The sequence below is a fragment of the Dipodomys spectabilis genome, unplaced genomic scaffold (assembly GCF_019054845.1).
Source record: "Dipodomys spectabilis isolate Male_0828 unplaced genomic scaffold, ASM1905484v1 ptg000388l, whole genome shotgun sequence".
NCBI lineage: Eukaryota > Metazoa > Chordata > Mammalia > Rodentia > Heteromyidae > Dipodomys > Dipodomys spectabilis.
Window position 1 is genome coordinate 1729494 of NW_024871065.1, and position 72089 is coordinate 1801582.

General features: G+C 38.8%; 1 pseudogene; it reads right to left on the reverse strand.

Moving 5' to 3' along the window:
- Positions 1–9967: 9967 nt before the first annotated feature.
- Positions 9968–10080, reverse strand: LOC122096781 (annotated as a pseudogene).
- Positions 10081–72089: the final 62009 nt, after the last annotated feature.

Here is a 72089-nt window from a genome sequence, read left to right on the forward strand (position 1 = left end):
CACATACCTACGTAAGTTGTTTCTTTTACATTTTATGGATCTACATTTTGGGGTGTATTTTCTGTTAATATTGTTTGGTTACAAATAAGACTTTAATCTTCTGTGGATTTGTCTTTAGGGGATACTTTAATGCTCTACTTGATTCAGGAATGTTTCTTCTCCCATAAGAAGGCTTTATGCTTTTCCAGCCCACCTATCATGTTCTGACCAGGAACTGCTAGGGTAAAATCACACAGGTTCTTTTCTGACTCTAATTTGGCTTCTCTCCAAGCCATGGTTCCAGAATCTTTATTCATTGTCAACAGCAAGCAAGCAAGAAAGGATTTCTGATGAGTTTCTTTTATTCCTCACTCTGTTTGACATTCCACTTTATGAACCTCAGGGTTTCCAAGAGTAAAGAACAGAAAAAAAAAAGATTCAGCTTGAGAAACATGTTTCTGAAAAAGCTCAAGATGGCTTAGAGATTTAGCAGATTATCAAATCTTGCCTTCTAAGTTAAGTGCAGATTTGCTTTAGTTTGTTTCTAGTTGTTCTAATGTGAAGACAAAGTTGTCCCACTTGTCATGTGATTCAATGACACCTATGAAGTAACTTGTCATGAAAGGTAAAGTTTTGCTAGAAAATGGTCAGACTTCACATCCTCATACAAAATAAAAAACTATCCTAGTAAAGTTATACTGGATTTGCTGAAATAGTGTGGTCAAACATAACTTTGATTGTTGTACAGGACTGAGTGAATTATAAGTACTTCAATTAATCTGTGTAAATACTCTTGGACTGCTTTGTGGTATTTGTCTTTCTTGAAACTTAGGCTGTATTTGATGGTATTTATAGAAATCTCCATTTTTCTGTATTTTACATACTAGTGTAGAAGTGCTGGACCATATTGCTATGTAATTCTATATTAAGTTCTTTTTAGGACTCTTTGTCCCATCTTTGATAGTTTTACATACCTGAGAGAAATGCACCAAGGTTCACAATATTGTCCCATTTTTCCTAGCTTTTGCTAGATTTTGGAAGGATTTTTTTGTTTTGTTTAAAATTATGCCACACTAACATGTGTAAAATAGTTATTTTATTGTAATTTTGATTTGAATTTTTCACATGACTATTGGTGCTACTTTTATATTTTAATTAGCTATTTGTGTATGTCCTTTTTAGAAAGTCTCTTGAGGGGCTGAGAAGGTGGCTCAGTGGTAGAGCGCTTGCCTTGCATGCATGAGGCCCTGGGTTCAATTCCTCAGTACCACATAAGCAAAAAGAAAATAAGCTGGACGTGGCACTGTGGCTCAAGTGGTAGAGTGCTAGCCTTCAGCTGAAGAGCTGACGGACTGTGCCCAGGCCCAGAGTTCAGGCCCCAAGACCGGACCCCTCAAAAAAAAAAAATCTTGAATCCTTTTCCCATTTTAAAAGTAGATTTTGTAGATTTTATATTTTCTAATTCAGATTTGCTAGTAATCTATGTAAAGACATATGCAAATACTTTCTCTTACCATGCTTTTGCTTCTTTGTTGATAGTTCTTTTCAGCATACAAGGTTTTCATTGTATGCACTTAATCTTGTTTGGTTTTGTATTTATTTTTTTAATTTTTATTCATTAATTTATTTATTGTCAGTCATGGGCCTTGAACTCTTGGTCTGAGCTTGTCCCTCTGCCCTTCAGTTCAAGGCTAGCACTCTACCACTTGGGCCACTGCACCACTTCTGGTTTTCTGGTGCTCCATTGGAGATAACAGTTTCACAGGTTTTCCTGCCCAGGCTGACTTTTAACCATGATCCTCAGATCTCACCTTCCTGAGTAGTTAGGATTACAGGTGTAGGCCACAGGTGCCACATTTGTTTGTTTGTTTCAAGTGTCACTTTTGGTGTCCTATTTAAGGATTTACTGTTAAATATAATGCCATAAGGCTTTCTCCATTGCTGTCTTCTTTTCCTCCTTTTCCTTTTTCTCTTTTTCCTTTCTCTCCACTACTCTCTTGTCTCCTCTTCTTCCTTCTTTTCCCTGACCTTTGGCTTCCCTTCTCTCCCTCCTCCACTCATTTTCTTTTCTCTTTATGTGTGAGATGAAGACTTGCTAGTATCACTACAATTAGGTTTCTAAATTAGAAACACATGTAATAAACAAACCTCAGACTCCATCATGGCTTTTTTGAGCTACTATTGGAGCTTGAACTCCAGGTCTCACAGTCAGTCAGCTTCCTCACTCACTGTTGGCACTATCACTTGAGCCTTTCCTTAACCTGTTCATTAGCTGCTTAATTTGAGTTGTCTATCTAGGCTGCCTTCCAGACCCCTATTTCCTCCTTAGTAGCTAGGCTAAAATGACAGTCTTGAGCTAGAAGTGCTTGTCTTGTTTTTTCTTACCTCAACATGTAACATTAACACTTAATTGGATACTACAATGAAACGTATGATTGTTACTGGTTTATGTAGAATTAATATTTAACCTAAACTCAAATAGTTTATCTTTCAAAATAAGTGTTGTATTATATATCTAATAATTGTAACTGTTCTTCTAACTGTGGTAGATTTTCATCACCAAGCAAATCATTTATGCTGGAGATATTGTTTTATTATTAATGTAATTTGATGTTAATATGGTGGTGATGCATACAGAGATTAATAAATACTTTTCTTTTCATACAGTGTCTTCCATTCCTTCACTCTCTCCCAACTCCTCCCTCCTATCTCTACTCCTGAGTTGTATACTGTATTTTCATCACCCTATTTCCCTCAAATTCTATGGCTCTGCCACACCCTCCAGAAGATTTTCACGTGAATACACCATGCATAATTGAAAGCACTTGTTTTTATTTCACAACTGAAGTAAGACAGTGGCTCCCTTTAATATTCTATAAATCATACTAATAGCATACATTTGTTACAGATCCATTCTAGTTCCCATGTGTCTTTTTTACTGAGAGATTATTAGAAACATATTGTTGGATTTTATTGTGTTTATAACATAGATTTCTTTCTCATAATGATTTCCAGACAATTTGTCTTCAGATCTATTCTCAGTGTGTCTCTCTTGGTAAATATAACAGCGTAGTGCTTATCAAACAGCATTTAGGTAAAGAAAATGCCTTCCACATGTTTCTTTGTGGTGACCATTTGTTTGGTTGTTCAGTCATTAAGAGGAGTATTAGATGCCGGGCACCAGTAGCTCACGCCTGTAATCCTAGCTACACAGGAGGCTGAGATATGAGGATCACGGTTCAAAGCCAGCCCTGGTAGGAAAGTCTATGAGATCCTTATCCCCAATAAAGCACTAGAGAGCCAGATGTGGCGCTGTGGCTCAAGCGGTAGATCATTTGCCTTGAGCTCAAAAGTGCAGGGATAATGCCCAAGCTCTGAGTTCAAGCACTATGGCCGACAAAAAAAAAAAAAAAAAAGGAGTATTCGTTCTCCAATCATAATAATAGATTAATGAAATTATCATTCTTTGGCCTTTTAACCATGTCCTTGTAGACTTTACTTTTCAGAATAAAATTTTTATTATACAGATTGATGATATACATATTATTATCAGTGCGCTGTATCTGTGGTAACACAATTTGTGCTGAAGTTTACTTCCTCTCAGGTTATCAGTATTTGTATTTTCCATTATTCATTTTTGCTTCAGGTATCTTCATATTGATTATTTTGATTTCTTGATAATAAATGTATATCTCTTTGGATGGCTTATTGAGTTTTTGAGAATATTTTCTTCAGTTCAAATCAGACAGTACCTGATATATTCACTATTTTTCTATTACAATATAAACATGGTTTTATTTTACTAATTACTTTCCTATTTATTATGTTTGTTTCATCTGATACTTCTTTCATAGTGTGCTTTCATCTAACCTGTACACAACCTTCTATACAGTGCAAATCACTTGTAATATAATTTCCTGGCAATCTTCTATACACTGTAAATCACCTCTGATGCCTATTACATTTTAAATCCTACTAAACAGTTGTTACACTGCATTGTTCATAGGATAATGCCAGTTTTTTGAAAGACCACATGTTGACTATAGGTACCATACTTTTTCAAGTATTTTAGATCTAAGGTTGGTTGAATCTGTGAAAAAAACAAATATGTAAGGCATAATATACTCCTATGAAAATGCTACTACAGGGGCTGGGATGGTGGCTCAGTGGTAGAGTGCTTGACTTGCATGCATGAGGCCCTAGGTTAGGTTCCTCAGCACCACATAAACAGAACAAGCTGGAAGTGGTGTTGTGGCTCAAGTGGTAGAGCACTAGCCTTGAGCTGAAGAGCTGAGGGACTGAACCCAGGCCCAGAGATCAAGCCCCATGACTGATGAAAAGAAAAAAGAAAAAAAATGCCGTTAAGCAGTAGCTATAACCTAATCTTGTAGTCTGACTGTTTCTTTAATAAAGAAGTAACCACAACTTTTATGTACAGAATAAAGACCATCCTTAGGCTGAAACATAGAACTTCAAAAGACATAAAACATGTACCAAAATTGTTGCTATACTCTAGAACTGCAAGAAAGTAAATTTCTCAAATAGTCTGGTCTTTCTTATGGCAGACATAGGTAGTTAAGTTGCTGGAGGTACTGCATTGCATTATTACTAGGTACTCTAAGAGTTTACAATATTCTCACAATTCTAGCTGATGACATCATATAATATAGTTACTTTTCAATGGGTTAATTCCATTTAACATCTGAATCAATTACACTTTTCAATTTTTTTGGTGGTATTCTTGAACACAGGTCCTCATATTTGTCTGGCAAATACAGCATTAATTGATCCATGTTACTAATCCACATACTTTGGTTTGATTACACTTATGTATTTATATATTGCATCTTTATGCTTTAAGAATCATGAACATAGTTCTATATGTTTTCCCTTCACTAATCATTTTAGACAGATTACATAAAATATATGTTCTATACATTCCTATATACTTACCTACACATTTACAATTTTCATGTGTAGTTCCATGTTGACATCTTTCTTATTGTCTTCAAGCAGGATAATTTCTTGTAACACTCTGCAGCTGGAGGTGTGTTATTAATTAATTACCTTTCCTGAAAATACCCATAATCTGCATTTTTAGAAGTGTGAATTGACTAAGAAGGAAAACTTAAACACAGAAAAATATTATTTTCAATTGTAAAATATCAGTATTACTTTCATAATACCTTAGGGGGAAAGGCATACAGATCTGATAAATAAATTCCTACTTTAATATTTTAAAATCTTAAATTTTAAAAGATAATGTGATACCTTCACAATAAAGAGTTTTTAGATATCAATTATGTTTTTGTACTTTTTTCTTATGACTCATTTTAGAGGTCCAAAAACATAGATGTTGTGATTAAGTCTTTCCAAGATGAATATCTGTGAGAAATAGCAGTCACAACTACTGATACAGTTGAGGGAAGAGTGTGATTAGGAACAAATTTTATTTTGAGCTCAAAATATAAGGCAGAGCTGACTAGGACTAATGGGAACCCTGAAGGATGAGAACTGAGGATTTCAGTGAACCTGATGAGATGCATGTCCTGGGTGTCTACTGAAGTTGAAGGACCCCCACAGATATTCTGCGCATTTAATTCAAAATTATGAGAATCCAAATGACCTGTAGTCTTTGAATATGGTAGAGAAGGGAAGGTAGTACTCTCAGGGACCATATTCTTTAGACAGTGTTGGAGAGCACTCCAGTAAGCATAATGAATATAGAGAAGAGTATCATAATTCTGCTGTCCTTGCCCAAGAAATGCTTGAGGGAGGGAGGAAAACACCTGAATGTATTGTATGTGCAAAATCATTCCACTTAAGACCCACAGTCAGTTTACATAAAAAAAATGTACAAAGGGTATGATTGGATGGGAGGGAGGGGGGAGGCTGGGAAGGGAGGTGAAGGGTAAACAAAGGAGGAGGATGCAATGCTTGGTAAGAAATGTATGCATTATCCTGCCCATGTAATTGTAACCCCTCTGTACAGTATGTTCTCAAATAAAATAAAATAAAATTAAAAAAAAAATGTACAAAGGAGGGAATCCTTATACTTGTACTGGATGTGCAAAATCTTTCAGTAAGGAAATACACCTAACAAAACCTCAGAGCATGTATCCACAGGAGAAGCTTGATGAGCATAGGCACTGTCCAAAATCTATGTCTGAGAAAACATAAGTGGCATTCCTACCACAACTGCTAGAAGATGGTTACAGAAATCCATAAATTGAGAGACACAAAGAGATAGAAGTAGGATTGTGCTTAGATATTTGATAGGTAATATACAGGTAAAAAGTGATCCTCATCATTTTGTATTCCACAGATAGGTAAACACAGTATTTTGAAGTACAAATGGATGCTGATGCATCATGCCTGCAATCCTAGCTACTCTTGAGGCTGAGATCTGAGGATCACAGTTCAAAGCCAGCCTGGGCAGGGAAGTCTGTGAGACTCCTGTCTCAATTAATCACCAGACAAACAGAAGTGGTGCTGTGGCTTAAGTGGTTGAGTGCTCACCATGTGCTGAAGAGCTCTGGGATTGCTTAGGACCTTTAGTTCAAGCTCAGGACCAGCATAAAAACAAACAAAAAATTCATTACTAAATACCACAAATAACATAGTGCATGTAATAATATTTAAAGGTGCTGGACATAAGTGTCTCATGGTGGTAAACCTGAGATCTGAGGATTGAGCTTTCATCCAGCCCTTTCAGAAAAGTCAATGAAACTCTTCTCTACAATTAATCAACTAAAAATACAGAAGTAGAAAGAGTGAAAGAGCCTTAAGATAAAATGGTAAGGGATAGCACCCAGACAATGAGATCAATACCTAATATTGGTACATTTTAATATTGGTACATTTTTAAGACTGAAAAAACAACAGAAACATAGAATAAGTTCTCTTGTGGATGTAGGTAGCAGTTGGAGCAGAGAGGGTGAGCAGACAGGGTAAAGGAGGTGAATGAGGTTTTTAAAAATTGTGTATGTGTGTGTGTATGTGTGTGTGTGTGTGTGTGTGTGTGTGTATGCGTGTGGTGTTTATCAATTAAACTTGCTGACACTGTGTTTTTGTTTTCATTTACTCATTTGTTGTTGTTGATATTGCTTGACATTCCTGGGGCTTAAACTCAGGGCTTAAGAACTGTTACTGAATTTTATTATGCTGAAGACCTCCATTCTCCCACTTGACCAACTCTAGGGATGTTTGGTGATTGTTGTTGTTTATTAGGTACTGAGAAATCAAACCCAGTGCTCCATGCATGCTAGGCAAGCACTTTATCACTAAGCCACATTGCCAGCCCCAAACACTGTTTTAAGAAAGGGGTCAGTGCTGGGAGCATGGCTCAGTGGTAGAGTGCTTGCCTTGCATACATGAGGCTCTGGGTTCATTCCTCAGCAGCACATCAGCTGAAAATTCTTTGTGACATATCACCAATTAAATGCCCGAAAACTAGAAGTGACATTGTGGTAGCATGCTAGCCTTTAGTGAAAAGCTTAGGGAATATGTCAGGCCCTCCCTGAGTTTAAAGCCCTCACTTAACAATTGAAAGAAAAAAGAAATGGTCCCAAACAAACAAAAACCTAATTACTTGCTTATTGCCTTTGTTCTTCTATTTTTCTTTGTAGTTGTAACTGAATACTTTCTGTCATTCCATTTTCTACTTTCTTCCTTTCACTTTGGGGGATTGAACCTTGGGACTTGCACATGGAAGGTGGATAGTACATACTAACATATACTTTCTTCTTTTAACATAAAAAAGTCAGCTTATAGGACAGGGAAGGTGGCTAAGTGGTACAGTGCTTGCATTACATGCATGAGGAGCTGGGTTCTATACCTCAGGTCCACATACCCAGAAAAAGCCAGAAGTGGTGCTGTGGCTCAGGTGGTAGAGTGCTACCCTTGAGCAAAAGCAGCTCAGGGACAGCACCTGGGCCCTGAGATCAAGCCCAAAGACAAGCAAAACAGAAAGTCTGCTCATTGAAATTAGTCAATGCCTCCCCTGCAATAAACTGGCTTTAGTTCACTTTCAATAGTACTGTCCTTTCAGTGATTGCAGGGGACACTCACAGAACAGACCTTATGCCTCTGCTGTCATTTATAAACTAGCTGTTGTACAACATTAAGCATCAACACATACATTTCTATTCTTATTATTTTGAACACAATGGGATTTGTAAGGGTAGGTAAAAATAAGTGAAGGAAACCCTTCCTTTTCACCTATTTGTTGTGATAGTAATGGATCTATTTTGCTGTGCACCTAAGTCCCACACTTATCATTGAAGTTCTCTCTGAACTACTTTTCAATTTCTTTTCTTCTTAGGACACACACGAACACACACGTCCTGAAGAATTTTACCAGTACACCTAACAATTGTTTTACTACCAATTTTTCTTGTCCACAAGCAATTGTATCATCTACATAGGACAAGACTATTACATTAGGCCACTGACTTGTTACAGGTCCCTGTGTCAACAGTGAACCCTGCAAGAAACACATGCACACCGTGGCCCATGCTGTAGGTGCCATGCTGTGCTGGTGGTAGAAAGATGTGTAGTACAGGCCCTGCTCTGGGCTTCTCATTCCTGTCCCAAGGCCTTGCCAGGCTTGCCTGTTGCATGAAGACTTTGGCACACCCCTCCTCTCCTCAGCTGGATTCTTACCAAACTTTTCTTTACCTTCCATTTTGAGTTCCTGCCTGGACCATGAGCCCAACCAACTTGCACCACACCAGATAAAGTCTCCACATCAAACTTTTTGTAAGAAATATTTAAGTTAGAATGCTTTGGTTGGGTTTTGCTCAGACTTCATATACAAGTGAGCCAAAAGATGGTTGGCTGTGGATGTTCCAGGTAGTTATCTACTCAAAGTACTGAGACTTCTATAACAAGAATTTCATAAAAGGGTGTAAGTGATCCAGAAAACTTAAAGAATAAAATTTAAAAGAACTTCAAAATTCATTGATGGAACAGAAAATAATGTACACATAATTTTAAGCTAATTATGGGAGGAAAAATGACCTAGAGCTGGACAAACATAAAGATATAAGTGCTCAAGGTAATGCAAGGGGGTCTTGGGTGGTCCCTGAGGGTCTAGTGAAAATCCTATGATGGCCTTGTTCAGTACCCACTGTGCTCAGTATCCCAGCTTCTGTCCCTTCCAGTCACTCTGAGGTGCATCATTCCAGGTTAACCTGAGGAAGAAACAAGGGTTCACCTAACATCCTGCTCTCTCCTTGGGGTCAAGATTGCTTGGCAACTGGAGGTTCTTGGTTAAATACTTAGATCTCTGGAGAGCAGACTCTTCAGGGTCATGACTTTGGGTCTTATTAACTGACCCTGATGTGATAACACAATTTTCTATAACATAAATATGATTTTATTTGTACACTTTATCCAGTAACATTCAATAAATGGCTATTGAAAATAATCTAATTGAGAGCTGAAATCTTCATAAAAAGGCAGAATTCTGCTAAAGCCTAACTTTGGAAATGACTACAGAATGAAACTTATTAACCACCAATAATCATGAGATGTGGCACAAGTGGTAGAGTGTTAGTGTTGGTTTCACAAATGAAACCTTGATCAAGGATGTTATATCAGTTCCTGAGTTGAAGACCTCCTATAGGCACAAAAACATTCTTCATGATAGTGTGAAAGTACAGCTTTTCATGGAAGCAAGCAACTCTGGACTTATCCATAAGGACTGGCTTATATAGCATCTGGAGTCTTGGTCTTGGTTTACTAATTAAGTACTTTCTGATGTAACACAGACATTTTCTCTAAATGCATCCAGGATTCGTTTAAATACATAACTATACAGTGGGAGCTATCTTGGCTCTAGAAATTCTAACTTTAAGTCAACCTTTGTGTTTATGTAAATGAAGACAGTATATTTGTTGTAAGGTAAATTATCCCAAAAGTCACATTTTTTAAAATGTATAAATGATGTAATTAGGCTCTCAGTAAGTTTAGAACACTATTTTGTAAAAATATGGAACGCTTCACGAATTTGCATGTCATCCTTGCACAGGCACAGGGCCCATGCTAATGCTCTCTGTATTGTCTCGATTTTAGTCTATGTGCTGCCGAAGCGAGCACAGAAGCCACATTTTGGAAGATGGAATACTGGAGACTTTATTACAGAGGTAGCAGTCTGCAAGCAGCTCGCCGGAACAAAAGCTTGCTGTCCACAAATACACTTATACAGCTTACAAACAGGTCATAAAGGAAAAAAATAAATAAAAACAAAACCAACAAACCAATTCATAAAAGGGTGTAAGTGATCCAGAAAACTTAAAGAATAAAATTTAAAAGAACTTCAAAATTCATTGATGGAACAGAAAAAAATGTACACATAATTTTAAGCTAATTATGGGAGGAAAAATGACATAGAGCTGGGCAAACATAAAGATATAAGTGCTCAAGGTAATGCAAGGGGGTCTTGGGTGGTCCCTGAGGGTCTAGTGAAAATCCTATGATAGCCTTGTTCAGTATCCACTGAATTGGGACACCATGATTACCAGAGACAAGCCAGGAGACAGGACACAGAACAGGATCACAGAGGCATGTGGCGTAGCATCTGGTGCCACTGCTGGTCCAACCTAAATAGGGCCTGAGCAGTGGCAGGTCCATAGGAAACTCCCAGTCCCAGGCACTGAACTAACAGATTGAGTAACATATCAGCCAAATGCTCACCCCTGCTTCCAGGGATCCAGGCACACCCATCATCTGGTAGGCAGGTGATGGATGTTGTCATTTCCTTCCCCGAGCATGAAGACAAGATGGCAGACTCCACCACCATCCACCCTGTGGTCAATATGGCACCAGCCAGGCCTGACCCTCTTATTTAATATTACTGATTTTATTAAATCACTTTATAAAATGTTACAGCCTCTGCATCATTTTCTAAACAGTTAAAGAGTGTGCTTCTTGTAAAAGTCACTTTTCTTTACTTTATTTGTTGATGTGAAAATACGGAACAGAAGGGTTACAATTACAGGAGCAAAGTAATAAGTACACTTCCTATCAAGATTGTTACCTCCTCCTTTGTTTACCCTTACCATCCCTGCCCTCCCATCTCCCACACCCCCCACCAAACTTCTAAAATTCATTTTTCAACATAATGTCTTGTATATCTCATTGTTGCAATGAGTCCACCAGTATCCTTATTTAAACAATTTTTTTCCTTCCCCGCCACAAATTATACCAACATCAAATACAGAGAAAACAACGATTATACTGTGGGTAGGAACATACAGAGCAACAAAGAAATCATCTTATAAACATGTTAGAAACAATAGCAAGCAAGAAAAATCATTGGAGTCTTTATCTTCGGGTTCATTTCCCCTAACATCAACTTATCTAACCGTTTCTGCTTGTCTCACACATATACCAGTTATTACAACTAAGGGAAACTATGGAACCTATGTTTCTTTGGGCCTGGCTTACTTCACTCAATATAATTTTTTCCAAATCTTTCCATTTTCTAACAAATGGGGCAATTTCATTCTTACTGATGGAGGCATAGAATTCAATTGTGTAGCACATTTTCTTGATCCATTCATCTACTGAGGGGCATCAGGATTGTTTCCATATCTTAGCTATGGTAAATAATGCTGCAATAAACATAGTCGTGCTGGTAGCCTTAGGATATTCTTGTTTGTGATCATTCGGGTAAGTGTCCAAAAATTGGGATTGCTGCATCACAGGAGAGCTCTATGTGTAGTTTTTGAGGAACTTCTATAAATCTAAAATATATGTGGAATTCAAAAAATTAAACCCCCCAACAATACATCCTCAGAGAAACAACTGCCCAATAAATAGGTGGGCTAAAGTCTTAAAGAGAAACTTCTCTGAAGAGGAAAGGATGGCCAATAGACACATGAAGAAATGTTCAACCTCCCTAGCCATAAAAGAAATGCAAATCAAAATATTGAGATACCACCTCACCCTAGTTAGAATGGCAATAATCAAGAACTCTAATAACAACAGATGCTAGAGGGGATGTGGACAGAAGGGAACCCTACTGCATTATTGGTGGGATTGTAAACTTGTTCAGCCACTTTGTAAAAGCCATTTTTCTTGAGCCCAAACTCTGAAAGAATAATTCTCTCATTTACCAAAAATTAAACATTCTTCTTTTGAATAGTTTATTACTTCCATCTTCCTTCTTTCCTCTCTCCCTCTCTCACTTCCCTCCCTCCTTCCGTCCTTCCTCTCAGGGCCTAGAAGTGATGCTGTAACTCAAGTGGCAGATGGTTTTATTTTTTTTTTTTTTTGTTAACTTCAATTTTTGTGAGAGATTGCTCAATGTTTTTTTGTGCTTGGTTATTTCCCCTAATGTCATATCTACCTTGGCCCTTTATGAGATAGCAAATGAAAGACTTCTTCTCATCACAAAGAAATATATGTGTTCTGGGTTTTGGATATATACTCATTGCATGGATATACACTGATTGTACAAAGAAAATATGGAACATCACATTGAATTTCAAAATAAGTGCAATATAATTTGTAATTAGCCTCTAGAACATTGAGAAAATGCAGGCTTGTCACATTGTCCACACTGGTGTTTTATTATAGCTCACTCAGCAGAACAACTAAATGGGCTGAGTGAATTAATCACAAGTTGCTCATCACCAGTAATTAATTAAAGAAAAAACCAAGCAGTGAAGACACTTTGGGGTTCTCCCCCAAGGCAAAATGCAAAGACCCTTGTCTCTATGTATCCACCATATTTTTTAAAATATATATTTTATGGTAAAAATACTGCACAGATTGGTCATTTAGTTATATGGGGAAGGTCATGAATACATTTCCTATTGAGCATTGTTACTCGCTCTGAGAAATATTTTTCTACTCTATATGTATTGCAATAAGGACTAATATCTTCCATCAGATCATCCATTTAAAAACTAAACTGGAATAAGTTCTTGCCTCCAATCATAACAGTCTTTATCCATCTATTGTTCCCCTAACCATGTTGGAAATGATCTGAATCCAGTCCCAAAGGGACAGTACTCATGTTTATAAGAAGAGTTTATCAAATTACCCTGACACACAATTCCTTAGTATAAAAGACACAAGTTAATAACTTCAAAACACAAGTTAATAACTTCAATCTCTGAATTACTTGTCCAGACTGGTTGTTTCTACATGCTTTGGATAATATTGAAGGACACCATCCCCACTCAACACGATGAGAGAATGAGAAATGTTGGCTTAAAGACTGCTGAAGAGTGAAGAATGGTTTCCCATCACACCTAGCTTAACTCTGCCATGAAGGATTTCTCTGTATAATTTACACAGGTTTTCTGACAAAGATTTTCCTAGGTTGGGCTTTTTCTTGGGTGAATGTTCTAATATGTGTTGAAGGTTGACTTCTGGTTCAAATATTTCCTCTCATGTTCATATTTACTGAGATTCTGTCATGTGTCCAGGTTTCTGATACCTGTACAGATGGGACTTCTGGCAAAATGTTTACTATACTCATAATTTCTCTCCTGTCTATGTTCTTACATATGCTGAGGACTCACTTCTTTTTTTTTTTTTTGTCAGTCATTGGGGCCTGAATTCTGGGCCTGGGCACTGTCCTTCAGTTCTTCAGCTCAAGGCTAGCGCTCTACCACTTGAGCCACAGCGCCACTTGCGGCTTTTTCTTCTTATGTGGTGCTGAGGAATCAAACCCAGGGCCTCAAGCATGCAAGGCAAGCACTCTACCACTGAGCCACCTTCCCAGACCGCTGAGGACTCACTTCTGATTGAAAGTCATTTCACATGTTATATTCACTACTTTCTTTTCTCCTATGTGAGTGAGTTCTGTGATGAACACTGAAGTTTTCCTTTCAGATCAAAGGTTTTCCACACTTGTAATATTTTTTTTCCTTGTTCACAAAAGCCTTTATTATCTAGTGATGCATACTGAGAACATACAGAAACCTGCATGGTCCACCACATGCAGAGGAACTTTACAGTGAGTGTCAACTGTTTTATGCAATAGACAACACTTCAAAGTCACATTTTTAAAGAAAATCTTCATTTACAAAAGAAATAAAAGGTAAAGAAGCAATTACCACTTTTAAGAGTGGAAGGTTTATGCCTGTATCGAAAGACAACATGACCACAAGTAATGAAAACAATGAACAAATGAAAAACATTTTTACCATAAAGCAGTACACTTTCAAAAATGACATACAAATAATTTAAAATTTCATTATGTTGTCTATCTAACCTTTAAATATGAGGACTTTCAGAAGCAGGCCTCAACATTTGTAATTAGTAAATGAAAACTTCATTGTTTCTACATTGCTAGGAACTGTATTTAACAAAATGTGTAGAAAGTCTATAGCAAGTTGATTTTAAAAAAGGAAATAAGAAACAGTACACTGAAGGCACTCTACCCATCAAGTGCATACTATTCAAATATTGTTTTGTGTCTTATGTGAAATTTCACTATTGAACTGTTTAATTGGCAAGACTGCACAAAGTTATAGTACTAATGTTTATGGTTGCAGTTCCCATAAAAGACAAAAGCATCTGTTTCGAGTAGTAATATTGGGTGGTTGATTTGTTAGCAGACTTGGCTTCATTTTGGTCTTCGGATACAATGGCCAGCATAAATGCTGTTTATATTCACGTTTTCTTAGGTGTGTGTGTGTGCAGGCCACAGCAGCATGCTCTTGGTGTAGTCAGTGCCAAAGGGGGTCTGTACTTTCTCGAGCCTGCCTGCAGGGATGGTCTCCTCTTTTAAAGCAGGTTGTGTACAATATTCAGTACACTGAAAGTAAGCTAAACCATCAACATCACTGGTGTTTTAAGATGTTATTTTATTGGAATAATAATTGACAAATGAGGGCTATTAGCTTTGTGGCAGAATTCCCTGCATGTTTGATAACTGATCTTGTTTTATTTTTTTGGCATTGAAACTGTGGCATACTTACAATTTCCGTTTTGTTCATCACTTGTAATAGTTTTAAGATTTCTCCCGTGTATGTTCTCTGAATGTGGATCCATGACTACTTTTTGGTTACATATGTGTATTCTTGCCTGTGTCTGTTCTCTGATACAAATTGAGTGATGACATTTTCTTTTTTTATTATTGTGAGGAGTTACAATTACATGAGCAAGTAATGCGTACATTTCTTATCAAGCATTGTTGACTCTTCCTTTGTTTCCCCTTCCCATTCCTTCCCATACCCCCTTCTGAGTTATGACATTTTCTTGAAAACCTTTGAACTTAGTTTTCCTACATATGTTTTTCTCCTCTGTGTGTGTGTGTGTGTGTGCATGTGTTTTGTGTGTTCAATGTTGAACCCTTAGAAGGACTCCACATGTGATATATCTTATGGTTTCTATCCTGTGTGGGTTTTGTATTCCAATCTCAATTTTCTTACAGATGAAAGACTTTCCTAAGTTTTTTCATCTGTGTGAACCAACTTATGTGTGTTGAGCTGTGACCACCAAGTCTTTCCACATTTGTTGCATTCATAAGGTTTCTCTCCTGTGTATGCTGTCGTGTGGATATTAAGCTTTACCTTCTGTATGAAACTCTTTTGACAGTTCTTACTTTTAGAAGGTTTCTCTCCAGTGTGTGTTACCTGATGGACCTTAAGGTGTGCTTCTGGGTGGAAGACTGCCCACATTTCTGACATTCATAAAGTTTCTCTGCTGAGTGTTCTGTGATGGTTTTTAAGGTATGATTTCCAGATGAAAGAATTTCCATGCCTGCTACATAGATGAGATTTCTCTCTGGTGGGTTTTTTTTCTGATGGACAGAAAGGTGTATGTTCTGGGTGAAAGACATTCTCCACAGTTTACATTCATAAACTTTCTCACCTATGTGTGCTCTCTGGTGGACAGTAAGGTTTGCCTTCAAGGTGGAAGACTTTTGACACATGTTAATTTCATAAGGTTTCTTTCCTGTGTGTGTTCTCTGGAAGACATGAAGGTGTGCCTTCTGGGTGAAAGACTTTCCACACCTGATACATTCATGAGGTTTCTCTCAGGTGTGTGTTCTCTGGTGGAGAGAAAGATTTGGCTTGTTAATGAAAGACTTTCCACACATGTTACATTGATAAGTTTTCTCTCCTGTGTGTGTTCTCTGCTGGACAGGAAGGTGTAGTTTCTGAGTGAAAGACTTTCCACATGTTACATTCATAAGGTTTATTTCCTGTGTGAGTTCTTGGATGGACAGTGAGGCTTGACTTCCAGGTGAAAGACTTCCCACACATGTTCCAATCAAAAGGTTTCTCTCTTGTGTGTGTACTCTGATAGCCAGCAAGGTTTGACTTCTGGCTGAAAGACTTTCCACAAATGTTACATTCATAAGGTTTCTCTCCTGTGTGTGTTCTCTGGTGGAGAGTGAGGTTTTCCTTTGAGGTCAAAGACCTTCCACAACTGTTACTTTCCACAATTGTTACATTCATAAAGTATCTCTCCTGTGTGTGTTCTCTGTTGGACAGAAAGGTTTGACTTCTGGGTGAAGGACTTTCCACACATGTTATTCATATGGTTTGTTTCCTGTATGTATTCTCTGGTGGACAGTAAGGCTTGCCTTCTGGGTCAAGGACTTTCCACACACGTTACATTCATAACGTTTCTCTCCTTTGTGTGTTCTCTGGTGGACAGTATGGTGTATCTTCTTGGTGAAAGACTTTCCACACATGTTACATTCATAAGGTTTCTCTTCTGTATGTGTTTCCTTTTAGACAGTAAGATTGCCTTCTTGGCTAAAGACTTTCCACACAAGGTACATTCATAAGGTTTCTCTCCTGTGTGTGTTCTCTGAGGGAAAGCCAGGTGTGTCTTCTGGGTGAAAGAGGTGTCATATTGTTTACATTCCTCAACTGCAGGACACACACTGGGACTATATGCAGCATACATCTTACTAGGATCACTGTAGACACCCATGTTCTGTCACCCAGTGACCTTTTCTGTCCTCATCCCTAAGGAGTTCCCATTGTTCTTAATCAGTTCTGACTTCTGTATGGAGCTCAAATTAAAAGTTTTTATAAATCTCACTTTTTCCTCCCCTGCGTTACTATTCATGATTGCTACTTCAGATAGATATTTATTGTGACTTTCCTGACAAGTGGAAATCATATCCTCCATTTCTTGGACATCTAAAATGAATTATAAAAAAATAGACAAAAACATAAATGAGAGCCATAAATTCCTTAATGTAAAGATATTTTCTCCCATTCTAACTGTTACAAGATTTTCAAATGTCAAAGCATTGTTTTATGCAGAATATATAGTTATCTCCACAATGTAGTAATTAAGAAAGTAGTACTGACGATTTACAGTGGAAAATAATGTTTTTCTGTATTTCAGATTTTTCTATTTTTCTCAAGGAAATATTTACTGAAGTTATTCAGCTACACACTCTTAAAGCTATGATTCTGAATTCCACTCCATGACCAGCAACACTGATAAGAAATTGTCCCTATCAGAGGATAGTAGCCCTAGCATACTATTTTCCTCCTACCTGCACAGTACTAGTTTAAAAGAAAATGATATCTCCTTTTCTACATTTCTCATTGTCATTTTCTCTTTAAGAATGACTTCTCTAAAGACAAAAAGAATTGCTAACATTAACAATACTGACATACCAAATTCAGTTTGTCTCCACAAGAATTCTGGACATGACTCAGGGGCACTAGGAAAACTATTGCTTGGTACACCTCAAGATAAACATACCAACTGGCTGTGGATCCAACATCACCATTCAAGATACTTTAACTCACCTGTGAAATTCTTGTCTGAAGCTTCTCTTATCCATGGTTCTGCACCTTGCTCCAGCTTGACAATCAATTCAGGTTTAGGAACACAGTGCCCTGTGATTAAGAAATAGTGGAGAACTATTGATCTGCTGGGTCATCATTGCTGTAAGGCCTCAGACATCCTGTTCACAAGGTTGTTTCTAAATCTGGTTTCTCAATTAAGAGCTCCATGGTGGAGTTTCCCCGAGTTTGGGTTTATTTTGTCAATTGTGTGGCTTGAACTCAGCTCTTTTGCTCAAAGCTAGCATACTACTCGTTTGAGTCTTGGCTAAATTTCTAGTTTTTGAATGGTTAATTGGAGATAAGAGTCTCATTGTGATTTTCTGCAGTTGCTGGCTTGAAACCGAAATCTTAAATTTCAGACTCCGAGTATCTAGGATTCCAAGCTTGAAGCACTGCATCCTATGTCAGGTTTGGCTTACAAATACACAGTTTCAACTAATGATTTCTAGATCATATTTGCAGTAGTAATGTATGTTCTATTCTAGAATGTAGATCCACCTATAATAATCACTCCAAATTTGGGGAATCAGTCTCTTATTAGTGAAACATAGTTTAGAACTTTTGTCCAACTACTGATTTGCCTTCTTAAAGAATGAGAATAAAATTAGCTCTCGAATTACATATAAAGTTGATGGTTCCCTTAGAAAGAAATGTCACTTCCCGTGGACTGCAATCTTATAACTAAATAACAAAAATAGACAAATGTCTACTAAAATGAAAGCACTTGATCTTCCCAGTAAAAATGACCTTTGCTCACCCAAGGACATGAGCTTGCCATAGGTCTCCAGCATTACATCTCTATGAAGGGTCCTCTGACAAGGTCCAGATCCTGCCACTCCTTCCAGGTGAAGTACACAGCCACATCATCAAATAACATCAGCTTCTCTACAAAATGTCATGTCAAAACCAGCTTTACAATGTCGGTGGGGGGGGGGAGAGGGGGTATGATTGGGTGGGGGGGAGGGGGGAGGCTGGGAAGGGAGGTGAAGGGTAAACAAAGGAGGAGGCTGCAATGCTTGGTAAGAAATGTATGCATTATCCTGCCCATGTAATTGTAACCCCTCTGTACAGTATGTTCTCAAATAAAATAAAATTAAATTAAAAAAATAAAATAAAATAAACAAATAACATCAGCTTCTCTAATGGCACATTTCATTCAGGAAATTAGACCTGAGTCATGAGAATTCCAATCTGGAATTTCATTACGCTGCAGGTGTGCTTTTGTCTTACATAAAATATTTGCAGCTTGCTGTGTTATCTATTCACTGGGAGAATTAAATAGCAAATTAGAACTACTTGAGAATATATAAAACTAGTCATTATAAAACAAAGATTTGTGGGACACTGGTGGCTTATGCCTGTAATCCTAGCTACTCAGGAGGCTGAGGTCTGAGGATCATGGTTCAAAGCCAGCCCAGGCAGCAATGACGGTGAGACTCTTATCTCCAATAAACCACCAGAAAACTGAAAGTAGCACTGTGACTCAACTGGTAGAGCACTCATATTGATCTGAAGAGTTGAGAGACAGCAGCTAAGCCCAGAATTTAAGCCCCAAGACCATTAAAAAATTACAGTTTCCCTAATGCATGCAAACACATTTCTGCTGCAAGCAATAGAGACAAGATAAAAATTCTAAGGAAAAATAATCTACCATGACAATATTAAGTCTAAGGAGGTGTCTGAAAAATGATATTATCATATTTTGATAAACTTTTAGTACATATCAGTTTGACAATGAATTAAACAAATATTTTTTACTGCATTTATATATTCTGCATCACTGTAAACCCTATTTAGATCTTCTACTAACAAGTGCTCTCATAAGCAAGCAGAACACATTCAGGACCGCACATGGTACAAATTAGCAGGTCTATGAAAAGCACAGTGTCCACATGAATGTTAAAACAGTAACAGTACTCCAGACAGTAGCTAATGGTTTATTTGGTCCTTATAAGATGTGATTTAGTTTCCACATAAAAATATCCTAGGCTAACCATTCCTTGTTTAAATACTAAATATTGAAATGTGGTCATAGATACCCTGATATTACCTTCCTATGTAAAAAAGAACTGCTACTATGAAGTTTTGTAAACTTTGCCTACATCTACAATACAAAATATAGGTGGGAGGGGAATAAAATATTCCTTTACAAGATTTACATTTCAATACGCCTTCATGGAAGGTGGAGGCAAATTGTTAGAGGCTCAAGGAACACTGAACATGACAAAAATGATAAATATGATGAAATGCTCAAATGTGTCCGACATTCCTGAGTCATTTCTCCAGTCGATCCCTAAGGGTATATTTCCACTTGTGTTAGTTAATAGCAAAATTCTTCAGAGATCAAAATCAATTACTGAGAAAACATCTCTGAGATTTTGCAACAAGTGATAATTATAATAGAGAAAACCTTGTCACTGTATCTTTTTTTTTTATCAAAACAAATTCCTATTTTACAATGGCAGTGAATGAAAATATACAAAATATTGGGATGGAAAAACAAACCCATACTACATCAAATGAAGTTAGACCAAAGATATCACAATCAGGAGAAATCGCATTTTCTTATACTGTATCAATTGGGGGAAGGAAGTATTTTTCTGTATGGAATTCTGAAGTTGAGCTGAAGGGGGAAAAGGTTTGAGAGGTTGGAATTCCAGCCTGACAGTACGGAAAGCACTTAGAGCTGGCCATAGAGGGGTTAAAAGATAATTCTTGAGAGGGTTAAGAGACTGGAGTACAGGCCTTTTCCTTAGCTTTGGAAAGATAGCAGCTGAAACTGAGGTGCTGTTGACCTTGAAGTCTATGTAAGGTGAACTTCATGTCTACATTTTCTCTTGGCAGCAGTCTTCTGTCTCAGGAGAATAAGGAAACATGTATCCCTCACAAACTGCTGTGGCTCTGATTGTAATATTAATGTAGATACTTCATTTTTGCATGTTCTCAATGGTAATCTTCCCTGTGTGCACTCAAGCAACTATGGTTGCTTGCTGGAATCCAGGGACCAAGTGTCAGAGAGCTTCCGGACCCCTGGATTCCCCTAAGTCTATCTGTTCATATTTTTGTGTTTCTCTAATTTTGTTTCTGGAATCCTGTAGAACTCTTTAGGCAAAAACTTTCCTATACAATTGATAGGAAAAATGTCAAACATAAGAGTAGGGTGTTCTCACAATTAAAAAAAAAAAAGAGGCACATCAGCAAAGTAAAACTGATCACTAAGAAAAACCAGTTCCCAGATAAATCATTTCAGGAAAAGAAACAACTGAGAGACATATGCAAGAAAGAGGGAATGAGAAAAGTAAGAAAAATAATAGAAAAAGAAATACAAAGAGACAGAAAGAAAAAAATAACCAACTCTAGTGAGTAGAAAATCAAGAATAAAGAGAGAAAATAGAAGAAAAAAATCTTGTGAGGATACTTGAGAAAACAAACAGGAATTTGTAGAAAGACCATAAAGTTCAGCATCAAATATAGCCTAAGTTTCAAGTAAGACCAAGACCATGACGTAGTCCAACAAGTATATATGGAGAGTAATTTAAGTACATATAGGTTAATCATTTAAATACCTATAAGTTAATCATTCCTTAAGAACACACAAAGATGTGTGTGACCATACTATTTCAGTAATTCCAGGAAAATTTCATTGAGATAGCTTAATGTTATCCATGAGGATGTGATCTCGTTCCAATATATCCTTCATCTTCTTGAGATGTAACCTGCTTGGTGTCATTAAATCACATAACAAGTGTGACTACATTTTATGATAACACAAAACTCAGACATTCTGAAGCAAATCTACATTCAACTTAGAAAGAATATAACCATTCAATCTGCTAAATCTACAAGGAATCTTTATCTGCTAAATCTACAAACCATCTTTATCTAATTTATGAATATGTTCCTGAGGCTGATCTGTGTGATTGCTATTGTTTTTAATTCTTGAACATCTTTAGGTTCATATAGCCTTCTTATAAGAGAAGAATTTTTAATGTCTCAAGCAGGGCATTAAAGTCTCCAATAAACACAAATCCAGTCCATTTCCTGGTAGACAGTTATTACTAAACCAACTAATTTCTTGTTTATGTATACACTAAATTTGTAAAAATGAATGATTCCACAGAAAATATTGAATAACTGAAAGCAAAAACATATCATATTTAAACTAAATCTAGTTATTGCTGAAATATACTTTGAGATGTATGAACTGCTTACTTTTAATGCAAAGATATCCTAGGAATCCATTGGAATTTGTGTTCTACCTCCTTCATTTACATATTTAAACACCAGGAAAAGCATGTATGATGTAACTCAGTAGTTTTCACCCAAAGTTATAGAAGAAAATGTATACAGAATATATTTCTTGTATTATACTATTTCAATAATGGTTGTCAAATGGCACATTTCACTGTACCCAGTGCACACCTATGCAATGACTTGCAATTTGCCATTTAACATGCTTTGGCCAAAGGAACATGAGTAAAGGTGAGGTAAACCCAGTTTTGAGAACTACCAAATGCTCACTTTCCTAAACAGTTATGGGAAGAACCTTGGCCACCCTCCTGTAGATACAGGGCTTAATAAAGATACAACACAAAATACTTGATATAGCAATGACACATAAAACCTTGAGTAAGATATATTACCTCGTTATCTTCTGTGATTTTTCTTTTTTTTAATTTTTGTTTATTTTTTATTGTGAAAATACTGATCTTCTGTGATTTTTCTTATGAGGCCAAATGTCCCTGACCGACACTTTCTGAACTACAAGGTGGAACCAACCGATTAGAGCTAGCATTAGCAAATCCATAGACAGCACATTTAAGATAAGTTTCAATGATTACATATTGAAATCAATGGTAAAAGGCTAAATAAAATAGCGAGAAGAGGATTAGAGATTAGTACAATAATACATACATTCAGTCATACTGAATACCCCACCATCCCAAACTACAGCCTCAGGTAGCCTCTGATAACTATGCTCTGGCTTATGCCTCCATCCAGCTCATCATGATTCTTAGAAATTAGTTGAAATGTTGCAACAGCACAAAGTGATTGCGATTGGTGTAGGAAAGAGTACCACGTGAATCTGGTGCTCAGGGAAGTAGCAACAATTTTTGCATAAGGCAAGGGAAGCTAGCAACATCTTCCCCTTGCTGTGCTTTTCTGCTCCTTCCCTTTAGAGCTTCTAAGAATTGACAAGGTCTGTCCATTGAGGATGGAGATTCCTATTCTAGGATGCTCTGCTTCAAACATTGCTAGGCTTCATTCCTAAAAATACAGGACCAGCACTCACTACTCCAATATCCCATGTACAACTGTCTCTAGAAACAGGGTTGTGTACAAACACGTGTGAACTCAAGCCACGAGATTAAAAACTCAAGCCAAACAGATTAAAATATCTCTAGGAGAAACAACACAGAGGCCCCAAATACAACTGCAATGTAAGAGGACTCGAGGCAGGCACACACATCACAATTTCACTAGAATTCTTCCTGTACTCCTCTTACACCTAGGCAAAGCAAATAAAGTCATATGGGTTAATAGAAGAATCCCTTGGTCTTGGAGTACAAATGCACAGCTCCTGGGCTCTCCTCATCTGCAGAATCACCCAGCTTGCTCTCAGACATTTGGGAACCAGGTTCTTGCACCTGAGGGCCAGAGGCTAATGACAGAACAAACTCCTGAACCTCAAGCAAATTATCTACCCCAGACTGGAGAAAAGCGTGGAGAAGGAAGTAGGTTCTTTGGCTCCAAGTGTAAAGCTCTCCCTCTGAGCTGATGAGCTCAGGAACGGTGCTTGCAGGCCCAGGGTCCAAGACCCACGAACGAGCACAAAAACAGAAACAGAAACCTGTAGAGTTTAGACTCCTGCAGCAATTCCACAGTTCCTACCTGACATCAGTTCCAAAGCCTGAGATTCCTTCATGTTACAGCTCCTATGCTCCACTGTACAGAGCTGGGCTCCGGCCTCTTTTTTCCCACCAATGGAAGGCCAAACTGTATTTCAGGGCACTTCCATCAGCAAGGCAAAGGGAAAGAATCCGGAATGCGCAGACTTAAAACACGCGTGGAGGGCGGGTAGATACATGCAGAAAAGGATCTTATGTCCCACCTCCCCCTACCAAAAAAAGAAACAACCAAGGACTTTCTTTTTTTTTTTTTTTTTTAATTTAATTTAATTTTATTTGTGAACATACTGTACAGAGGAGTTACAGTTACATGGGCAGGATAATGTGTACATTTCTTACCAAGCATTGCAGCCTCCTCCTTTGTTTATCCTTCACATCCCTTCCCAGCCTCCCCCCTCCCCCCCTAATCCCAATCCTTCTCCTTCCTCCCTCCCCCCAGCCCCCCCCCCCCACCAACATTGTAAAGTTCGTTTTGGACATGACAACTTGTACTTCTCATTGTTGCAACAGGTCCACCTGTATCCTTAAACAACTGGTTTTTCCCCATCTCTTCCACAAGTTATACTGACATCAAATATAGTGAAAGCAAGGGTTATACTGTGGGGGAGGGACATACAAAGCAACAAAGAGATAATCTTATAAATGTGTTAGAAACACATGCATGAAAGAAAAAAACATTAAAATACACATCTAAGGGTTCATTTTCCTGACATCACATTATCTGACCTTTTCCGCTTGACTCATACATATACTAGATATTACAAATAAGGGAAACCATGGGACCTACGTTTCTTTGGGCCTGGCTTACTTCACTTAATATAATTTTTTCCAAGTTTTTCCATTTCCTAACAAATGGGGCAATGTCATTCTTTCTGATGGAGGCATAGAATTCCATTGTGTATATATACCACATTTTCTTGATCCATTCATCTACTGAGGGGCATCTGGGTTGGTTCCATATCTTAGCTATGGTAAATAATGCTGCAATAAACATAGTTGTGCTGGTAGCTTTAGTGTGGTCTTGTTTGTAAACATTAGGGTAAATGCCCAAAAGTGGGATTGCTGGGTCATAGGGGAGCTCTATGTGGAGTCTTTTGAGGAACCTCCATACTGCTTTCCAAAGTGGTTGAACAAGTTTACATTCCCACCAACAATGAATTAAGGTTCCTTTCTGTCCACATCCCCTCCAGCATCTGTTGTTGTTAGAGTTCTTGATTTTTGCCGTTCTCACTGGAGTGAGGTGATATCTCAATGTTGTTTTGATTTGCATTTCTTTTATGGCTAGGGATGTTGAACATTTCTTCATGTGTCTATTGGCCATCCTTCTTTCTTCTTCAGAGAAGTTTCTCTTTAAGTCTTTCGCCCACTTATTTATTGGGCAGTTGTTTCTTTGAGGATTTGTTGTTGGGGGGTTTAATTTTTTGAGTTCCAAGTATATTTTAGATATGAGACCCTTGTCCGTTGTATGGCTAGTAAAGATTTTCTCCCAGTCCGTGGGCTTTCTATTGATCTTGCTAGCTATGTCATTTGCCCTGCAGAAGCTCTGCAACCTTATACAATCCCATTTGTCCAGCCTTTCTTTGATTTGTTGTGTTTCCGGGTCTCTATTCAGAAAATTTCGGCCTGAGCCAAGGAGACCCAGGGTTTCTCCTATTCCATCCTGTAATGTTTTCAGAGTGTCTGCTTTGAGTTCAAGGTCTTTGATCCATTTGGAGTTGATTCTGGTGCAGGGTGATATATAAGGATCTAGCTTTAGTTTTCTACATGTAGTTAACCAGTTTTGCCAGCACCATTTACTGAAGAGGCTGTCTGTCTTCCATTCTATTGTTTTAGCTCCCTTATCGAAGATTAGATGGCTATAGGTCAACCAAGGACTTTCAAAGGACTATAATTCCCACAATGCTCAGCACACCCTGCTACACCCCTGGTCCCAAATGTGCTTGGATGCATTGGAACTTTTCTCTCCCTGTTGTGGGAGATAAGGTGAGTTTCTTCTTGAAAACCGCCATTTCCCTTCTGAAATATTGTAAGATCAGCGAAAAAATGTAAATACATGGGGAGAATTGGACACATTATCTAAGCTTAAATTATCAAAGGACCAGATTCCTCAAATATGTCACTGGATATTGGTCCAAGTCATATTTCCATCATATTTAAGAAGGATAACACAGATGTACTGACCATTAGCATGACACATCATTTTTAAACACGTTTTTAGCAGGTCTACTGATTATCAACATACATCATTGCTGTTTCTAAATCATAAAACTTATCACAATCTTTTTACCTACTCCCACCTGCATCCCAGGGCACCAGAAACTTATCAAGCTAAAGTATTAACATGTTGTGCTGTATATATATATTGTATAGATAAGGTTCAAAGCAGAAGCAGTAGCACTAGCAAGAAGAGTTAGGGTAGCAACAATGCTGGCAACCAATATTCCCAAAAATCTGCAGCAATGGCTCAGAGCCCTCTAAAGCTCAATAGCAAACAGACCCAAACTTATTCTACCATCATGGTTCTATCAACTGAACAGGAAACATAAGGTAATTGAATAGTAATCTCAGAGGATTTCTAAGGTTAGTGAAAATACAATTGTTCCTGCAAGAGGCATGAAACACAACCCTACCCTTGAAAACAATACGCAGCTCAACTACCAGCCTGTATAGATACATAACACAAGCTTGCAATGTAAGTGATAAAAAATCATGAAACAGAACAGGTCTCTGAAGCAGAGGTATGGAATCAAGACAGGCATGCATGCAAATAGGCCTCAAGGCAGCATCCAGTCTACAATGTCAGGGTGAGCTTGTCTACACAGGCTGACAAACCTGAGGTCCATTAAGTTACCACTGATCACATCACTCCACTGAGATCAGTCTTGCGGTGAATATTGGGAGGCTTCTAACACAAGAACAGTGGACAAGAAGTGAAATCCACAGGCCCTCCATGGTGATGGATCATCACCAACAAAGGAATCTCTAGGAATAGTGGAACCCAAGTGGGGTGCACCACAGCTCCTACCAAAGGAATTCTACAAGTGTTATACATAAGCTCCCACTTTTTCCATTCATTCACCTTTTCCTCCAGAGGAAGTCAGAGCCATAATCTATCCCTGAATACCTTACCATACTTGTACCTTCTACCTCAGGATCTACAACACTCAATAATTAAGATCAATGAAGTAAGAGGACATAATATTTGTATGACAAATAATGAGACACATCTGTGAGCAATGAACAATTCAAAAATAATGTAGGAAGTAAATTGTATTTATACTAGTACAATAAACATAATACTTAGAAATGAACGTTTGAAAAATGTAACCGTGAACAATGAAAACTATGCAACACAGCTAGTCTAGGAAGCAACTGTTTTTATTTGATCCTTATCTCCTTGCCTCTCAGGAACCTAATTTTGACTTTTACAGAAAGAAAGAATTATTTTTGCTCCTTATTTTATAAGTGCTCCAATGTTGCCATCTATAATCCAAATATGCTTCCTGATCTCCATTTTAATGAGGAATAGCGCAGGTCCACTAAAAGAGGCATGGAGAACCCATGCACTGGAGGACTGAATATCAGGCATGAATATTTCCTACACAATCCTTCCCAGTCATTATGTCAGGAAAGGATCATCAACAATCACAACAAATCCTTCAGAGACAGCTTAGGATGTCTGATATGAGGGAGAGAGGCAAAAGGTTTATTCCACAGTGTAATGGATACAGTCTGGGAAGACAAGTCTGAGGACCCCTAAATATGTAGCCTAGAGTTGCTGCCATAAACTTCTAGGATCAGAGAAGAGGTAGAAAATCAAAACAATACAGGACATGCAAAACAGAAAAGTAAAAACACACTGGTTTGGAGCAAGTGATCAAGCTTCACATGAACATAGACCTACCCTAAACTCTACCTCCACCCACATTCAACCTAATCTCCCTAGACAACCATTTTTTGAAGTCTTGGGAAGGAGTACCATTTTCTAAGAAACCCTGGGAGGAAACTTTTCACTAGTTCCCTGAAGCAATTAATAAAAGAAAGGCAAGTAGAGCACAGCAAATGCTCACAGACAGTGCACATGCTCTGAGTTCAAGCCACAGGACCAACAACAAAATGAGGGGAAAAAAAACTTTTTAAGGAAAGGCAAACTTCAGACACAAATAACCAAAAACAACTTGAAATTTCATAGATGGAATTTGGGAGTTTCTGGGACAGTAATGAGGAGAGGTTGACAAATCAATTTAATTCAAAGATTATAAAGTATGTCTACCTTAAAATCCTGCTATCTTATTTCAGTATATATATATATATATATATATATGTATGTATATATATATATGTATATATACATATATATTAGAGCAGGGGGAAATGATCCCAGAATCAATCAGTTAAATGTCTGTAAATACCTGATTTTGTGACTTGAACTCTGGGCCTGAGCACTATCCCTGATCTCTTCAGATCAAGGTGAGCTCTACACCAATTGAGCAACAAGGCCACTTCCATTTTTCTGGTGGTTTAATGGAGAGAAAGCTAATGAACTTTCCTGCTCGAGTTGGCTTTGGACCAGCATCCTCAGATCTCAGCCTCCTGAGTCCCTAGGATTACAGGCATGAGCCACTGGCACACAGCTACAAATACGTTTTTTAATGTGAGAGGGGAGATATTCAAAATTTAAGGCAAAAGAGACATAATTTGCATTTACCAGAACATACATTTTTAACAATAATAAAAACATAACTCTGGAGTCTCATAACCTCAATTACATTAATAGAACTAAGAATTAAAAAGCCTAATGCTCCTAATACCTTTCTTTCTTTTGGTTGATCTCCCAATGTTTCAGGAGGTAAAGTGATTTTTCAAAGAGAAACTCACCTTAGTTCCCATAGATGGGAGAGGAAGTTCCTCATGCATCCATGCACACTTAGGACCAAGTGTCTGGTGCCAGTGAAAACCCTGTAGCAGGGCCACTTCCTCTAGGTGAATGCATCGCCTTATGGGAATTGTAGTTTCTATAGGGACACGGATCATTTGAAAGTGTGTGAGGGAATGGGGAGAAAAGAGGCCAATGACTCCTTGCTCACTGTTGGTATTTTCAGTTTGCAAATTCGGGTTTTTTTCCTTTTGCCTTGCTGCTGGAAGTGCTCTGCAGTACAGCTTTGCACTCCATAGTCAGAGCCAAGAGGTAGAAGCCCAGCTTGTCGTCTTGGGAGGTGTAACTTGAAGCGATCTAAGGCTCCTAGCCAGAGTCTTTCCCCATTCTGGGGTTGATGATATTTTATGAGCTCTTGGGTTTGTGCTGCCATTGGCATTTGTTCCTCCAAGTACCAGAAACTGGCCCACAAACCTCTGGTCAGGAGTTGTGCGTTTATACTCCCAAACCTAGAGATTCTGGTACTCACCCATGTGACTTTATAAACTTGCTTTTTGTGAATTGAAGCCAATGAATCATAAACATTCCCTGAAAATCTTATATAAACATATTCATCCTCTTTTGACCCGCTGCACTTCCTATGGCTTTTCAAATTTTAAAAATGTTGCTGGCACAGATATAGTCCACTTTCTGTGTCTGTTCTGACACATTACAATTTCCCCACTAATATAATTAGCTTATTCTACATCACTTAAAATGAGAGAGACTGTTGGGGCAAGTGATTCAGTGGTAGAGTGCTTGCCTGAATGAATAAGTCCCAGGTTCGATTCCTCAGAATGACATAAGTAGAAAAAGCGTGTAGTACACTGTGGCTCAAGTGGTAGAGTGCTAGCTTTGAGTTTAGGAGCTGAGGAACAGTTCCCAGACTCAGAGTTCAGGCCCCATATCAGACCAAAAAAATGAGCGACTTCCTGTGTATGTGTTCCTAATCAATTGATAAAATATAATTTGAATAAAATACAATGCCCTAGATATGTGTGGGCTTGTCCTGATTCTTGAACTCAAGCTCTGGAAAATGACCATGAAATTATTTGGTTCAATGATAATGTTGTACCATGTAAGCCACATCTCGACATCCAGCTACTTTGGCTACTTTATTGGAGATAAGTGTCTCAGACATTTTTTTTACTCATGGCTTCATTTTGTGATCCTTATACGGATCCTTCCTATGTTTCCCAGGGGACCACAAGCAGGCACAGGAGAAAGATTATTATAAAGTTTACTAGAAGGACCATATTTCCCAGGAGAGGGAGCACATGCATCTGTCTTTCTTCAGGTAGCCACAGGAGCTGGGGAGGAGGAAGTTAGGTAGGTGCATGCTCAGGTAGGTGTGGGTAGAGAGGGGGAGTGGTCAGCAGTATGGAGGGAACTCTAGGTCTGGGAGGAGCTCAGGTCTGGGTGGAGCTGAGGAGCAAAGGTGGGGATAATACTAACTTTCCTCAGATCTCAGCCTTCTGAGTAGCTAAGATTACAGCCATTAGACATGACAGGCCAGTTACAATGTCCTCTTTTAAGTTCAGATTATATCCTAATGAAATTATATGAAATAGAAAACTTGAAATTTTTAAGGCAAGATATTCAGTCACTAATGTGGATATGGACAGTCCAAATCCCAAAACAAACAGAAAATACCCAACCTTGAAAGTTGTAACACTCCTCATCTTAAGTATTGTGAATGGAACACTTAGCCTATAATAAATTCTCTTTTATTTCAAAGTAAGAAAACATTCTTGTGAATTAGAAAAACCCAGTACTAATGTGCAAACACTGCTTTTAAAGGATTCATAGCCTTTCCTATGAAAAACACCTCACTGAAGTAAACAGAATTGATTTTCTCTTTTTGTGAATGTCACTGCAAAGTTCATGCATTTTATATTAACAATTACCATTGTGGGTAAGTGTAAGAAAAACCAGATCGCTGGTTAAAAGAATTTCCTGTGTAATCAACCAACAAGTATAAGCAAAAGCACATACCTATATAAGTTGTTTCTTTTAGATTTTATGGATCTACGTTTTGGGGTGTATTCTCTGTTAATATTATTTAATAAAACATAAGACTTCAGTCTTCTGTGGATTTATCTTTAGTGGAGACTTTAATGCACTAGAAGATACAGGAATGTTTCTTCTCCCATAAGAAGGCTTTATGCTTTTCCAACCCACCTATCATGATCTGACCAGGAACTTCTAGGGTAAAATCACACAGGTTCTTTTCTGACTCTCTCATTTGGCTTCTCTCCAAGCCATGGTTCCAGAATCTTTACTCATTGTCAACAGCAAGAAAGAATGAAAGGATCTCTGATGAGATTCCTTTATTTCTCACTCGGTTTGACATTGCATGTTATAAACCTAACTGTGTCCAAGATTAAAAACAGAAAAAAAAAGATTCGGCTTGAGGAACATGTTTCTCAAAAAGCTAAAGATGGCTTGTAGATTTAGCAGATGATCAAATCTTGCCTTCTACGTTAAGTGCCGATGTGTTTTAGCTTGTTTCTCATTTTTTAATGTGAGGACAAAGTTGCCTCACTTTTTTTGTGATTCAATGACATCTAGGAGGTAACTTCTCATGGAAGTAAAGGATGGCTAGAATCTGGTCAGACATCACATCCAAAAATAACATTAGACTATCCTAATGAAGTTTTACTGGATTTGCTGAAAAAGTGTGGTCAAACATAGTTTTAATTGTTGTACAGGACTGTGTTGTAAGTAGTTCAATTAATCTCTGTAAATACTCTTGGACTTCTTTGTGGTATTTGTCTTTCTTGAAACTTAGTCTGTATTGGATGGTATTTGTAGAAATCTTTGTTTTTCTCCTAAGGTTCGTACAAGTGTAGAAGTGATGGACCATATTGCTATGTAATTCCATATTAAATTCTTTTTAGGACTTTTTGTCCCATCTTTGATAGTTTTACATACCTGAGAGAAATGCACCAAGTTCACATTGTTGTCACATCTTTCCTAGCTTTTGTAAGACTTTGGAAGGATTTTTGTTGTTTTGTTTAAAACTATGGCCACACTAACATGTATAAAATGGTTATTTTATTGTACTTTTGATTTGAATTTTTCTCATGACTATTGATACTACTTTTATATTTTAATCTTCACAATAAATTTTTTTAAGAATGCAAAAATAACAGAAACATAGAAAAAGTTCTCCAGTAGATGTAGGTAACAGTTGGAGCAGTGAGGGTGATCAGACCTGGTAAAGGAGAGGAATATGGTTTGATAAAATTGTATTTGATAAAAGATAAAATATGATTTGATAAAAGTGTGTCTATGTGTGTGTTGGTGTGTTGTGTTTATCAATGAAACTTGCTGACGTTGGGTTTTTTGTTTTCATTTGCTCATTTCGTCTTGTTTTTGTTGTTCTTATTTTTGTTTTTTTTGTTTTTGTCAGCCATGGGGCCTGAACTCGGCCTGAGTGCTGTCCCTCAGCTCTTCCGCTCAAGGCTAGCGCTCTACTACTTCAGCCACAGCACTGTTTCTGGCTTTTTTGGCTTATGTGGAGCTGAGGAATTGAACCCAGGACCTCATGGATGCAACACAAGTACTCTACCACTGAGCCATCTTCCCAGCCCCTTGTTTTTGTTGTTCTTGTTTGACATTCCTGGGGCTAGACTCAGGGCTTGAAAACTGTTCCTGAATTTCATTATGCTGAAGGCTACCACTCTACCATTTGACCTATAGCACCAGTGCTTCTAGGGGTGTTTGGAGGCTGTTGTTATTTATTAGGTACTGAGATATCAAACTTAGTGCTCGATGCAGGCTAGGCAAGCACTTTATCACTAACCCACATTGCCAGCCTCAAACACACTGTTTTAAGAAAGGAGGCAGGGCTGGGAGTGTGGCTCAGTGGTAGAGTGCTTGCCTTGCATACATGAGGCACTGGGTTCCATTCCTCAGCACCACATCAGCAGAAAATTCATTGTAACTTATCACCAATTAAAAGCCAGAAAACTAGAAGTGACATTCTGGTTGGAAGTGGTAGCATGCTAGCCTTTAGTTAAAAGCATAAGGAATATGCCAGGCCCTCCCTGAGTTTAAACCCCACAGCTAACAATTGAAAGAAAAAGGAAACAATCCCAAACAAACAAAAACCTAATTACTTACTCATTGCCTTTGTTCTATTTTTCTTTGTGTTGTAACTGAATACTTCCTGTCACTCCATTTTCTACTTTCTTCCTTTCACTTTGAGGGGTTGAACCTTTGGACTTGCACATGGAAAGTGGATACTAACATACCAACCTATTCTTTCTTCTTTTAACATAAAAAGTCTGCTTATAGGACAGGGAAGGTAGCTAAGTGGTACAGTGCTTGCATCGCAGGAATGAGGAGCTGGGTTCTATTCCTCAGGTTCTCATACACAGAAAAAGCCAGAAGTGGTGCTGTGGCTCAAGTGGTACAGTGCTACCCTTGAGCAAAAGCAGCTCAGGGACAGCACCTGACCCCTGAGTTCAAGCCTAAAGACCAGCAAAACAAAAAGCCTGCTCATTTAAATTAATCAATGCTTCCTCTGGAATTTAAACGACAAACTTACAAGTGACATAAGTTCACTTTCAATAGTATTGTCCTCCTTTCCAGAGAGTTCAGGGACCACACACAGAAGAGACCATAGGCCTCTGCTGTCATTTATAAACTAGCTGTTGTACAACATTAAGCATCAACACATACATTTCTGTTCTTATTATTTTGAACACAATGGGATTTGTAAGGGTTGGTAAAAATAAGTGAAGGAAACCCTTCCTTTTCACCTATTTGTTGTGATAGTAATGGATCTATTTTCCTGTACACTCAAGTCCCACACTTGTCATTGAAGTTCTCTCTGAACTACTTTTCAATTTCTTTTCTTCTTAGGACACACACATTCACACACATCCTGAAGAATTTTTACTAGTTCATCTAACAATGTTTTACTACCAATTCTCCTAGTCCACAAGTAATTGTATCATCTACATAGGACAAGACTATTACATTAGGCCACTGACTGCTCTGACAGGTCCCTGTGTCAACAGTCAGCCCTGCAGGAAATACGTGTACACCTTGGCCCATGCTGCAGGTGCCATGCTGTGCTGGTGGTGGACTGATGAGGAGCACATACCCTACTCTGGGCTTCTCACTCCTGTCCCAAGGGGCTTGCCTATTGCATGAAGACTTTGACACTGCCCTCCTCTCCTCAGCTGGCTCCTTACCAAACTTTTCTTTCCTGTACCTTCCATTTTGAGTTCTGGCATAGACCATGAGCCCAACCAACTTCCACCACATCAGATGAAGTCTCCACATCAAACTGTTGGTAACAAACGTTTAAGTTAGAATGCACATATAAAGTTTTGGCTGGGTTTTGCTCAGACTTCATATACAAGTGAGCCAAAAGATGGTTGGCTGTGGATGCTCCAGGTAGTCATCTACTCAAAGTACTGAGACCTCTATAACAGGGACTTCATACAAGGGTGTAAGTGATCCAGAAAAATGAAAGAGATTTTTCAAAGAACTTCTCAATTCATTGATCAAACAGAAAAAAATGTACACTTAATGTTAAGCTAATTATTGGAGGAAAAATGACCTAGAGCTGGACAAACATAAAGATATAAGTGCTCAAGGTAAAGCAAGGGGGCCTTGGGTGGTCCCTGAGGGTCTAGTGAAAATCCTATGATAGCCTTGTTCAGTACCCACTGTGCTCAGTATCCCAGCTTCTTTCCCTTCCAGTCACTCTGAGGTATATCATTCCAGGTTAACCTGAGGAAGAAACAAGGGTTCACCTAACATCTTGTTCTCTCATTGAGGTCCAGATTCCTTGGGAATTGAAGGTTCTTGGTTAAATACTTAGATCTCTGGAGAGCAGACTCTTCAGGGTCATGACTTTGAGTCATATTAAGTGCCCCCGCTGATGATATCAGAATTTTCTCTAACATAAATATGACTTTATTTGTTTACCTTATCCAGTAACATTCAGTGATTCAGTGAATGACTATTGAAAATAATCTAATTTAGAGCTGAAATCTTCATACAAAGGCAGAACTCTTCTAAAGCCTAACTTTGGAAAGTGCTACAGGATGAACCTTGTGGTAGGACCCTTGATATTCTGAAAACATATATATCTTTCACTTAACCCACTCTTAGTGCTTGGGTCTAGGGTGAATATGTACCCAAGACATGATTCATCACTTCTCTTCTCAGGACATAGGAGCTTTTAGAATGAGCTGAAACTAAATATCCTGTCATTCACTCCTGGGAGTGGCCTTGAAAAAAAGTGCAATCAGAAAAGGAAAAACAACAAAAATGCTTAAACACATCTGAACAGATCATACTGAAAAGAGTTTTTCTCCTATATCTATGTACACACAGCACAAGACCACAGTCTTCTCGTTCAAATATATTGGTATTGGGGGACCTTAAATCATCACTACTTGACTTCTTCTTTTCTCATAATACTGTTTCAAGTATACTGAAATATTTGGCCACATTTTATATGTTGAGATCTCTCTTTGAAGGTCTCATTCCGCACTTTACAGATGTGGACCACTTTGTCCTGAATAGTAACTTGAAACTCTACAAGGACCTATGAACTAGACGGAAACATAAAGGAATGTGCATGTGGATTCACATGACAAAAGATTCGTGACAATCTATCATTACCCTGGATTATAAGACATTTCAATATCAACTTCAATGGAGGACAATGACTATAACTTATGGAGGACTTTAGGCTTATACAGGAATGGTAATTTTTCTGCAGGAGGGCCAAAGAACCCATTTTACAAAATATCTTCCCTGGCCTTTGAGTTCTTTCTACTCAGGGCCTGGGTACTCTCCCTGAGCTTTGGTAATAAAGGAAAAAAGTGTTGACAGTCTATCAACTTGATTCACAGCACTACTTGTGGGAAATTTGGTGATAATTGGCCAAAACACTCTCACAGCAATTCCAAACTAGTTTGCCTTTCAATTGTGCTCTTTAAACCTCATACTCTTGAGCAACTAAGAATTCAGATGTGAAGCACCAGTGCCCAGTTAGATCAGGAGATCTTAATTACTTGATCCAAGCGGGACTCATGGTGTCCACATAACAGGATATAAAATTCATAACATCATCTAGCCATATGCAAAAGTCCTTTTGCAATCACTTGGTAAACGACTGTTTACCTATCATTCTGTAAACCACATCCAAATTCTTCCACTAAATATTTGGAAGAATGTATTGTTTACATGGATCTTATTATTGGTCCTCAGGTTGAATTCAGGGGCAAAAATTTGTGAGGCTTCCTTTACCTTCTATACCAGATGCCCTTTTGTATCACTGATTTTTCACCTTAGGGTCTTGCTTCTCTGCCTGGACCTTTCGACATACTAATTTTATAATTACATATCACAAGTAACAAAAAATGAAGGCACATATAACCAGATCTATGCTTTTATTGGCTACCATTTTCATGAAGCTTTTGCATGGGATGGCCTACAACTACTATCTAATTTCTGCTTCCTGATTAGCTAAGATTCCACACATGAGGGACTGTAATTGCTCATTTTTAATTGCTGGTCTTAAATGAAAAGAAGGAAAGGGTACTTTACCAATTCATTGAGCATTAAGTCCCTTAAATTCTGAGTTCAAGCAAAGTGTTGGCCAAATGATAATAACAAAATAATAAAAAATGAATAAAATATGTTATCATCAGACAAACTTTGAATGAATGTGGTTATGTTGGTTCATAATTTGAGCTATATAACAGGCCGAGGTAGGACTTCAGTCTGTGAACCATCCCTTCTCAGAAAGCATCCAGTTTGTAAACATGAGAGAATGAGCTATTTCCAAATGGATGGATGGTGTGTGTGTGAGTGTGTGTGTGTGTGTGTGTGTGTGTGTGTGTGTGTGTGTGTCTGTGTCTGTGTCTGTGTGTGTGTGTGTGGTACAAGTAGGAAGGCAAAGGGCATAGGTGCCTCCCAATCCCCTTATTTTTTTTTAGTAGGCCTCTGTAGATAAGCCGAAGGGTGAACAGTGTGAGGGAAGGGGTTAAGCGAACAACTAGCTAAATCTTGCAATGTGAACTCCACTGTCTTTATCTTGTAAATGGAATCATAGGCAGGATTTAAGGATTCTTTTTTGTATAGTGAAAATACCGTAAAGAGGAGTTATTATTTTTGAACAATTGAAATAAATACTGAAATTGTTGAAGCCACAGGAAGCCTGAGCTGAAGCACTGAAGGAAACCTCCTGTTCCCAGAGAGATATTTCTTCAGGACAGCCCACAGGGCTCATGCTTTGATTCCTAGCTTTTATGGAGTCCAAGATGAGAGAATCTCCTTTGAAGCCAGCTCTGGCTGGCTTCAACTCAGTTCCTGAGTTGAACAGCTCATACTGGCACAAAAACATTTCTTCATGAAAGTGTGAAAGTAGAGCTCTTCATGTAACCAAACAGCTCTGGACATATCTAGAATGACTGGCTTATATAGGATCTGGAATCTGGGTCTTGGTTTACTAATTAAGAACTTTCTGATGTAACAGACATTTTTTTTTCTAAATGCCTCCAGGATATCTTAATTACATAACTATACAGTGGATCTATCTAGGCTCTAGAAATTTTAACATTAGGTCAACCTTTGTGTTTCTGTAAAAGAAGACAGTATATTTGTTGGAAGCCACATTTTGGAAGATGGAATACTGGAGTCTTTATGACACAGCTAGCAGTCTGCAAACAGCCTGTTGTAACAAAAAATTGCAGTGCACAAATACACTTAGACAGCTTGGAAACAGGACAGAAAGGAAAAAAAAAAGAATAAAAACAACACCAAGAAACCAATCAGCACCAAGAGAGTGCTGAATTAGCACACTATGATGACTAGAGACAAGCCAGGAGACAGGACACAGGACATGATCACAGAGACATGTGGTATGGTATCTGGTGCCGCTGCTGGTCCAGCCTAAATAGGGCCTAAGCAGGAGGCAGGTCCACAGGAAATTCCTAGTCCCAGGCACTGGACTATTAGATTGAGTAACATATCAGCCAAATGCCCATGCCTGCTTGCAGGGATCCAGCCACACCCATATGTTGGGAGACAAGCACTGGATGGGGCATTTCCTTCCCCCTACATGAAGACAAGGTGTCAGACCCCAAGATCTACTATGTGGCCAATAGGGCACCAGCCACACGTGACCACCTTACTTAATATTACTGAATTGTTAAATCAATTTATAAAATGTTACATCATCTTTATCTTTTTGTAAACAGTTCAAGAATTTGCTTTTTGTAAAAGCCATTTTTCTTGAGCCCCCACCTCTGAAAGAATAATTCTCACATTCACCAAAATTTAAACATTCTTCCTTTGAATAGTTTATTTCTTCCTTCTTCCTAATTCCTTCCCTTCCTCTTTCCCTCTCTCCCTTCCCCTCCTTCCTTCCTTCCTCTCAGGGCCTAGAAGTGATGCAGTAGTTCAAGTGGAAGATGGTTTTTTTTGTTAAATTCAATTTTTGTGAGATTGATCAATATCTTTTTGTGCTTGATTATTTCCCCTAATGTCATATCTACATTGGCCCTCTATGAGATAAAACAGGCGGGACACATCATCCACACTGGTGTTTTATTATAGCTCACTAAGCAGAACAGCTAAATGGGCAAAGAGTGAATCAATCACAAGTTGCTCATCACCAGTGATTAAAGAAAAGAGCAAGCACTGAAGACACTTTGGAGTTCTCCCCCAAGGCAAAATGCAAAGACTCTTGTCTTTATCCACCATATTTTTTATTTGATCCTTTTTGGGGGGGCGGGGTCCGGTCGTGAGGCCTAAATTCTGGGCCTGGGCACTGTCCCTCAGATCTTCAGCTCAAAGCTAGTGCTCTACTGCTTGAGACACTGCGCCACTTCCAGCTTTTTTCTTTTTGCTTATGTGGTGGAGAGGAATCGAACCCAGGGCCTCATGCATGCAACGCAAGCACTCTACCACTAAGCCAGGTTCCCAGCCATCCACCATATTTTTTAAAATATATATTTTATTGTACATATACTGTATAGATTGGTTATACCATTATATGAGTTAGGTCTTAAATACATTTCCTATTGAGCATTGTTCCCCCTCCAAGAAAGACTTTTACTATGTATGTACTGCAATAAGGACTAATATCTTCCATTAGCTCTTCCATTCAAAAACTGAACGGGAATAAGTAAGTCATATGTACTATAAGGCATGGATCACACATACAGAGGGAGACTTAAGGGAGCAGTAGAAAAATGGTTGTTCTCATGTTCTTGCCTCCTATCATAACACTCTTTACTAATCTATTGTTCCCCTAACCATGTTGGAGATGATCTCAATCCAGTCCCGAAAAGACAGAGCTCATATTTCTAAGAGTTTATCGAATTACCCTGAGACACCATTCCTTAGTATAAAAGACACAAGTTAATAACTTCAATCTCTGAATTACTTGTCGAGACTGGTGGTTTCAACATGCTTTGGATAAATTGAAGGACGTCATCCCTACTCATCACGATGAGAGGATGAGAAGCGTTGGCTCAAAGAGAGCTGAAGAGTGAAGAATGGTTTCCCATCACACCTAGCTTACCTCTGCCATGAAGGATTTCTCTTTATAATTTACAGAGGTTTTCTGTCAATGATTTCCCTACATTGGGCTTCTTCCCTGGGTGAATGTTCTAATACTTGCTAAAGGTTTGCTTCTGGTTGAGAGACTTCCTCTCATGTTTATTTTTACAGAGATTCTGTCATGTGTCCAGGTCTCTGATACCTGTACAGATGTGACTTCTGGCAAAATGTTTTCTATACTCATAATTTTCCTCCTGTCTATGTTTTCAAATATGCTGAGGATTAATTCTGATTGAAAGTCATTTCACATATGTTCTATGCACTACTTTCTTTTCTCCTATGTCAGTTCTCTGATGAACATGAGGTATTCCTTTCTGATCAAAGGATTTCCACATTTGTAATATTTTTTTTTAATTTTATTTTATTTGAGAACATACTGTACAGAGGGGTTACAATTACATGGGCAGGATAATGCATACATTTCTTACCAAGCATTGCAGCCTCCTCCTTTGTTTACCCTTCACCTCCCTTCCCAGCCTCCCCCCTCCCACCCACCCAATCCTTCCTCCCCTCCCCCCCCCACACTGACATTGTAAAGCTGGTTTTTGACATGACATTTTGTACTTCTCATTGTTGCAACAGGTCCACCTGAATCCTTAAATGACTTGTTTGTCCCCATCTCCTCCACAAGTTATACTGACATCAAATATAGTGAAAGCGGGGGTTACACTGTGGGGGAGGGACATACAAAGCAACAAAGAAATAATCTTATAAATGTGTTAGAAACACGTGCATGAAAGAAAAAAAAACATTAAAATACATATTTAAGGGTTCGTTTTCCTAACATCACATTATCTGACCTTTTCCGCTTGACTCATACATATACTAGATATTGCAAATAAGGGAAACCATGGGACCTATGTTTCTTTGGGCCTGGCTTACTTCACTTAATATAATTTTTTCCAAGCCTTTCCATTTCCTAACAAATGGGGAAATGCCATTCTTTCTGATGGAGGCATAGAATTCCATTGTGTATATATACCACATTTTCTTGATCCATTCATCTACTGAGGGGCATCTGGGTTGGTTCCATATCTTAGCTATGGTAAATAATGCTGCAATAAACATAGTTGTGCTGGTAGCTTTAGTGTGGTCTTGTTTGTAAACATTTGGGTAAATGCCCAAAAGTGGGATTGCTGGGTCATAGGGGAGTTCTATGTGAAGTCTTTTGAGGAACCTCCCTACTGCTTTCCAAAGTGGTTGAACAAGTTTACATTCCCACCAACAATGAAGTAAGGTTCCTTTCTGTCCACATCCCCTCCAGCATCTGTTGTTGTTAGAGTTCTTGATTTTTGCCGTTCTAACTGGAGTGAGTTGATATCTCAATGTTTTGATTTGCATTTCTTTTATGGCTAGGGATGTTGAACATTTCTTCATGTGTCTATTGGCCATCCTTTCTTTTTCAGAGAAGCTTCTCTTTAAGTCTTTCGCCCACTTATTTATTGGGCAGTTGTTTCTTTGAGGATTTGTTGTTGGGGGGGTTAATTTTTTGAGTTCCAAGTATATTTTAGATATGAGACCCTTGTCTGTTGTATGGCTAGTAAAGATCTTCTCCCAATCCGTGGGCTTTCTATTGATCTTGCTAGCTATGTCTTTTGCCCTGCAGAAGCTCTGCAACTTTATGCAATCCCATTTGTCCAACTTTTCTTTGATTTGTTGTTTCCGGGTCTCTATACAGAAAATTTCGGCCTGAGCCAAGGAGACCTAGGGTTTCTCCTATTCCATCCTGTAATGTTTTCAGAGTGTCTGCTTTGACTTCAAGGTCTTTGGAGTTGATTCTGGTGCAGGGTGATATATAAGGATCTAGCTTTAGTTTTCGACATGTAGTTAACCAATTTTGCTAGCACCATTTACTGAAGAGGCTGTCTGTCTTCCATTCTATTGTTTTAGCTCCCTTATCGAAGATTAGATGGCTATAGGTCTGTAGGTTCATTTCTGGGTTTTCAATTCTATTCTATTGGTCCTGAGGTCTGTTCTTATGCCAATACCATGCTGTTTTGATTACTATGGCTTTATAGTAGAGTTTGAAATCTGGTATTGATATTCCTCCAGCAGTGTTCTTTCCGTTGAGGAGCGTTTTTGCTCTTCGGGGTCTTTTATTGTTCCATATGAATTTTTGGATTGCCTCTTCTATTTCCTTGAAGAATGAGGGTGGAATTTTGATAGGTATTGCATTGAATTTGTAGATAGCCTTGGGAAGTATTGCCATTTTCACGATGTTAATCTTTCCAATCCAGGAGCATGGGAGGTTTTGCCATTTTTTAAGTTCTGTGTTGATTTCCTTTTTCAAGATTTTAAAGTTTTCATCATAGAGGTCCTTCACTTCTTTAGTTAAGTTAATTCCTAGGTATTTTATTTTTTGTGGGGCTATTATAAATGGAGTTGCATTCCTAATTTCAGCCACACTTTTCTCACATTTGTAATATTTTTAAGATTATTCTGCTGTGTGTTTCCTAAGAACTTTGATCCATGAATACTTGGTAAAGGACTTCCACATTTGTTACATTTGTATTTTCTCATCTGTGTCTGTTCTCTGATGCAAACTGAGTTAGGACTTTTTCTTAAAAACCTTTCCACACATTTTTCCTACATAGGATTTCTCTCCTCTTTGTGAGGGTATGTGTATGTCTGTGTGTTTGGTATGTTCTGTGATGAACCCTGAGCTGTGTCTTGTAGTTGGAGGACTCCACATCTGCTATACCATAAGGTCTCTATCCTGTGTTGGTTCTGTCTTGCAATTTCAATTTTCTTACAGATCAAAGACTTCCCCCATTTGGTACAATCCTAAGTTAGTTCCTTTGTGTGAATCAACTTATCTGTATTAAGCTGTGACCTCCAGGTCTTTCCACACTGGTTGCATTCATAAGGTTTCCCTCCTTGTGTTCTGTGATGGATGTTAAGGTGTGCCTTCCAGGTGAAAGATTTTCCATGTCTCCTACATACATAACATTTCTCTCTGGTGGGTTTTTTTCTGATGGACAGAAAGGTATAAGTTCTGGGTGAAAGACTTTCCAACATAGGTTACATTCATAAAATTTCTCTCCTGTGGTGCTCTCTGGTGGACAGTAAGGTGTAGCTTCTGGCTAAGACTTTTCACACATATGACATTCATAAGGTTTCTTTCTTGTGTGTCTTTTCTGATGGACAGTGAGGTTTGACTTCCAGGTGATAGACTTTGCACACATGTTACATTCATAAGGTTTCTCTCTTGTGTGTGTTGTCTGGTGGCCAGTAAGGTATGACTTCTTGGTGAAAGACTTTCCACACATGTTACATTCATGAGGTTTCTCTCCAGTGTGTTCTCTGATGACTAGTAAGCTTTGATTTCTGGGTGAAACACTTTCTACACACATTACATTCATAAGGTTTCTCTCTAGTATGTGTTTTCTGGTGGACAGTAAGGTATTCCTTCTTGGCAAAAGACTTTCCACACACCTTACATTCATAAGGTTTCTCTCCTGTGTGTATTCTCTGGTGGACAGTGAGGTTTGACTTCCAGGTGAAAGACTTTCCACACAAGTTTCATTCAAAAGGTTTCTGTCCTGTGTGTGTTATCTGATGGACAGTGAGACTTGACTTCCAGATGAAGGACATTCCACACACATTACATTCATAAGGTTTCTCTCTAGTATGTGTTCTCTGTGGGCAGAAAGGTTTGCCTTTTTGGCGAAAGACTTTACACACACGTTACATTCATGAGGGTTCTCTCCTGTGTGTGTTCTCTGGTGGTTAAGGAGATATGTCTTGCAGGTGAAAGACTTTCCACAAATGTTACATTCAAAAGGATTCTCTTTTGTGTGTATTCTCAGGTGAACAGTAAGCTTTGATTTTGGGAGGAAAGACTTTCCACACAGGATACATTCATAAGGTTTCTTTCCGGTGTGTGTTATCTGATGGACAGTGAGATTTGACTTCCAGGTGAAGGACTTTCCACACAAGTTACATTCATAAATTTTCTCTCCTGTGTGTGTTCTCTGGTGTCTAGTAAGATATGCCTTGCAGGTGAAAGACTTTCCGCAAATGTTACATTCAAAAGCTTTCACTTTTGTGTGTGTTCTCTGGTGGCTAGTAAGCTTTGATTTCTCGGTGATACACTTTCCACACAGGTTACATTCATAAGGTTTCTCTCTAGTATGTGTTCTCTGGTGGACAGTAAGGTATGCCTTCTTGGCGAAAGACTTTCCACACACGTTACATTCATAAGGTTTCTCTGTAGTATGTGTTTTCTGGTGGACAGTAAGGTTTGATTTCTGGTTGAAAGACTTTCTACACACGTTATCTTCATAAGATTTCTCTCCTGTGTGTGTTCTCTGAGGGACTATAGGGTGTGTCTTCTCAGAGAAAGACCTTTCACATTGTTTATATTCTTCAACTACAGAAGACACATGAGGACTATATGCAGCACACATCTTACCAGGTTCACAGAAAACACCCATGTTCTGACACCCAGTGAACTTTTCTGTCCTCATCCCTAAGGAGTTCCCTTTATTCTTAATCAGTTCTGACTTCTGTATGGAGCTTATGTGAAAACTTTTTATAAGTTTCACTTTTTTCTCCCCTGGGTTACTATTCATGACTGCTACTTCAGAGAGATATTTATTGTGACTTTCCTGACAGGTGCTAATCACATCATCCATTTCTTGGACATCTAAAATGAATAACAGGAAAATAGACAAAAACATAAATGAGATCCATAAATTCCTTAATGTAAAGGTATTTTCTCACACTGTAACTGTTACAAGATTTTCAAATATTAAAGTATTGCTTTATGATGAATATATATTTTCTCTGCAATGTTGTAATTAAGAAAGTAGTACGAACATTTTACAATGAAAAATAATATTTTTCTGTATTTTAGATCTTTCTATTTTTCTCAAGTAAATATTCACTCAAATTATTCATCAATGTACTCTTAATGCTTCCATTCTGAATCTCACTCTATGCCCAGTACAACTGATGAGAAATTGTCACATCAGAGGATAGCAGCCCTAGCATACTCCTATTTTCCTCCTACCTGCATAATACTAGTTTAAAGGAAAATGAGATCTCCTTTCTACATTTCTTATTGTCTTTTTCTCTTTAAGAATGACTTCACACAGTATTTTCACAATATAAAAATCAGAAAACAAACAAACAAAAAGAATGACTTCTCTACAGACAAATACAATTGCTAACATTAACTACATTGGCACACCAAATTCAGTTTGTGTCCACGTGAATTCTGGATTGACAATTCCTTGAGACAAAGAATCACATACTTTTCTGCTACACATGACTCAGGGGTACTAGGTATATTATCGCTCTGTACAGTTCAATATAAACAGACCAATTGGGCTCTGGAATAATCATCATCTTCAAGATGCTTTAACTCACCTGTGAAATTCTTGTCTGAGGCTTCTCTTATCCATGGTTCTGCACCTTGCTCCAGCTTCACAATCAATTCAGGTTTAGGAACACAGTGTGCTGTGAATAAGAAATAGTGGAGAACTATTGCTCTTGCTGGGTCATAATTAATGTAAGGTCACAGACATCCTGTTCACAAGGTTGCTCTTAAATCTGGTTTCTCAATTGTTTGTGTGGGGGGGGCGCTCGAGTTGTGGGGCCTGAACTCTGGGCCTGGGAGCTGTCTCTCAGCTCTTAAGCACAAGGCTAGCACTCTATCACTTGAGCCACAACGCCAATTCCAGCTTTTTTCCCCTGCATATGTATGTGGTGCTGTAAAATCGAACACCGGGCCTCAAGCATGCAAGGCAATCGCTCTACCCCTGAGCCATCTTCCAGGCCCATGGTTTCTCAATTCTTAATAGCTCCATGGTGGAGTTTCCCCCAGCTTTGAGTTTATTGTGTCAATTGTGTGGCTTGAACTCAGCTCTTTTGCTCAAAGCTAGCATTCTACTACTTTGAGTCTTGGCTACATTTCTAGTTCTGGAATGGTTAATTGGAGATAAGAGTCTCATGGTCATTTTTCTATAGTTGCTGGCTTCAACCAAAATCTTCAGATTTCAGCCTTCAAAGTATCTAGGATTCCAAGCTTGATGCACTAAACTCTGTGTCAAGTTTGGCTTACAAATACACACTTTTAACTACTGGTTTCCAGCTCATACTCTCCGTAGTAATGTATATTGTTTCTAGCCTGTAGATCCACCTATAATAATCACCCCAAATCTGGGAAGTCAGTTTCCTATTAGTGGATAATAGTTTAGAACATTTGTCCAACTACTGATTTGCCTTCTTAAAAATGGGAATAAAATTAGCTCTTGAGTTACATATAATGAAGTTGAAGTTTCCCTTAGAAAGCAATGACACTTCCCATGGAGTGGAATCTTTTTTTTCTTTTTCTTTTTTTTTTTTTAAGAAAATGTAATGGTCCAAAGGCTTACACTTGTAACCCTACATTTAGGAGGTAAGACCAGAAGAGGCAGGCTTGAAAGCAACCTGAGCATGGAATCCCAGAATATACCCCAAAACAAAAGCCAAAATGGAGTTGTGGCTCAAGCAGTTGTGTGAAAAGCAAACAACACCAAGCTCCTAGACCTGAATTTGGCTGTTTTTTATACTAGCAGTTTTTTACCTGGGAATGGACTGGAATCTTATACCTAAATAACAGAAACAGTCAAATGTCTACTAAAATAAAAGCACTTGATCTTCCAAATAAAAGTGACCTTTGCTCACCCAAGGACATTAGGTTGCTATAAGTCTCCAGCATCACTTCTCTACGAAGGGTCCTCTGACCAGGATCCAGATCCTGCCACTCCTTCCAGGTGAAGTCCACAGCCACATCATCAAATGACATCAGCTTCTGTAATGGCACATTTCCATCAAGAAATTAGACCTGGGTCATGAGAATTCCAATCTGGAATTTCATTATGCTGCAGGTATGCTTTTGTCTTACATAAAATGTTTGCAGCTGGCTGTGTTATCTATTCACTGGGAAAATTAAATAGCAAATTAGAAATATTTGACAGTACATAAACCTGGCCATTAAAATACACAGATTGGCAGGGCACTGGTGGCTTATGCCTGTAATCCTAGCTATTGAGGAGGCTGAGGTCTGAGGATCAAGGTTCATGGCCAGCCCAGGCAGGAAAGTCCATGAGACACTTATCTCCAATAAACCACCAGAAAACTGAAAGTAGCACTGTGACTCAAGTGTTAGAGCACTCACCTTGACCTGAAGAGCTGAGGGACAAAAACCAGGCCCAGAATTCAAGTCCCAAGACCAATAAAAAGTGACAGATTCCCTAATGCATCCAAACACACTTCTGCTGCTAACAATAGAGACAAGATAAAAATTCTAAGGAGACAATAATCTGGCATGACAACAGTAAGTCTATGGTGGTGTGTAAAAAATTATATTATCATTTTTGATAAAATTTTAGTACATATCAGTGTAACAAAGAATTAAACAAATATTTTTCCTGCATTTACATATACTGCTTCCAAATAAATCCTATTTAGGCCTTCTATTAACATGTACTCTCATAGGCAAGAAGAACACATTCAGGATATCACATGTAATACAGAACATAGATTGTTACTAGAGCTATGAGAAGCAGTGTCCACATGAATGTTAAAAAACAGTAACAGTACTCCAGAAAGTAGCTAATGATTTATTTGCCCCTTATAAGATTTGATTTAGTTCCCACATAAAAATATCCTAGGTTAACCATGTTTGGTTTAAATACTAAATATTGAAAAGTGGTCACAGATACTCTGATATTTCTATCCTATGTAAAAAAGAACTGCTACCCTGAAGTTTTGTAAACTTTGCCTACATTCTACAATACAAAATATAGGTGGGAGGGGAATAAAATGTTCCTTGACAAGATTTTCATTTTAATAGGCCTTCATGGAAGGTGGAGGCAAAATTATACAGGCTCAAGGAACACTCAAGATAAAAAAATGATAAATATGACCAAATGCTTAAATGTGGCACATATTCCTGAGTCATTTCAACAGTAGATCCGTAAGGATATATTTCCACTTGTGTTAGTTAATAGCGAAATTCCTCAGAGATCAAAATCAATTCCTGAGCCAACGTCTGTGAGATTTTGCAGCAAGTGATATGTCTAATAGAGAAAACTTCGTCACTATATTATCTTTTTTTTATCAAAACTACCTATCTTATGCTGCCAGTGAATGAAAATATTTAAAATAGTGGTATGGAAAAACAAAACTGAGTACCACAACAAATGAAGTTAGACCAAAGATAACAGAATCAGGTGAAATCAAATTTTCTTGTAGGTTATCAATTGGGAGAAGGACGTACTTTTCTGTATGGAACTCTGAAGTTGAGCTGAAGGGGTAAAGGATTGAGAGGTTGGAATTCCAGCCTGACAGCACTGAGAGCACTGACAGCTGGCCACAGAAGGATTGAAAGAGAATTCTGGAGAGGGTTAAGAGATGGGAGTGCAGGCCTTTTCCTTACTGTTGGAAAGATAGCATCTGAAACTGAGCTGCTATTGACTTTGAAGGCTAGGTAAGGTGAACTTCATGTCTGCATTTTCTCTGAGCACCAGTCTTCTGTCTCAGGAGAATAAAAAACATGTTTTCCTCACAACCTGTTGTGGCTCAGATTGTAATATTAATATAGATACTTCAATTTTGCATGTTATCAATAGTAATCTTCCCTGTGTGAACTCAAGGAACTTTGATTGCTTGCTGGCAACCAGAGACCAAGTGCCAGAGAGGCTTCAGAACCCTGGTTTCCCCTAAGTCTATCTGTTTATGTTTTTGTGTTTCTTTAATTGTCTTTGTTTCTGGAATCCTGTAGAACTCTCTAGGCAACAATTTTCCTATACAGTGGGTAAGAAAAATGTCAATCCTAAGAGCCATATCAACAAACTAAAACTAATCACTAAGAAAAACTAGTTCCCAGATAGGTCATTGAAGAAAAGAAACAACTGAGAGACATATGGAGGAAAGAGAGAATGAGAAAAGTAAGAAAAAATGATTCAAAGATAGATACAAAGAGAGAGAAAGAGAAAATAACCAACACACGTGAGTAGAAAAGCAAAAGTAGAGGGAGCTTATACAGGAAAGAAATCTTGTGATGATACTTTAGAAAACAAACAGGATTTGGAAAAAAAAAAAAAAAAAAACAAAGTTTAGCAACAAATATAGCCTAAGTTTCAAGTAAGACCAAGACCATGAAGTAGTCCAAAAAGTATATATGGAGAGTAATTTAAGTACATATAGGTTAATCATTCCTTAAGAACACACGAAGGTACGTAAGACCACACTATTTCAGCAATTCCAGAAAAATTTCATTGAGATAGTTTAATGAGTTCTCATTGCAATCTACCCTTTACCTTCCATGAGATGTAACCTGCTCAGTGTCAATATATAACATAACAGGTATGACTACATATTATGACAAGATGAAACCTAGACATTCTGAAGCCAATCTGAATTCAACTTAGAAAGAATATAACCATTTAATCTGCTAAACCTACAAGTAATCTTTATCTCCTAATCTATAAGCCATCTTTATCTGATTTATGAATATGTTCCTGAGGCTGAATCTGTGTGGTTGGTATTGTTTGTAATTCTTGGACATCTTTAGGTTCATATAATGGAATGGAAAACAAATGAGAAATAAAAAAACTCACCAGAGATCCATTCATTCTGTCTTGCTGCTGACAATGAACAGAAGATTCTGGAAGCATGGCTACGATATAAGGCAAATGACATATACAGAAATGAATCTGTGAGATTTTGGGCCCAGAATTTTCTCTTGCAAACATGATACATGGGCTGCAAAACCATAAAGCATTCTTAGAAGAATGTTTAATATCTCAAGCAGAGTATTAAAGTCTCCAATAAACAAAAATCCAGTCCATTTCCTGGTAGATAGATATTATTAAACCAACTAATTTCTACACTTATGTACACACTAAATTCTAACAAATGAATGTTCCCACAAAAATTATTGAAAAATTGAAAGCAAAAACATATCACGTTTCCACTAAAAGTATTTATTACTGAATATACTTCAGGATGTATGAATTGCTTTTTTTTAATGAAAGGTATTCTAAGAATCCATTGGAATTTGTGTTCTACCTCATTCATTTACATATTTAAACACTAGGGAAATCATGTATGATGTAACTCAGTAGTTTTCACCCAAAGTTATAGAGGAAAATAAATCCAGAATATATCTCTTGTGTTATAATATTTCAATCATGGTTGTCAAATGGAACATTTCACTGTACCTATTGCACCCCTATGCAATGACTTGCAATTTCCATTTAACATGCTTTATCCAAAGGGACATGAGTAAAGATGAGGTAAACCCTGGTTTGAGAAGTCCCTAATGTTTATTTCTCTAAACAGTCTTGGGAAGAACCTTGGCCATCCTAAAGATACAACATAAAATACTCCATATAGGAGTGACACACCTGAAGATAAGCAACACCTACAAAGCATACAACCTTGAGTAAGACATATTACCTCAAGTTTTCTTCTGTGAATTTTCTTTTAAGGCCAAATGTCCCTGACCAACACTTTCTGTACTACCAGGCACAAACAACCAATAGGAACTAGCATTAGCAAATCCTTAGATGGGACATTTAACATAAGTTTGCATGATTACATACTAAAAATCATAGTGGTAACAGGCTGAATGCATTAGCAAGAAGAGGATTAGCGATTACTACATGAATAGATACGTTCAGTCATAACTATTACCCCACCAACCTATACCACAGCCTTAGGTACCCTCTCATAACTATGCTCTGGCTTATTCCTCTATCCAGCACATCACAATTCCTAGAAATTAGTTTAAATCTTGGAACAACACAAAGTGATTGAGAGTTGTGTTGGAAAGAGTACCACGTGAATCTGGTGCTCAGGGAAGTAGCAACAATTTTTGCAAAAGGCAAGGGAAGCTAGCAACATCTTCCCCTTCCTGTGCTTTTCTGCTTCTTCCCTTTTGGGCTTCTCAGAATTGACAAGGTCTGCCCATTCAGGATGGAGATTCCAATTCATAGGGTGCTCTGCTTCAAACATTGCTAGGCTTCATTCCTAAAAATACAGGACCAGCACTCACTACTCCAATATCCCACGTACAACTGTCTCTAGAAACAGGGTCGTGTACAAACACTTGTGAACTCAAGCCAGGAGATTTCACTAGAATTCTTCCTGTACTCCTCTTACACCTGGGCAAAGCAAATAAAGTCACATGGGTTAATAGAAGAATCCCTTGGTCTTGGAGTACAAATGCAAGGCTCTTGGGCTCTCCTAGTCTGGACAATCACCCAGCTTGCTCTCGGACATTTGGGAACCAGGTTCTTGCATCTGAGGGCCAGAGGCTAATGGCAGCACAAACTCTTGAACCTCAAGCAAATTATCAACCCCAGACTGGAGAAAAGCCTGGATGGGGAAGTTGGCACTTTGGCTCAAGTATAAAGTTCTCCCTCTGAGCTTGCCAGCTCAGGAATGCTGCTTGCAGGCCCAGAGTTCACGCCCCACCAAACAATCAGAAACAGAAAAAGAAACAGAAACCCATGGAGGGTAGACTCCTGCAGCAATTGCACAGTTCCTACCTGAGATCAGTTCCAAAGTCTGAGATTCCTTCAAGTTAGAGCTCCCAAGCTCCACTGGACAGAGCTGGTCGCAGGGCTCCTGGCTCCCACCTATGGAAGGCCAAACTGTACTTCAGGGCAATTCCAGCAGCAAGGCAAAAGGAAAGAATCCGGAAGAGGCAGACTTAAAATGCCAGTGGTGGGCAGGGAGACCATGAGCATAAGGATCTTCTGCCCCACCTCCACCCTCCAAAAAACAAAAACAACCTATGACTTTCAAAGAGAATATCCTCAATGGAGACTACAGTTCCCACAATGCTCAGAGCCACCCTGCTACAGCCCTGGTTCCAAGTGTGCTTGGATACATGGGGACTTTTCTCTCCCTGCTGTGGGAGTTAAGCTCAGTTTCTTCTTGAAAACCACTGTTTCCTCTTGAAATATATAAGACCAACCAGAAAATGGATATATATGGGGAGAATTGGATACATTGGCTTTTTGATTCTTAGTTCTAATAATGAAATTGAAGTTATGAGACTATGTTGCTTATACCTTTCTGTTTATTCAATGCCTGCGTTCTGCTGAATGTAAGTTATATCTCTGTTTTGTCTTAAATTTTTTAATACATCCCCTCTTACTTTACAAAGGTACTCACAGACACTAAACTTATACCTGGGTCATTTCCCATTGCTGTAATGTATACACTGGCATAAAATAGTGAGATTGTTAGGTAAATATGCAGCATAATATTTCTGATGATTTGGATGTCACAAAATCTAACAATTAATTTTCCAGAAACTCCCCAATTCTATCTATTAAATCAAATGAGTTTTTGTTTTTTCTGAATTTTTCATTTCATTTAAGGATTTTATGTTTTGTTTTGTTGTTGGTCCTATGGCTTGAACTCAGAGCTTGGGCACTGTCTGTGAGCATTTGCTGTGCTCTATTTGTATTTCCTTTAATAATTTCTTCACGTAACTAGTGAAAAGTTTCCTCACAGGAATTCTTATGAACATGGCACATCACCTCCATTTCCCTTCAAAGAAATAGTGATTTGAGGGGTCAGGGATGAATGCGGGCGGGATAGAAGAGTGAAGTTTAGGCTAGGCTATGTTGATGTGAAGCTTAATCACTTGCAAACCAGTCTGCTTTTGTCTTTTCATTTTGTTTGAAAAAACTCTTTATAATTTTTACCTCTTCTCTGATCCTAACAGTTCCTCTCAGTAGCTTCAGGCTACATATCTAGGGGACCTCAGACTTGTCTTCTCACACCTTATCCATTAAACTGTGGAATAAATATTTTTTTAATTGTGAAAATACTGTAAAGAGGGGTTACAATTACACGGGCAAGATCATATTTCTTATCAAGCATTGTAGCCCCCTTCTTTGTTTCCCCTTCCCAACCCTTGCCATCCTCCCTCTACACCCCCTTCCCCCAATGTATCCTCCTCCCCCACCACCAAAGTTGTAAAGTTCACATTTCCATATAACAACTTTTACATCTGATTGTTGCAATGGATCCACCTGTATCCCTATTTAAATGATTTGGAATAAATATTTTGTCTCCTGCCTCAGTCCCATTAGAGCACAAGCAAGGCTCAGTTGGCCAATGGGATGATAATGAAGGAGACAGAGAGATGGCTGATGGCACAGTTCTGTTTATTCTAGCAAAAGCCTCAGCAACCTATACTTTCTATATTTCTCAAATGCTTGCATAATATTGCTCTAAACCCACTGTACCCAAAAGTACAAACAGCACACATCTTTATTCATTCTATTTCAATACATCTTTTCTACCCAAGCCTCCCTTCAGTTAAAGCCCCAGGCCAAAAATCTAGAACACAGACTTCCTCAAACCAAGAACAGGCAAAGACTTGCAGTCCTGAGGGTGGGAGTCAATGGCCCTGAAGCCTTTGCTCACATTTTCTCTGCTCCTGGCGGGCACCCCAGGGTCTCCCTCTTTCTTATCAGAGAACCTACACTTGTCTCTTAGATGTTTATTGTGATTTTTGGTGATCCTTTACATACAACATAATTGGGAAAGATTGGATTGGAAACTTTCACGTATGATTTTTGTTCTCCAGTGTATGGGTTCTCCATGTCTCTATTGTGGACCTGAACTATTCTTCATGAAAACGGGAATCAAAGAGCATATTTGGATGTATAGACTTCAACTTAAAAGCACCTCTAACAATATAAAGAAAAATAATTACATTCTTTAAAACTAAATTCCTGGGAAGTGGCACTGTGGCTCAAGTGGTAGAGCACTCGCCTTGAGCTGAAGAGCTGAGGGACAAGTGCTCAGGCCCAGAGTTCAAGCCCCACAACCAAAAAAAAAAAATCATTCCTAAAACTAAATTCCTGAGAGACAAAGAGATAAGGATCAGGTAAAACCTGGGATGCTTCCAAGAGTACCTGTGAAATGTAGTTTTCTTTTCTTTTCTTTTCTTTTTTTTTGTTAGTCATGGGGCCTGAACTCTGGGCATAAGCACTGTCCCTCAGCTCTTCAGCTCAAGGCTAGTGCTCTACCACTTGAGCCACAGTGCCACTTCTGGCTTATTCTGCTTATGTGGTGATGAGGAATCAAACCCAGGGCCTCATGCATGCAAGGCAAGCACTCTACCACTGAACCATATTCCCATCCCTGAAATATAGTTTTCATTGTTCAAGCCAACATTCGTGATGAATTTCTTCATTCTTTTATCCTTTTGTTTTGTTTTTGGTCATGCCACTTGAACTGTGAGCCTAGGAACCATCCCTTAGCCCTTCAGCTCAAGTCAAGTGCTCTACATTGTGAGCTAAAGCACCACTTCTGGTTTTCTGGTTTTTATTGGAGATAAGTGTCTCACAGACATTGCTGCCCTGGCTGACTTTGGACTGCGATCCTCAGGTTTCATCCTTTTGAATAGCTAGGATTAAAGCCATGAGTCACCAGCACCCAGCTTGTATTTCTTTTATTTTATGTCCCAGCCCTGGGGTTTGAACTCAGTGCGTGGACACTGTCCCAAAATTTTTGCTCCAAATTAGCATGCTAGTACTGGAGCCATAATTCCACATTCGGCTTTTTCTATGTATGTGGTACTGAGGACTTGAACCCAGAGCTTCATGCATGTTAGGTAAGCACTCTACCACTGTTGCAGGACAGCCACAACACAAACAGTGCTCTGGAAGGGCAATGGGATGATAATGGAACAGACTGAGAGAAGGCCAATGATGAATCTCTCTTGATTCCAGCAATAACCTTAGCTATAGACACTTTCTAGATCTGTCCAGTGCTTGCATCACATTGTTCTAGGACTCACTGTGCCAACAAGTGCAGACCATATGCCTTTCCTCATTCTAGTTCAACCTTTTTCCACCAAACACCTAGAGGTAAGCCCCCAGGCCCAGAAGCTAAAAGGAACACTCCCTCCAACAAAAAGCGAAGTACATATAGCACTGAAGGTTGGAGTCCGTGGTTGTGGAGCTTTTGCTCACAGCTTGCCAGCTCCTGGCACCTCAGGGTCTGCACCATTTCTCCCTTTTTCATTTTGTAAATTGAGCAAGTGTCTATCAGCCTGAACCTGGAAAAAGCAGCAGAATGGAAGAAAAAAGATATACCAAAACAAGAAACAGGAAAATGCTTAAGAAATAGCAAAACGAGTGCTATTTCCCCAGGTGAATCCCTGCAGGTAATGGAGAACTGATACAGCTAAGCCTGTGTGATGGAGTGACCAATACCAGATATCTGACCCTGAAGCTGCATAATGTCTAAGTTCAAATTATCAGAAGGCCAGATTCCTCAAATATGTCACTGGATATTGGTCCAAATCATATTTCCATCATATTCAAGAGGGATAACACATGTACTGACAATTAGCATGACACATCATTTTTAACTAGGTCTTTAACAGGTCTATGTGATTATCAACATACATCATTGCTGTTTCTAAATCATAAAACATATCACAATCATTTTATCTATTCCCATATGCATCCCAAGGGTACCAGAAACATTTCAAACTAAAGTATTAACATGTTGTGCTGTATATATGGTTTCTACAAGGATCATAGGAGAAGCAGGAGTGCTAGCAAGAAGAGTCAGGGTAGCAATAATGAGGGCAACCAATATTCCCCAAAATCTGCAGCAATGGCTAAGAGTCCTCTGAACCTCAATAGCAAACAGAGACCCAAACTTATTATACCATGGTTCTATCAACTGAACATGCAATGTAAGTTAAGGGGATTGCATAGTAAGCTAGCATTACTCATGCAGTTAGTGAGAACACAATTGTTCCTGCAAGAGGCATGAAACACCACCCCACCCTTGAAAACCATACCCAGCCCCACTACTAGCATATATGGCTACATAACACAAGCTTGCACAGTAAATGATACAAAACCATGAAACAGGACAGGTCTCTGAAACAGATGTATGGGATGGTGGGAGGCATTAGTTCAAATAGGCCTCATGGCAGCAGCCAGGCTCAAGTTGTCAGGGTGTGCTTGTCCACACAAACTGACAAACACGGGAGCCAGCAAGGTACCACTGATCACATCACTCCTCTGAGACCTGCCTTACCTACTGGGAGACTCCTACCACCAGAACAATGGACAAGATGTGAAATCCACAGGCCCTCCAGGGCAATGGATCATCGCAACCATGGGAATCGCTGGGCATAGTAGAACCCAAGAAGGATGCACCACATCTCCTGCCAAAGGAGTTTTACAAGTGTTATGCATAAGCTCCATCTTTTTCCATTGGTTCACCTTTTCTTCCCAAGGAAGTCAGAACCATAATCTATCCCTGAATACCTTACCGTACTTGTACCTTCTACCTCAGGATCTGCAATAGTCAATAACTGTGATCAATGAAGTAGAGGATATAATATTTGTATAATAATGGGAGTTACATCTGTGAGCAATGAACAATTCAAAAATAATGTAAGAAGTAAATTCTATTTATACTAGTACAATAAACATAATACTTAGAAATGAATGTTTGAAAAATGTAACCAAGAACAATGACAACTATGGGACCCAGCTAGTCTAGGAAGCACCCATTTTTACCTGATCCTTACGTCCTTGCCTCTCAGGAACTTACTTTTAACTTTTACAGAAAGAAAGAATTATTTTTCCTTCATATTTTATAGGTGCTCCAATGTTGCTGTCTATACATGCAAAAGTGCCTCACGATCTCCATTTTCATGAGGAATAGCTAAGGCCCACTAAAAGAGGGATGGAAAACCCTTACACTGGAGGACTGAATATCAGGCATGAATATTTCCTACACAATCTTTCCCAATCATGATGTGGGGAAAGGATCATCAACAATCACAACAAACCCTTAAGTGACAAGCTTAGGATATCTGATATGAGGGAGGGAGGCCAAAGATTTATTTCACAGTGTAATGGATACAGTCTGAGAAGACAAGTCTGAGGTCCCCTAGATATGTGGCCTAGACTTGCTGACAGCAACTTCTAGGGTCAGAGAAGCGGTAGAAAATCAAAATATAATAGGATATGCAAAACAGAAAAGTAAAAACAGACTAGTTTGGAGCAAGTAATCAAGCTTCACATGAACATAGACCTGCCCTGCACTCTACCTCCTCCCACATTCATCCTGATCTACCTAGACAACCAGGTTTTTGAAGAGTCTTGGAGGAGGAGTACCATTTTCTAAGAAACCCCTGGGAGGAAACTTTTCACTAGTCCCCTGAAGCAATTAATAAAAGAAAGGCAAGTACAGCACAGCAAATGCTCACAGACAGTACCTAAGCTCTGAGTTCAAGCCACAGGACCAACAATAAAACGAGGGGAAAAAACCTTTTAAGGAAAGGCAAATTTCAGACACAAATAACAAAACTCTTTAAAATATCATAGATGGAATTTGGGAGTTTCTGGGAAAGTAATGAGTAGAGTTTGACAAATGTATTTAATTCAAAGATTATAAAGTATATCTGTCTTTAAATTCTGTTATTTTATTCCAATATATATATATATTAGAGCAGGGAACAATGATGCCAGAATGAATCAGTTTACTGTCTGCAAATACCTTTTTTTTTTTTTTTGGTCGATCTTGTGGCTTGAACCCACCCTGAGCGCTGTCCCTGCTTTTTTCAGCTCAAAGTGAGCCCTCTACGACTGGAGCCAGAAGGCCACTTCCATTTTTTTGGTGGTTAGTTGGAGATAAGTCTTATGAATTTTCCTGCCCAGGCTGGCTTTGAACTGGGATCCTCATATCTCAGCTTCCTGAGTACCTAGGATTACAGGCATGAGCCATTGGCACCCAGCTGCAAATACCTTTGTAAAGTGAGAGGGGAGATATTCAAAACTTTAAGGAAAAACAGAGACATAATTTACATTCAGCAGAACGTACTTTTTGAACAGAAACAAAAATAAAAACTACGTAGTTTCATAACCTCAATTATATTAAAAGAACTAAGAATTAAAAAGCCAAATTATGCAATGCTCCTAATTCATTTGTGTTTTTAATTGGTCTCACAATATTTATGTTGGTAAACTGAATTTTCAAGAAGAAACTCACCTAAGTTCACGCAGATGGGAAAGAAAGGCCCTCATGCATCCTTGCACACTTAGGACCAAGTGCCTTGTGCAAGTCAAAACCTGTAACAAGCCCACTTCCTCTAGGTGAATTGTGCATCGCATTCTGGGAATTGTAGTTTCTTTTGGGGCATAGATCCTTTGAAAGCATGGGGAGGGAAGAGGCACCAGTGCCTCCTTGCCCACTGTTGGTGTTTTTATTTTGCAAATTCGGGTTACTTTGCTTTTTCCTTGCTGCTGGAAATGCTCTGAAGTACAGCTTTGCACTTCATAGTCATAGCCAAAAGATCAGAGCCCAGCTTCTCTTTTTCAGGGGAACTTGGGAGCTGTAACTGGAACGATCTGAGGCTCCTAGCCAGAGTCTGCCCATCCCATCTTTCCCCATTCTGGGGTGGATGATATTTTATGAGCTCATGGGTTTGTGCTGCCATTAGCAGGTGCCAGAAACTGGCTCACAAACCACTGAGTTTCGAGACAAGGAGAGTCAGGAGTTGTGCGTTTATACTCCTGAACCTAGAGATTCTGGTACTCAGCCATGTGACTTTATAAACTTGCTTTTTGTGAATTGAAGCCAATGAATGGTAAACATTCCTTGAAAATGTCTTATATAAACATATTGATCCTCTTTTCATCCTCTGCACTTCCTAAGGCTTTTGTTTTGTTTTTTGTTTTTGTATTTTTTTGGTCCGGTTGTGGGGCCTGCACTCTGAGCCTGGGAGCTGCCCCTCAGCTCTTCAGCTCAAGGCTAGCGCTCTACCATTGAGCCACAGTGCCACTTCCGGCTTTTTTCTTTTTGCTTATGTGGTGCTGAGGAATCGAACCCAGGGCCTCAGGCTTGCGAGGCAAGCGCTCTACCACTGAACCACCTTCCCAGCCCTTCCTATGGCTTTTGAAACTTTCAAAATGCTGCTGGCACAGATATAGTCCAATTGATGTGTCTGTTCTGACAAATTACAATTTCTCCACTAATTTAATTAGCCTATTTTACATCACTTAAAATGAGAGAGACTGGCTGGGCAGGTGGTTCAGTGGTAGAGTGCTTGCCTTGCGTGAATGAAGCCCTGGGTTTGATTCCTCAGAACTACATAAGCAGAAAAAGCAAGCAGTGTACTGTGGCTCAAGTGGTAGAGTGCTAGCTTTGAGCTGAAGGTCCAAGGGACATTGCCAAGGCTCAGAGTTCAGGCCCCACACCGACGGAAAAAAAATGAGAGAGATTGCCTATACATGCACACCAAAAAAATTGTTAAAATACAATTTGAATACAATACAATGCCCTAGATATGTGTCTGCCTGTCCTGATTCTTGAACTCAAGGTCTGGAATATGACCTTGAATTTATTTGGTTCAATGTAAATTTTCTGCCACTTAAGCCGCATTTGCACTTCTCATTACTTTGGTAGTTTATTGGAGATAAGTCTCTCAGATTTTTATATTCCCCTGGCTTCAATCTGTGATCCTTGTAGCGTTCCTTCATGTCTATCCCAGGGAACACAAGCAGGCACAGGAGATAGATTATTATAAGGTTTATTAGCATTTGTCCCTCTTCTGGTTGCAACACTATGAGCCTAAATTTGATATATGGCCAGATTTAACTAAGTATACTAAATGTCATGATTTGGGCCACAAATTAGGGACCCTCTAAAGAATGGCAAAGAAGCACAGTTGCTTAGAAAAGATTTGAAACACATAAAGTACAAAACTAAACAAAAGTAACTATGAAGTACTAGAGTTCATGCCTTTCTGTTCAGCACCTTGCCCATATGCTCTGGTTAATGGCTAATAGGTGATAAACATCGAAACCAATTGTATTTCTTAAAAATAGAGGTAAAGCTGAAAACAAGTGCCTATTGTCATAGCTCATCATCCAAAAAAACAAGATCAGGCGACCAGCTGGTGACCACCCAAGAACGAAGCCTTGCAGCAAGATTGTGTAACCTTTTGCTCTTTCTCATGGAGACTTTTGCTATAAAAGCTTCTTATCCTCTGCAATAAATCCCACTAGGCATCCACTCCTCTTGTGTGTGAGTTGTCTGTTTGCCATCTCCCCACCTATTCCAGTTACCTCCATTAGGTGTCTTCCGTCGTCCCGACAGAGCCGGTCCGCGGCACTAGTATAAATAGAATTTACTTCCTACATTATTTTTGAATTGTTTATTGCTCACAGAATAAGTCTAATTATTTGTTATACCAAGATTATATCCTCTTCCTTCATTCATCTCAATGATTGTCTGTTGCAGATCCTGAGGTAGCATGTACAAGTATGGTAAGGTACTCAGGGATAGATTATGGCTCTGACTTCCTCTGGAGGAAAAGGTGAATGAATGGAAAACATGGAGCTCATGCATAACACTTGTAGAATTCCTTTGGCAGGAGATGTGGTGCACCCCTCATGGGTTCCACTATGCCCGGAGATTCCTGTGGTTAATCTGATCCACCACCATGGAGGGCCTGTGGAATATGGAGAGCCTGTGGATTTCACATCTTGTCTACTGTTGTGCTGGTGGAAGTCTCCCAATATGCACTGCATGACTGGGCTCAGAGGAGGGCTCAGGCCCCCATGTTTGTCAGCCTGTTTGGACAAGCTCACCCTGACATCTGCAACTGGCTGCTGCTGATGCTTTTTGGAATAATGCCTCTCTTCATCCCATACCTCTGTATCAGAGACGTGTACTGTTTCATGGTTTTGTATCATTTACTGTGCAAGGTTGTGGTATGTATCTATACATGCTGGTAGTTGAGCTAGGTATGGTTTTCAAGGGTGGGGTGGTTTTTGATGCCTCTAGCAGGAACAATAGTGTTCTCACTAACTGCATAAATACTCCGAGATTACTATGCAATCACCTTAACTTATGTTGCCTGTTTAGTTGATAGAACCATGATGGTATAATAAGTTTGGGTCTCTGTTTGCTATTGAGGTTTAGAGGGTGCTTAGCCATTGCTGCAGATTTTTGGGAATATTGGTTGCCAGCATTTTTGTTACCCTAAATGTTCTTGCTAGTGCTACTGCTTCTGCTGTGAAACTTATCCAAACCATATATACAGCACAACATGTTAATACTTTGGCTTGATATGTTTATGCAGGTGGGCTTAGATAAAAAGATTGTGATATGTTTTATGATTTGGAAACAGCAATGATGTATGTTGATAATCAGGTAGATGTGCTAAAAACCCAGTTAAAAATGATGTGCCATGCTAATGGTTAGTACATGTGTGTTATTCCTCTTAAATAGGATGGAAATACGATTTGGGCCACTATCCAGTGACATATTTGAGCAATCTAGTCCTTTGATAAGTTTTTTTTGCGTCCGGTCATGGGGCCTGAACTCTGTGCCTGGGTGCTGTCCTTCAGCTCTTCACCTCAAGGCTAGCGGGCTACCACTTGAGCCACAGTACCACTTCCGGCTTTTTTCTTTTTGCTTATGTGGTGCTGAGGAATCGAACTCAGGACCTCATGCATGCAAGGCAAGCGCTCTTCTACTGAGCCACCTTCCCAGCCCTCCTTTAATAAATTAAGCTTAGACATTAGGCAGCTTCAGGGTCAGAAATCTGATATTGGTCACTCCACCCTATGGGTAGCACACCCTGCAGACCTAGCTGCATCAGTTCTACATTTCCTGCAGGGATTCAACCTGGGAAATAGCACTCTTTTTACCATTTCTTAGGCATTTTCCTGTTTCTTGTTTTGGCATTCCTTTTTGTTCCGTTCTTCCTGAGATGTATGATCTGCTGCTTTTTCCTGGTTCAGGCTGATAGACACTTGCTCAAATTACAAAATAAAAAGGAGGACTTGTTACAGACCCGGCGGTGCCAGGAGCTGGCAAGGTGTGAGCAAAAGCTCCACAACCATGGACTGCAACCTTCAGGGTTATAAGTACTTGCCCTTTTCATAGGAGGGAGTGTTCCTTCTAGCTTCTGGGCCTGGGGCCTTACCTGTAGGAGTTTGGTGGACAAAGATTGAAGTAGAATGAGGAAGGATGCATATGATCTGCAGTTGTTGCCACATTGAGTCCTAGAACAATGTGATGCAAGAACTGGACAGATATAGAAAATGCCTATAGCTAATGATGTTGCTGAAATAAGAGAGATTCATCATTGGCCTTGCCTCTGTCTCTTCCATTATTATTCCCTTGTTCTTCCGGAGCACTGCTGGTGTTGTGGCTGGCCCCAGCAGTGGTAGTATGCTTACCTAGCATGCATGAAGCCCTGGGTTCAAGTCCTCACTACCACATACACAGAAAAGCAAAATGTGGTATTGTCACTTAAGTAGTAGGGTGCTAGTCTTGAGCAAAAGAAGTTCAGTGACAGTGTCCATGCACTGAGTTCAAACCCCTGGGTTGGGACATAAAACCCAAGAAATGCAAGCTGGGTGCTGGTACCTCATGTCTGTAATCCTCACTGTTCAATAGGCTGAAACCTGAGGATCCCAGTTCAAAGTCAGCCTGGCCAGCAACATGTGTGAAACACTTATCTCCAGTGACCACTAGAAATCCAGAAGTGTGTTGTGGCTCACATGGTAGAGCACTTGAGCTCAGACATGGTTGCCAGGCTCAGAGTACAAGTGCCATGACCGACCAAAAAAAAAAAAAAAAGGATAAAAATATAAATAAATGCATCAGAAATATACGCTTGAACAATGAAAACTACACTTCACATGTTGTCTTGGAAGCACTAAAGTTCTTTCTGATCCTTTTCTCCTCACCTCTCAACAATTTACTTTTACAGGATGAAATTAGTTTTTCTTTATATTAAAAGAGGTGCTTTTAAGTTGAAGTCTATACATCCAAATATGCCCTTTGATTCCCATTTTCATGAGGAATAGTTCAGGTCCACAAAAGAGACATGGAAAACACATACACTGGAGCACTAAAATCAGTTGTGACAGTTTCCAATCCAAACCATCCCAATTATAGTGTAAGGATCACCAAAAATCACAATAAACCCTTAAGAGACAAGTATAGGATCTCTGATTATGAGAGATGGAGACTGTTGCAGACCCTGGGGTGCCTGCCAGAAGCAGGCAAACTGTGAGCAAAGGATTCATGGCCATTGACTCCCACCCTCAGGACTGCAAGTCCTTGCCCTTTCTTGGTTTGAGGAAGTGTGTGTTCTAGCTGTTTGGCCTGGGGTTTTAACTGAAGGGAGGCTTTGGTAGGAAAGATAGATTGAAATAGAATGAAGAAAGATGTGTGCTGTTTGCACTTTTTGGCAGAGTGGGCCTAGACAAATATTACACAAGCATTTGAGAAATATAGCAGAATTGTGCCATCAGCTATCTCTCTGTATCCTTAATTATTATCCCATTGGCCCACAGAAATCTTGCTTGTGCTTTGATGGGACTGTGGCAGAAGACAAAGATTTATTCCACAGCTTAATGGATAAGGTCTGAGAGGACAAGTCAGAGGTCCCCTAGATATGTAGCCTAAAGCTACTGAGAGGAACTTTTAGGATCAGAGAAGAGGTAAGAATTCTAAAGAGATTTTCACCTGCAAAATGAGAAGACAAGAGCAGACTGGTTTGTAAATGATTAAGATTCACATCAACATAGACCTACAATAAACTTCACTCTTCTACTCACCTGCATTCATTCTGACCCCCAAACCACTCTCTTTGTAGGAAAATTGGGGAAATGTGCCATGTTCTTAAGAATCCCTGTGAGGAAATTTTTCACTAGTTATCTGAAGAAATTATTAATGGAAATCCAAGTAGAGCACAGCAAATGCTCACAGACAGTGCTCAAACTCTGGGTTGAAGCCTCAGGACCAACAGCAAAAAGAAAAAACATAAAACCCTTAAATGAAAAGCAAAATTCAGAAACAGCCAAAAACTCATTTTCATTTAATAGATAGAATTGGGGATTTTCTGGAAAATTAATTGTTAGTTTTTTGCGAAATCCAAGTCAACACAAGGATTATGGTGCATATCCACATAACCATCTTCCTATTCTATGCCTGTGTGTACATTACAGCAATGGAAAATGACCTGGTATAAGTTCAGTGTCTATAAGTAGCTTTGTAAGATGAGAGGGGAGGTATTAAACAATGTAAAGCTAAACAGAGATATAATTTACATTCAGCAGAACACAGGCATAGAACAAAAAAATGGATGAGAAACACAGTCTCATAACCTCAATTTCATTATTAGAACTAAGTACCAAAAAGTCAATGCATCCAATTCTCCCCATATATATCCACTTTCTGGTTTGTCTTACAATATTTCACGAAGGAAACATTAGTTTTGAAAAAGAAACTCAACTTAGCTTCCACAGCAGGGAGAGAAAAGTCGCAATGCATCCAAGCACTCTTGTGACCAGAGGTGTGGCAAGGTGGCGCCGAGCATTGTGGGAATTGTAGTCTCCTTGGAAAACTTTTGGTTTGAAAGTCCTGAGTTGTTTTTGTTTTTTGGAGGGCGGAAGTGGAGGAGAGATCCTTTTGCGCATGCGTCTCCCCGCCCCTCATGGGCGTTTTAAATCTGCCCCTTCTGGATTCTTTCCCTTTGCCTTGCTGCTGGAAGTGCCCTGAGGTACAGTTTGGCCTTCCATAGGTGGGAGCCAGGGGGCAGGCACCCAGCTCTGTCCAGTGGAGCTTGGGAGCTCTAACTTGAAGGAATCTCAAGCTTTGGAACTGATGTCAGGTAGGAACTGTGCGATTGCTGCAGGAGTCTGTCCTCCACGGGTTTCTTTTTCTGTTTCTGTTTTTTTTGGTCATTGGTGGGGCTTGAACTCTGGGCCTGCAAGCACCATTCCTGAGCTCCTCAGCTCATAAGGAGAGCTTTACACTTGAGCCAAAGCGCCCGCTTTCCCCTCCACGCTTTTCTCCAGTCTGGGGTTGATAATTTGCTTGAGGTTCAGGAGTTCGTGCTGCCATTAGCTTCTGGGCCCTGAGGTGCAAGAACCTGGTTCCCAAATGTCTGAGAGCAAGCTTGGTGATTCTGCAGACAAGGAGAGCCCAAGAGCTGTGCATTTGTACTCCAAGACCAAGGGATTCTTCTGTTAACGCACGTTACTTTATTTTCTTTGCCCAGGTGGAAGAGGAGTACAGGAAGTATTCTAGTGAAATTGTGAGGTGTGTGCCTGCCTTGAGTCCTCTTACATTGCAGTTGTATTTGGGGTTTCTGTGTTGTTTCTCCTAGAGGTATTTTAATCTTTTTGGCTTGAGGTTTTAATCTCCTGGCTTGAGTTCACAGATGTTTGTTTACCATCCTGTTTCTAGAGACAGTTGTACAGGGGATATTGGAGTAGTGAGTGCTGGTCCTGTATTTTTAGGAATGAAGCCTAGCAATGTTTGAAGCAGAGCACCCTATGAATAAGAATCTCCATCCTAAATAGACAGACCTTTTCAATTCTGAGAAGCCCAAAAGGGAAGGAGCAGAAAAGCACAGGAAGGGGAAGATGTTGCTAGCTTTCCTTGCCTTATGCAAAAATTGTTTCTCCTTCACTGAGCACCAGATTCACGTGGTACTCTTTCCTACACCAGATTCACGTGGTACTCTTTCCTACACCACTGTCAATCATTTTGTGTTGTTGCAAGATTTAAGCTAATTTCTAGGAGTCGTGATGGGCTGGCTTGAGGAATAACCCAGAGGCTAGTTATCAGAGGGTACCTGAGGCTTGTGGTTTGGGAAGGTGGGGTAATTGTTATGACTGAAAATATCTATTCATGTAGTAATCACTAATCCTCTTCTTGCTAATTTATTCAGCCTGGGTTACCACTATAATTTTTAGTATGTATTCATTGAAACTTATCTTAAATGTCCCATCCATGGATTTGTTAATGCTAGCTCTAATGTGTTGGCTGTGCCTCGTAGTTCAGAAAGTGTTGGTCGGGGACATTTGGCCTTAAATGAAAAATCACAGAAGAAAACTTGAGGTAATATGTCTTACTCAAGGTTGTATGTTTTGTAGGTGATGATTATCTTCAGGCGTGTCACTCCTATATGGAGTATTTTATGTTGTATCTTTAGGATGGCCAAGGATCTTCCCATGACTGTTTAGGGAAAGAACATTAGGGACGTTTCAAACCTGGGTTTACCTCATCTTTACTCATGTTCCTTTGGCCAAAGCATGTTAAATGGCAAATTGGAAATCATTGCATATGTTTGCAATGGATACAGTGAAATGTGCCATTTGACAACCATTATTGAAATAGTATAGCACCAGAAATATATTCTGTACGTAGTTTCCTCTGTAACTTTGGGTGAAACCTACTGAGTTACATCATACATGCTTTCCATGATGTTTAAATATGTAAATGAATGAGGTAGAAAACAAATTCCAATGGATTCCTAGGATACCTTTGCATTAAAAAAAGCAGTTCATACATCCTGAAGTATATTCAGTAATAATTACTATTAGTGGCAATGTGATATGTTTTTGCTTTCAGTTATATGATATTTTTTGTAGGAACATTCAGTTTAATAAATGTAGTATGTACATAAACATAGAAATAAGTTGGTTTAATAATATCTATCTACCAGGAAATGGACTGCATTTGTATTTATTGTAGACTTTAATGCTCTGCCTGAGACATTAAAGATTCTTCTCTTATAAGAAGTCGTTGCCATTTTCCAGCCCATGTATTGTGTTGCAAGAGGAAATTCTGGGCCGAAAGTCTCACAGATTCATTTCTGAATTTGTCATTTGTCTTGTATCCCAGCCATGCTTCCAGAATCTTCTGCTCATTGTCAGCAGCAAGACAGAATGAATGGATCTCTGGTGAGTTGTTTTTTTATTTCTCATTTGTTTTTATTCCATTATATGAACCTAAAGATGTTCAAGAATTTAAAACAATTCCAACCACACAGATTCAGCCTCAGGAACATATTCATATGGCTTATAGAGTATCAGATTAAGATTGCTTGTAGGTTTAGCAGATTAAATGGTTATATTCTTTCTAAGTTGAATGCAAATTAGCTTCAGAATGTCTAGGTTTCATCTTGCCATAAAATGTAATCAAATCTGTTATGTGATGTAATGACACTGAGCAGGTTACTTCTCATGGAAGGTGAAGGATAGCTTGCAAACAGATCACATCCTCATGAGCAACATTAAACTATTTCAATGAAATTTTCCTGGAATTGCTGAAATAGTGTTATGGACAGACACACATTCATGTGTTCTTAAGGAATGATTAACCTATATGTACTTAAATTACTCTCCATATATAGTACTTGGTCGAACTTCATGGTCTTGGTCTTACTTGAAACTTAGGCTATATTTGTTGCTAAACTTTATGGTCTTTCTACAAATTCCTGTTTGTTTTCTAAAGTATCCTCACAAAATTTCTTTCCTCTATTTTCTCTCTCTATTTTTGATTTTCTACTCACTAGTGTTGATTATTTTTTCTCTTTCTCTCTCTTTGTATCTATCTTTCTATCATTTTTTCTTACTTTTCTCATTCCCTCTTTCCTCCATATGTGTCTCAGTTGTTTCTTTTCTTCAAATGGTCTATCTGGGAACTATTTTTTCTTAGTGATCAGGTTTACTTTGCTGACATGGCTCTTAGGTTTGACATTTTTCTTACCCATTGTATAGGAAAATTGTTCCCTAGAGAGTTCTACAGGATTCCAAAAACAAAATTAGAAAATCACAAAAACATAAACAGATAGACTTAGGGAAAACCAGGGTTCCAAAGGCTCTCTGGCACTTGGTCCGTTGGTGCCAGCAAGCAAGCATAGTTCCTTGAGTGCACACAGGGAAGATTACCATTGATAACATGCAAAAATGAAATATCTATATTAGTAGTACAATCAGAGCCACAACAGGTTGTGAGGAAAACATGTTTTCTAATCTCCTGAGACAGAAGACTGGCTCCCAGAGAAAATGCAGACATGAAGTTCACCTTACCTAGCCTTGAAGGTGAACAGCAGCTCAGTTTCAGATGCTATCTTTCTATCTTTCCAACAGTAAGGAAAAGGCTTGCCCTCCAGTCTCTTAACCCGCTCCAGAATTCTCTTTTAACCCTTCTGTGGCCAGCTCTCAGTGTTCTCATTGCAGTCAGGCTGGAATTCCAACCTCTCAAACCTTTTCCCCCTTCAGCTCAACTTCAGAGTTCCCCACAGAAAAGTATTTCCTTTGCCCAACTTATAAACTACAAGAAAATCAGTTTTCTCCTGATTCTGTTATCTTTGGTCTAACTTCATTTGATGTGGTATTCTGTTTTGTCTTTCCTTCCCACTACTTTTGAATATTTTAATTCACTGCCAGTATATGATAGGAACTGGTTTTGATAAAAAATAAAATACAGTGACAAGGTGTTCCTTATTAGAAATATCACTTGTTGCAAAATCTCACGGATGATTTCTCAGGAATTGATTTGGATCTCTGAGGAATTTTGCGATTAACTAACACAAGTGGAAATATATCCTTAGGGATCTACTGGAGAAATGACTCAGAAATATGTGACACATTGGAGCATTTGTTCATATTCATCATTTTTTGTCACATTGAGTATTCCTTGAGCTTCTATACATTTTCCTCCACCTTCCATGAAGTCTATTAAAATGAAAATATTGTAAAGAATATTTTATTCCCCTCCCACATATATTTTGTATTGTAGAATGTAGGCAAAGTTTACAAAACTTCATGGTAGCAGTTCTTTTTTACATAGGATGGAAATATCAGGGTATCTGTGACCACTTTTCAATATTTAGTATTTAAACCTAGGATATTTTTATATGTGAACTCAATTAAATCTTATATGGGCAAAATAAATCATTAGATACTTTCTGGAGTACTATTAGTATTTTTTAATATTTATGTGGACACTGCTTCTCATAGGTCTAGTAATGTTCTATGTTCTGTATTCCATGTCATATCCTGAATGTGTTCTGCTTGCTTATGAGAGTACCTGTTAATAGAAAGTCTAAATAGGATTTAGGTGAAGCAGTATATGTAAATGCAGAAAAAATATTTCTTTAATTCATTGTTACCCTTATATGTACTAAAATTTTATCAAAAAATGATAATATAATTTTTCACATACCTCCTTAGACTTATTGTTGTCATGCCAGATTATTGTCTCCTTAGAGTTTTTATCTTGTCTCTATTGCTAGCAGCAGAAATGTGTTTGCATGCATTAGGGAAACTGTAATTTTTTATTGGTCTTGGGGCTTGAATTCTGGGCCTGGTTGTGGACCCTCAGCTCTTCAGGTCAAGGTGAGTGCTCTACCACTTCAGTCACAGTGCTACTTTCAGTTTTCTGGTGGTTTATTGGAGATAAGTGTCTCATGGACTTTCCTGCCTGGGCTGGCCTTGAACCTAGATCCTCAGACCTCAGCCTCCTGAATAACTAGGAGGATAAGCCACCAGTGCCCTGCCAATCTGTGTGTTTTAATGACCAGGTTCATATATTGTCCAATATTTCTAATTTGCTATTTAATTTTCCCAGTGAATAGATAACACAGCAAGCTGCAAATATTTTGTGTAAGACAAAAGCATACCTGCAGCATAATGAAGTTCCAGATTGGAATTCTCATGACCTAGGTCTAATTTCTTGATGGAAATGTGCCATTACAGAAGCTGATGTCATTTGATGATGTGGCTGTGTACTTCACCTGGAAGGAGTGGCAGGTTCTGGATCCTGGTCAGCGGACCCTTCACAGAGATGTAATGCTGGAGACCTATAGTAACCTAATGTCCTTGGGTGAGCAAAGGTCACTTTTTCTTGGAAGACCAAGTGCTTTTATTTTAGTAGACATTTGACTGTTTATGTTATCTAGGTATAAGGTTCCAGTCCATTCCCAGGTAAAAAACTGCTAGTATAAAAGCCAGCCAAATTCAGGTCTGGGAGCTTGGTGTTGTTTGCCTTTGGCACTACTGCACGAACCACAACTCCATTTTGGGTTTTGTTTTGGAGTATATTCTGGGTTTCCATGCCCAGGTTGGTTTCAAGCCTACCTCTTCTGATCTCACCTCCTCAATGAAGGATTAAAGTTGTAAGCCTTTGAACCATAACATTTTCTAAAAAAAAAAACTAAAAGAGATTCCAGTCCATGGGAAGTGTCATTTCTTTGTAAGGGAAACTTCAACTTCATTATATGTAACTCAAGACCTAATTTTATTCTCAATCTTTAAGATTTCTAATCAATAGTTGGACAAAAGTTCTAAACTATGATCCAATAATAGGAGACTGACTTCCCAGACTTGGGGTAATTATTATAGGTGGATCTACAGTCTAGATAGAATATACATTACTACTGACAGTATGATCTGGAAATCAGTAGGTGAAAGTGTGTATTTGTAAGCCAAACTTGACACAGAGTTTAGTGCATCAAGATTGGAATTCTAGATACTCTGGAGGCTGAAATCTGAAGATTTTGGTTTGAAGCCAGCAACTGTGGAAAAGTGACCATGAAACTCTTATCTCCAATTAACCATTCAAAAACTAGAATCGTAGGCAAGACTCAAACTAGTAGAATGCTAGCTTTGAACAAAAGAGCTGAGTTCAAGCCACACAACGGACACAATAAACTCAAAGCTGGGGGAAACTCCACCATGGAGTTATTAAGAATAGAGAAACCATGGGCTGGGAAGATGGCTCAGGAGTAGAGTGATTGCCTTGCATGCTTGAGGCCCTGTGTTCGATATCTCAGCACCACATAAGCAGGTGTTGTGGCTCAAGTGATAGAGTGCTAGCCTTGTGCTTAAGAGCTGAGAGACAGCTCCCAGGCCCAGAGTTCAGGCCCCACAACTTGAGCGCCCCCCACACAAACAATTGAGAAACCAGATTTAGGAGCAACCTTGTGAACAGGATGTCTGTGACCTTACATTAATGATGACACAACAAGAGCAATTGTTCTTATTCACAGGGCACTGTGTTCCTAAACCTGAATTGATTGTGAAGCTGGAGCAAGGTGCAGAACCATGGATAAGAGAAACCTCAGACAAGAATTTTACAGGTGAGTTAAAGCATCTTGAATGGTGATGATGGATCCAGAGCCCAGTATGTTTATATTCTGCAGTACAGAGCAATAGTATTCCTAGTGCCCCTGAGTCATGTGTGGCAGAGAACTAGGTGATCCTTTGTCTCAAGGAATTGTCAATCCAGAATGCACGTGGAGACACACTCAATTTGGTGTGCCAGTGTAGGTAGTGTTAGCAATTCCCTTTTTCTGTAGAGAAGTCATTCATAAAGAGAAAAAGAGAATAAGAAATGTAGAAAGGAGATCTCATTTTCTTTTAAACTAGTATTATGCAGGTAGGAGGAAAATAGCGGTATGCTAGGGCTGCTATCCTCTGATGGGGACAATTTCTTATCACTGGTCCTGGGCATAGAAGGTGATTCAGAATGGTAGCGTTAAGAGTATGGAGATGAATAATTTCAGGAAATATTTCCTGGGAAAACATATAATAATCTGAAATACAGAAAAACATTATTTTGCATTGTAAAATGTCAGTACTACTTTCTTAATTACTACATTGCAGAGAAAAGTATATATTCTGCATAAAGCAATGCTTTGATATTTGAAAATCTAGTAACAGAATATGAGGAAATATTGTTATTGTAAGGAATTTGTGGGTCTCATTTATGTTTTTGTCTATTTTTCTATTATTCATTTTAGATGTCCCAGTAATGGAGGATGTGATTAGCACCTGTCAGGAAAGTCACAATAAATATCTCTCTGAAGTAGCAGTCATGAATAGTAACCCAGGGGAGGAAAAAGTGAGACTTACAAGAAGTTTTCCTTTGAGCTCCATACAGAAGTCAGAACTGATTAAGAATAATGGGAACTCCTTAGGGATGAGGATAGAAAAGGTCACTGGGTGTCAGAAAATGGGTGTTTTCAGTGAACCTGGTAAGATGTGTGCTGCCTATAGTCCTCATGTGTCTTCTGTAGTTGAAGAATATAAACAATGTGAAAAGTCTTTCACTGAGAAGAAACACCCTGTTGTCCCTCAGAGAGCACACACAAGAGAGAAACCTCATGAATGTAACCTGTGTGGAAAGTGTTTCACCCAGAAATCAAAGCTTAATTGCCACCAGAGAACACACACAAAAGAGAAACCTTTTCAATGCAACATTTGTGGAAAATCTTTCACCTGCAAGGCATATCTTACTAGACACCAGAGAATACACACTGGAAAGAAAATTTATGAATGTAACTTATGTGGAAAGTTCTTTACCTGGAAGTCAACCCTCACTGTCCATCAGATAACACACACAGGAAAGAAACCTTATGAATGTAACCTGTGTGGAAAGTGTTTCACCCAGAAATCAAAGCTTACTGTCCACCACAGAACACACACAGGAGAGAAAATGCATGAATGTAACTTGTGTGGAAAGTTCTTTACCTGGAAGTCAACCCTCACTGCCCATCAGATAACACACACAGGAAAGAAACCTTATGAATGTAATGTGTGTGGAAAGTCTTTCACCAAGAAATCAAAGCTTACTGTCCACCACAGAACACACACAGGAGAGAGACCTTATGAATGTAACCTGTGTGGAAAGTGTTTCACCAAGAAATCAAAGCTTACTTGCCACCAGAGAACGCACACAAAAGAAAAACCTTTTGAATGTAAGATTTGCGGAAAGTTTTTCACCAACAAGGCATATCTTCCTACCCACCAGAGAATACACACAGGAGAGAAAATTTATGAATGTAACTTGTGTGGAAAGTTCTTTACCTGGAAGTCAACCCTCACTGCCCATCAGATAACACACACAGGAAAGAAACCTTATGAATGTAATGTGTGTGGAAAGTCTTTCACCAAGAAATCAAAGCTTACTGTTCACCAGAGATCACACACAAAAGAGTATCCTTTTGAATGTAACATTTGTGGAAAGTCTTTCACCTGCAAGGCATATCTTACTAGCCACCAGAGAATACACACAGGA